The sequence below is a fragment of the Neofelis nebulosa genome, chromosome 6 (genome assembly GCF_028018385.1).
Source record: "Neofelis nebulosa isolate mNeoNeb1 chromosome 6, mNeoNeb1.pri, whole genome shotgun sequence".
Taxonomy (NCBI): domain Eukaryota; kingdom Metazoa; phylum Chordata; class Mammalia; order Carnivora; family Felidae; genus Neofelis; species Neofelis nebulosa.
Genome location: NC_080787.1, coordinates 31,060,351 through 31,132,439, shown reverse-complemented (window position 1 = coordinate 31,132,439; position 72,089 = coordinate 31,060,351). Strand labels below are relative to the sequence as shown.

At 38.1% G+C, this 72,089-nt stretch overlaps 1 long non-coding RNA gene across 1 annotated transcript; it reads right to left on the bottom strand.

The window, feature by feature from the left end:
• Positions 1-26,366: 26,366 nt before the first annotated feature.
• Positions 26,367-48,836, bottom strand: LOC131513889 (uncharacterized). Its single transcript, XR_009262868.1, has 2 exons — positions 48,718-48,836; positions 26,367-26,865 (listed from the first exon to the last, which is right to left on the bottom strand). It is a non-coding gene; the product is annotated as an uncharacterized LOC131513889 (long non-coding RNA).
• Between the last annotated feature and the right edge of the window lie 23,253 nt (positions 48,837-72,089).

Below are 72,089 nucleotides of genomic sequence, written 5' to 3'. Positions count from 1 at the left end.
GCCTACAAATATTATTTGGAATTTGGTGCAATAATAGAACATAAGGATGAATAGAAACCAAGAGGCAAATCCAACCAGTCCTAAGGCTGAACAAACTTAACAGATGAGTTTCCATAGTAGCTAATACTAAACCTCAACTTACAAATGTGTTTCTGCCTGTCTCAGCACTTCTAATGGCTATATAGGATAAAAGATGTGAAAAGTGGCAAATCCTCAAAAAGGTAGGAATGGGCAATTGTTCAAAAAATAGCTAACAAGTTTGAATTTGAAAACCATGGCATCTGTGTGGTCCCTTTTTAGCTTGATTACTTCTCATCTTCCTTCCCTCCACACACCTGCACTATCTTCCTCTGTCTTTCCCATTTGCTCCCTCCTCTCCTACTCTTTCCTTTATTTCTGCTACTTTCTTTTCTAGTTTTCTGTCTCCTCTCTTACTTGCCAGACGTCTCCCTGCCTACTGGTTCTTGGTCATCCTGGCAGAGCAAGGAGTTCAGCAGGGCACCCCTCAACTCATGAGTGGGATGGGAATGGAATCCCCACTTTCCCTTGATTAAAATCATGGAATAGGATGTCACATTTATCTAGATTTATCCAGAAATAGATGTTTTATGACACTGTTTTTTAGGCAACAAAACATGTCCTGTTTTATAACATTTTAATGTTGACTGACTGATGAGTGTTTAACTATATTTACTGTAACCTGTTTAATAAAAGTTATTTGAATTGTTATCTAAAGTCCTTTGTCCCTTCAAAGAACTTAAAATCCAATTGAAGAGACAAAACTAAGGTAAACATTTTAGAGAACAGTGAATATTTCAAAGGTACTCAGGGTAAAGTGAATAATGCATGCATCATTCTACGTGCCTTCAATGACTGTCTTGAAGTCAACTTCTCCCATCAAGCCTCTAGCCCCTCTCAAGTGAAATTCTCAAGCAGGGTTTGATAACCTGAAGTCCATGGGCACTCAGTATGACCATGATCCCCTCTGAATATACACAGTTTTGCGTTTATGTGAGCAGTTCTGAGGGGAAAGTCAATAGCTTTCATCAAATTCCTGTAAGTGCCACATTTACCCCATATACACACACAGGCACATACATGTACATACACACAAAGAATCTGCTATAAAGTTTGAGTGTATTTGAGTAAGGGTTTTGTAAGAAAGATAAAATGAGAGGTAAACAGAGATATAAGGATAAATAAGTAGTCACTAGAAAAGAAAGTCATATGCATGTGAGAAACACTGAGAAAAGCCTTTGGCCTCAGTAACAGTGCCTTTCAGGGAGTGCAGGAAAGTAAAATCACAGACGAGATTACAGGAGCCCAAGAAAGCCTAAGAGGGTCAAATATGGTGTAAGAGGAAAAAGACTCATTAGAGTTTTCCAAGTAGAAGAATCTATTGAGGAAGTATGCAGAACTCACTAGGCAAGAAGAACATGGATATGGAGAGCCCCTCCTGGAAACCTTCCTATCAGGTAAGGCTAGGGAACATCTCCTGTAGATAGCAAGATAAAAAAAAAAGTGGGAGCTGAACCTTACAATGTGTCAGAACGTACACAAAAACTAATTTTTAATACAAAAACTGAAACATTCTTTTGACCAAATGTGTTCAAAGGTAGTTTTTTCTTTGGCTATACTACAGCTGAAATTTGCCAATATGACAGGATTTTTTTTAATAGAACATGATACACTCAGAGTAAGTTTACAAATAGCATATGCCTCTTGTTTTTTTTATTTCCAGATAATTTTCTTGAACATCTTCCAAATATTTAGTTATAATATCAATGTCCTCAACTACCATGAAGAAAAAGCAGTTATACTGGAAAGATGATGTTGACAGCTTACATGGGGTCCAATTTTAAAGTACTTTAGCACTGAGAGAATATCATTTAAGACATAGCTGGGAGCTTGAATTATTTAAAAAATGTCCTAAGGGAACTACTGAAAGATGTTTAAGCACCTATACTCATCGGCAGCTACTGAAGTGATGAAAATTTTAAAACAGAAATGTCTTCAGCTATAAAAACAACTTTTTTCTTCTTTTGAATTAATTTAGTTAAAATTGAAGAAAATTATTTAATGGTTTGAAAAATAAGTAAACTTGTCTCTCTTTTCTGGTTTAAAGATAAGAAAAAAAGGGGAAGGGGAAGAAGATTAAGTATACCCCATAATTCATCATTATATATGTCTATGGTGTCCTGGAAGAAAGCCCATTTGAGTTATATTGTAAAGAATCATACATAACATTTAGAAATATGAAGCAGATTAAAAATCCATATGGTGTTTTTATAAAAATAAACCTGAAGGAAATATATAGAATATTTAAGCCTGCTATTTTCAGCTAAGCAAAATAATGTAAATGTATATTATTTAATTGTGACAGTGGCTGTCTTCTTGAGTACAGTGTGTAAAAATATTCTTTCCAAATGCATGATTAATATGTTTAATGAGAGACATATCACCTTGTAATGACTTAACAAGTATCTACCTCAATTAGTAACTATACATACATAAACCAAATTAATATCATGCTTCCTCATTTAACTGCAGATTTAATCTGAAAAAGTAATTAAATAAGCACTATTTTAAAGTGGACAGTGTATCCCTTCATTTTTCCTACTCCTCCTCCCCTTTTTCTTTTTCCTTCTCCTTCTCTTCTCCCTTCTCCTTCTCCCACTCTTTTCCCTCCTTTTTCCTAAATGAAAATTTAAGAATCAAAAGGCTTTAAACCAAATCTACCTAAGATCAAACTTGTTTATTAACTCTGGCAATCAACAACTTAGAGCAATTTATGTGCTGATTCCTAGGAAAGTCTGATAGATGAGATAACCATTTGTCTCAGATTTTTATTCTTGGAGGCAAAATTCTGACCTAGGTAAAGCCTAGAAGTGCCTGGAGCTCTATGGTTCTGTGAGTCTATAACCCAAAAAGAATGTCCTCAGAACTTTGAGCTAACCATCTTAAAGTATGGATTCCAGAAAATGTTCACTTCACCATTGAAAAACAAGGTCTGTAAATTATTACACTATACAAAAAATTTAGTAATTTAAAAAATTTTCAAAAGACCAATTCTTCAATTCAAAGCAAAATGAAAAGAAAATGTCTGGGTTGATTTCAAGCCAAACTTTTCAATGCTGCAACTCTGAGAATATTGGAATTGCTTCTAGAAAGAAATAGTGAGAACTTTACTGCTTGAGACATTTCTGATGAAGCTTGATTAAGCCCTAAGGGGAAATATGGCATTTTCCTAATAACTGAGAATGGACTTTGTGAATTTTTAGACCCTTTTCCTGGTCCTTTCATGATTATATAAAGCCAATGGCAAAACAAAGCTGGTTCACTCTGTCTGTGAATGTCTTTCCTGTGTTTTCTCCTCCCTCTACAAAGCCCTTTCCCTCTCCTAACATCTCCACCCACTTCCACAAAAAGAAGTATTCATTGGCTGATCCCACCCTTGTAGCTGAAAGAAGAAAAAAGAGAAGTTGTTTTTTCACTCAATGTTATAAGAAAGAGACAGAAGCCATATATAGTGGACCACTATATGGGCCACTGAATGATTTCCAAGCTGTAAGCATTTGTCTGTGTAGGGCTGATCACCTCATTCTCCATAAGAAAAGCAAGTTGAGTCTACACATCAATACTATTTGTATGTGATTACCCCAATCTGGCAAGTCCAGGGCAGTTTCATATATTGAAGATTATGTGTTTTGACACAGTAATTATCCTTTTCTACCAAAACAATCATTCTCAAACTTTGTTATGAATCAGAATTACCTAAGCACCCACTAAGTAGTAACAACTAGCTTTTATTGAGCACTTACTGCCAGACACTATTTTCATTGGTTGATTTTAATTTCTGTACAAAGTAATAAAAATTGTGCAGTGGTGTGCTAGTAAATATTTAATAACAGTTCCAGGAAAAGTTTAAATCTCTGATTCATAGCATTTGCCAATTTATGTCGTGTAAATACACCTATTATGACAGGTCTCAAGCTATCAATGTGACATCACTAAACCAGAGTAGGGAAGAGATGCCCATGAGTGGCTCTTCTCCCCATTTTACTGATGAAGAAACAGAGACACTAAGTCCCAGACTTTCGAAACAAGATTTCTCAAATAGTAAAACCTGGACAAAAATATTTTTACTCCACTGGCTCCACTAACAGGTCTGATTTCCTTAAGGTAGAGAACTATGCTAAGGGCCACATTGGTGTGTGGCCCACCACATCAGCTTAGAGACAAAAGAACCAGGGCTCAGAGTGAGTGTTTGTGTTATTGGCTGAGCCAGTTTCCACTAAATTCTGTGCAAAGGATTTGGACCACATCAGAAAATGAAAGCAGTAATTCTAGGGCCCAAAGGAATAGCAAAACTCTACCTCAATGACATAGTGAAAGTAATATTTTAGAGTCTAGCCATCCATCTCCCCAAGTACCAAAGGAAGAAAGAAAACTAGGAACTCCCTTAGGGGTCTTTTACCACTTCCTAATGACAGTTATTTTCAAATTTCTTGGACTTAAGACTCTTTTATATGCTTAAAAATTATTAAGTGCCCTATCAAGAGCTTTTATGCATGTGCGCGCACACACACACACACACACACACGCACGTTTTAAATATTTAATCCATTTATTTCAAATAAAAAATAAATGTATTACATGTTAACATATATACCTTGATGAAAAAAAACTGTTTTCCAAAACCAAACAAAAAATGTGGCATTGTTTTACATTGTTGCAAATCTCATTCATTTATGTCTGGCTTAATAGAAGACAGCTGGGCTTACACATCAGCTTATTCATTTTTTGCAATATGTTGTTTTAGTTCAAGTATGAAATAATATGAAGAAAATCCAATCTCACTTATATATAAATATGTAATGGGGAAAGGGGGAATGTTTTAATGCTTTTTCAGACAGTTGTGGATATTCTTTGATAAGACATCAAAAACTGGCAAGTGGTATTTCTTAAAGAGGAGTTGTAATGCAGAACCTGAAACCATATCAAAGAACTTTTCATACTGTTACCTTAAAATCCATTTGTTTCCCTTGCATGATTTTAAAACATCATTCACTGGTTATTTGAAAATGTGGGTTCACTGAGCTATACAGATCTTCAAATGCTGAACATTTTATTACATAATATTTAAAAATGACCTCTAATAATACATTATCTTATTGGAAATATCTTTAAGTATTAGGAAGCTGTAAAGCTTATAGCAATGAATAAAAGTTTTCCAAAATTACAGTTTTCTCTTCAAAACTCAAAGTTTATATCATTGGCAACAAATACAATTTGTCTCTTCCTTAGAGAAACTAGTTTCCTTCATTTTTGAGAAAATATCTGTCACATACTCAACTCTAAACAACCATATTTTTGTCAGTTTTCTTGCATATAAAAATACTGTCCATGAAGAACGCAGCTAGTTTAGCTCAAGTTCAGTTCCACACATTGCTTTCTTCAAGATGACCGCTGCAGCTCAGGTATGCAGCAGAAATGCTTGATGGAGAATTCCCATTCCATCACCCAAAATGTGAAGAGGATCTGTCCTCCAGGGACAAGATGAAACACCATCACTGATTTTTTTACTGTTTCATTAAGGACATTCTTAAATGAAACTAGTTTTGTCTTTGCTGGTTTGTTTTTCACTAGGAAATTGTGAAGAACTATAATGACCAAAAACCAGCATTTTGTCCACCCCTGCTTTGGCATCATTGGTGCAACAGCAAAAGGGACCAAGTGTCCCAGGCCCCCAAAGGTCTGCAGACCCCACTTGGAGAACCACTGTACAGGGGAAGCAAAAGAAGCTTTGGTGAGAAAGGAGACACAAATTGAATACTCAGTCTCTCTGGTATAAGCTGTGCTAAATTGGGAGTTAAGAGGCCTGAATCTTGTTTATTAATTAAATTTAGATAGATCAGTTAACTCATTTATGACTAATTTTTCTCTTTCATGAATTTTTTCTCTTTCAGAAAACTGGAACAAATAAATCTTGTAGGTCATGAACATTTAGCTCCCAACCACCACATTGAAATTCAATAATTTGATCTTAAACTCCAAGTACAAGGATCAGCAGACCATATAATTCTGCACTACACTAGCCATGCTAGATACCAGGAACCTCTCAAAAGCCAAGAAAGGTGGGAATCTGGACTATAGTCTACCTCTCTCCAGACACTTGCAACACAGATGATGTTGACAACACAGACCCCAAACTGAAATAATCTTGGATCTATCCAACACTCTATAGCCTCTTTTTTCTCATCTTTCAGTGGGAAAAATAATAGTACCTATCTCCTCCACATATGATAACAATTACATTGGATAGATAATGCATCAAAAATGCTAGTGCATTGCCTGGCACTTAATGAGTACCCTCTGCTGGCCAGCTACTGTTAAGCAGTTATTAAAGCAAGGTTACCACCTTCTCACATTTTTTAAAAAGTCATACAAAAGAGAGCAACAATATTTTCTGCATTCACACACTAACAAACAGAAGGAAAATTCCACCCAGAAAGGTGTGTGCTGATGCCAAGAAATGGGGCTGCATAATAGTGCTTAATGATGCCCAGTATAAACTACCAGACTGTGGGTTATGTAAACTCTGCTAATTTATTAGAGAGGGAGTGGCAGATAAAGGATTAAGGTTGATTTGTTCATGTCTGGGACAAGGAAAAAGTCATGATTTTCAAGTCTAACCATGTCAAACTATGACGGTTAAATGGACCAACCTAATGATAATCTCCAAAATAGCAGGGCAGGCAGTGAGCAGGAAGGAGAAGGGCTTGGCTGAACAGAAAAGCACTAGGTTGCTTCCTCATGGTATTAATATGAGATTTTCCCTGAGCTGAATTTTCCCTTAAACACAAGCCTTCCTCAGATAATTGTCCCTCTACTCCAGCCACCAGCCCACTTGGCTGTAGCACCAGTTCCCCTGCTAGCTCTGAGGAGGGAGACCCCATCAAGTCCTCCAAATAAGAATGTCCTAACCAATATGTATTTGGGTGGGGTCTTGACAGACACACAGATTTCCAGAAAATGGCATTTATAGCAAGTGAATAGAAGTATGTTTTCATCTGTAACCAGAAGGAAGAACAGAAAATAGATATCATTTCCTTGTAAAAAAAAATTGAGAGATTATCTATGGGTTAGGGAAGTACATAGTTGCAAGTAACAGAAAACTGAACTATGATGGCTTTAAAAGAAGGGTTCACTTTTCAACTTAATACAAAGTTTCAATGTAAGCAGTTGTTAGTGTTAATTCAGCAACTCCAGTAATACCAGGGCTTATGTCTCTTTCTTTCCTCATGGTTGCAAGATAGTTGCAAAGTTCCAACCATGACATTCACATTTAAGGCAGGAAGCAGAATAAAAGACCATATAAGCTGTATCTGTCCCCTTTTTCAGGAAAGAAGAAACATTCCCAGAGATTGATAGTAGGTCAATGTTTATGTCTAATTGGCTTGAAATTTTATATATCTGTTGTCATGATGACAAATGTGTCACCCCTACTTATAAAAGAGGCTAGAAAAAGTAAGAATTTAAGATTATATCTTCCTCAAATTTTTGTAATCCCTTTAGCAAGAAAGTGGAAACAAATATAGTAGAGGTAACAGATTTCAAGTAAACTTCAATAGCATTTTCATCATGAACACACTTGAATTCATTATGCACAGCCACCAAAACTGATGGTGAATTTAGTGGGAACAGTATATAGTTATAAGATTGTTTCTTTTCAAGTTTTGACTATGATAAATTCTTATTATTCTCCAGACACCAGGATTATTATCTTCTTTCCCCTGAGTCTGCCTGTTTGGTGGAAAAAAAACAACTTGAAGAAAAAACTAAGTCTCTAAAACTCACCCTAAGCTGAAAGAAAACCTATTATAAAATCAAACATAGGCCTGTTTATTTTGTCATGGTACCTTCCTATTCTGAGGTCTCTGTGTTTAGGTAAGAAGAACAGATTTTACTATATAGGGCTAAACTTTGAAAAATTACACTTTTGGAAAAACAGGTGGAGGAATATTACATTTGTTAGGGTTTACCTGTATTAAATGTCTCCACCATGTTTGGGGAAAAAAGACAAATACTCCTCATCCTTCTCAGAGGCCTCTTTGAGGTTTTTCAGGCAGATAAGCACACTATATGCTCTTAAGTATGTATGCTTTTAATAAATCTTAAGCTAATTTTGCAAAATGAAGGATGAAGAACATGTTCATAAAGTATTAGAGCAAATGATGCCACCTCTTGAACTACAGGTGTGCATATCACCTTGGAATTAAGAAAGAATTCCAAGATTTAATTCCTTCTCCTTGAAGACTGGCTTCATGAAGTAGGGAGGGAAAGATCAAAGAAAATACAACAGATATGCCCCACAAGTAGATAATCCAACCTATGGGACCAAGAAGAGGAGATAAGCAATCATATAAAGAAAGGAGGAGGGGGGCATGAATTAAATAACTGCAGAAGGAAAACTGAGGGACATCATTCTATAGTAACAGCAAGTTCAATGAAAAAGAAGGCAAGTGAGAGAATGGCCAAAGGGGGAAAATAATAATAGAATATCTGAGTTGTAAAATCCCAGAAGTTATTTAGTAAAAACCATTCATTCACAGGAGGTGAAACTGAGATCAGTAAGGTTGAGAACTTGTACTAAGATCATGGAGTTAAAATAATGGTGGAGCCAAAAGCAACACCCAAGTTCTGGGAAGTACTTTGTCCCTGGAAGACTAAATGGATGAACACAGGAAATGAATGCAATGAGAGGCCATAGGGTGAGAGGTAAACTGGATTTCCTGTAACCAAAAATAGTAATGAGTGGGAGCAAGTAACATCACAAAGCGATTGGGTATGGCAAGACTACTTACTGTGACTTTAATTTGGACTATTTTGCTGTACAAATATATGATCTTCCAAAGCATTGGTTTATACTCTTGAATTCCCAGTGCATTCTTCTGGCACAAATCACAAATTTAGGTTGATTGACAATATGGTATCTAGAATGAGAGTCTCTAGACAGTAGTATGACATTCAATGTCATCAGCACTAGGAGGGGCATATGGGCCTCATTCAGAGACTTCACATTCTCACTCCAAAGAAAGAAGAGGCAGAAACCAGCAGCCATATCTTAAATTCTGAAATGTCTCCAATGAAATAATGAGACCCACAATGGACTTTCAAACCCTAATAGAAGGGAGACATCTGACCACATCCAGTGCTGACATCCCTCTCCCATGGCCATGGACCATGTGCAGATAACACACAGACAGCCAGCAAAGGCAGCACAACCTTCCATGAGGCCAGCTCACAGGGAACAAGAACATTATTATGAGCTATAATATAATTTTATGTACTCTCCTGTTCTTTTTCTATCCTTTTCTTTGACTGACAGTTGCTACATCTTGAATAATTACACTTAAGGATTTACTTGAGTGACTGCTGGGTCAATTTCCCTTTTAAGTTGTACATGCTTTTCATTCCAAGCATATAAATAAAGAAGTTGAACCTAAGGTTTTCATGCCAAGCATTAATAGAGTCAAACCATGTATTATGTAACTTAAATGCTTAAACCTAACAGATTAATTAGTTTTCTCCCCTGAAATTCTGCAAGTACTGTATGCAAATATTACACATGCAAAGACTTCCATTACATTATTTAGATGTTTGCAGTCTGTATTACTTAATAACCCTCAGGGACATTTATAGTGGCTACTAATACGTAAGGCTGGGGAAAAAGAAAGAGGAAAGATGGGGGAGATACCTAGAGATAATATAGCAAACAGAGGAAGAGAGGAAGGTGAAAGCTGAGAGACATATGGGTGAACATCTAGAATCATAGTACATCCCTGTAGCGCGGGCCTCATAGCTCTGGGGTAATTTCGAAATGCTCTTTGTTGTCAGGGTCTTTGCCACCTGAAAGCTGAACTTGATAAATGGACATAAAATTTCCACAGAAACTCACAGTTAGTGAAACATTTTGTAGAGTTCAACTTTCTTCAGAAAACTCCCAGTGCAACAGGGATTATTAAGCTTCCATCCTGAAAAACTACACAGATCTTTCACTCTGACATACTTCATGAGCTGGTTATACTTTGACTCTTGGAAATACAAAACGCCGGTTTCTAGGCTAGGGAAGTTGTTTGAACACAACTTCTTATTCCTGTGGAAATCTTATTAAAACTAGTTAAGGATTTTTTTTAACATATGAACCCACAAGATGGAGAGAACAGGAGAAAAGAAAATAGCCATAACATGTTGGAATCTGGAAAGCTCATGTAAAAGGGATAATAAATAATGAAAAGAATGAAGAAAGTTAAATACTTATCCAGCAGTGGGAAAGGGCTAAAAATCAACCCTAATTATATTGTGAGATTACCAAAGGTTCAGGAGCTTTTGTAACAACCAGAATTGGGAATAAAAAGGAAGCTCAAATAAGGAAGATTAAACATCAACTCTCTGAGAAGAAAATAGAGTCACTGGTCACCTTTCCTTCCAACTTTGTGACAGTGGGTGACTAAAGTGATAAAAGAGGAATTTTGAGCAGAGAGGTCAAGCACAGTTGAGGTCCTGGTTACTGCCTACAGAACAGGAGCAGTTGAGAGCCCCTCCAGCCTTCACCCCCCTTCTGTGTCCAGACTCTCAATATACTACTTTAAATTGATAAACTTTAGGTTGTTCCATAAGCCATAAACCCATCCCAATGCACTATAATGAGGCCCACATTTCTTCATATTTCCCCCTAAGGTTATCAGAAGACACCATCAAATTCCATGCCCAAACTGAGACTCATTTAACATAATTACACAACCTGTTGTTCACTTATTTGGGATTTTAATTCCCTCTTAATTATCTTCTATCTGTCTTATTCCTTTGAATTTTAATGTCACCCTCCTCCAAGTAAAGGTCAGGTATAAATTTAGGATTAAATAGGCTGTGTTGACACTTTCACCTCTTAGCATGACACCACTTGCCTCAGGCTCGGAGTCTATACATACCACATGGAACTTACTCTAAACATCACTTTGAAAACCTCTTGCCACATCCTTAGCATTTCCTAAGCCACAGCTTAGTCTCTGCTTTTGCTCTCCCAGCACTAATTGTACAAGTCCACTTTTCCCATTGATGGTGGGCTCCTTCTTTTATCTTCTGTAAGTACCCTTTCAAAATCTAAGTTACCCAACAGTTCCTGGTGTCAGAACATCAGTTTTTCTTTCTTGCTGAGATCACATATGATTATATTGTCAGCCATAATGTTTTAAAGCCTCCAGGCTTCTTGAGCCAATTCTCCTCTCAATCTCTCTGGCCATCAGATCACAAATGATCTTTCCTCTGAACCAGGTTTTGTCTGTCTATGCCCAAAGCCTTCTGCTTCTTTATTACAAAAGCTCAGAAAACCTAATGAATCAGGAGAACAGATAGGACTGAGGTCATTAAGAGGCCAAGTCAGCCTTTCTAGAACTTGACCCTGTGGTTTCAGATGCCTGGAGGCTTCTAAAGTTGTCTGAGACCACTGGCCAAGCCCGCCACTCCTCCCAACAGTGTCTTGTCTAGAAATAGAACTACCAGTGTGATAGAGCTGTGGTCCATTATGTAAACTCACAGAAAAATAGCCAGATGCAAACACCTGCTGACTCATCCCTACCCATTCTGGTTATCTACTGCTGCATAAAGACCCAGCATGCGGCTCAAGACCTCTCATGCTTGTGTGCATATACTGGCTTCAGCTGGGTATTTCTCATTTGGGGTCTTATGTGTAGATGTCAGCAAGGACTGCAGTCATGGAACATTTCAGCTGAGCTAAGTGTGCAAGATGGCTCATTCATTGGAATAGAAGTTGATGGTTCTGGCTGTTGGCTAGGAGTCCAGTCAAGATTCCAAGCAGATAGACTACACCAGTGGGCAGCCAAGTTCCATGAGAGTACTCCCCAAAGCAAGCATTCCAAGGTACCTGGGAAGACCTATAGGGTAGCCTTGAAGTTCTAGAATGTACCCCCACTTTGCATTAGCCAAACAAGTTGCTAAAGCTAGGTCTGACTCAAGGTCAGACTCTTGCTTTGAGGAACAGGTGTATGTGCAATGAGGAAGGCTTCGGTGGAAGCCAAGTATGAAGACTGCCTCATGGGTCCATCTCCTTGCTGGTTGACATCTTTGAGACCAGAGAAACCTGGCTTAAAATCCAAGACCTTAGATCTAACAACCTCAAAAGGCAAAGTGGTCCAGTCACACCTTCAAGTATAAGGACATATGATCTCATTTTACACTTGCAATAAAATGTGTTGATTTTCAATCTGTATGATCCCAAAAGTGGCCTCCATCTCTCGCCTCCTCTTTGTCTTGAATGAATTCATCTTGGAAAATGGTGACTTTCAAGAGTTCAGAAACTTCCACTCTGAGTAGAAAAGTTCACCTAAAGAAGAATAGTAGTCTCAACAACTCTGTAGAATGCAATCTAGCACTGGCCAAACAAGACTGGACTGTCAAATGCAAAGTCTCCCTGGTGGGTTTCTAGGGAGCTGGACCCATCTCAAGGGGACAGGTGCATGTTGCAAAGCCTGATACACAGGGCTCTGTACAAAATTCTGACACATTCATGTGAAAAAGGAGGGGCATAGAGAGGTAAGGGTAGACTCTAGGCAGACTGAAGGCTACACAGAAACTTGGGAGAGGGTTAAGTGAGTCCAAGATACAAGGTGAAAGGGTAGATCAAGGACAGCAGGATCTTTCCCAATACTGAACCCACTGCTTTCTTCAGCTTTCTCTCAGGTCCAGGTAACAGCAGCTCACTGCATTTTGAATTTCCTGAAGCACTACAGGGAACTCTGACACTACATACTTGTCTGTAAGTCCCAAGGCAAGGACTCAAAGTAAGTTGTTTTTCATGCCTGAGACACTGTTTAACACATTATTCAATCAATCTGATAAATAACAAATCTTTGAAATTACATTCTTTTCTTCAACAATATAAAAAATCATTAATAAGTTACCATTCCTATGACTTAAGGAAAATCTTATTCTTTAATAATTACAATCATTTTTAAAAATTTTTTTAACATTTACTTATTTTTGAGAGAGACAGAGACAGAGTGTGAGCGGGGGAGGGGCAGAGAGAGAGGGAGATGCAGAATCTGAAGCAGGCTCCAGGCTCTGAGCTGTCAGCACATATCCCAATGCAGGGCTCAAACTCACGAATCACGGGGAAATCATGACCTGAGCTGAAATCAGACGCTCAATCGACAGAGCCACCCAGGAGCCCTGACAATCATTTTTTAAAATACTTATGTCCTAGTCACTGTTAGCTTTTTTTATGCCTTCTCCAGCCTTCACCGAAACACTGCCAAACACTTGTTATTCATCCCCATTTTCTGCTGTCCACACCAGCGGAACCCTTTTCTCAAATGTCCTTTTGCATGGAAGCCCAAGTGCACAAGAGAAGAGGAAGAGTGGACAAGGGTGAAGCTGGGGGGCCCAGAGCCCTGCCGTCTCTCTGTACCTCCCAACTAGAAAGTGAATGACCTAGCAAAGCAGCCTGACTTTCAAATAAGAACTTCTTTAAAGTCTGGAACTGTCAAAGAGTGTCTGTGAGAAAGAATACTCTGTCATTCCCACCCTCAACTGGGGCCCTCCCACCAAATCCTTCAGGAGGATGTCCTCTCAGTTTCCCCCACTTTGCACAGGGTTATCCTACGATTGTTGTCCAAAACTGGAACACTTTTGAAAGACCAAAGGGGGGATGTTTTTAATAATTACACCAGATTCACAGGGATCTGTGATTATTTGGGACTGTCCTAAGCAAACTGGGATAATAGATATCCTACTTATATGGATCAAGGAACCTAAAAGTTTTACCTGTCCTAGGGCTATTTATATCTTAAGAGAAAATGAAGAAACTAATTTATTTTTTTTAATGCTTATTTACTTTTGATAGAACACAAGATGGGGGTGGGCAGGAGAAGAGAGAGAGGGAGACCCAGAATCTGAAGCAGGCTCCAGGCTCTGAGCTGTCAGCACAGAGCATGATGTAGGGCTCAAACCCACAGACCATGAGATCATGACCTGAGGTAAAGTCAGTGGCCCAACTGACTGAGCCACCCAGGCCTCCCTGAAGAAACTAGTTTAAAAGAGATATTTTCAAAATGTATTCTTAGCATCTGTGGTAGGTTGAATAATGGCTCCCCCAAAGATGTCCCTGTCCTAATCCTCAAGCCAATGACTATGTCACCTTACATACCACATGCAGGTGTGGTCAAGTTAACGGTCATGAGATGGAGAGAGTATCCTGGATTATCCAGGTGGCCTCAATGTAATCACAAGGTCCTTATAAGAGAGAGGTGGGAGGATCAGAGCAGAGAAGGAGCTGTGACCACAGAAGTAGGGCTCAGAGTGACAGGAGGAAGGGGCTGCAAGCCAAGGAATGCTGATGGCTTCTAGGAGCCTGCAGAAGCAGGTGAACTAATCCTCCCCTGAAATCTCCAGAATTATCCAGCCCTGCTGACACCTGACTTCAGCCGGGCTAAACTGATTTTAGACTTCTGACATCTACAACTGTAAGAGAATAAATTTACTTCATTTTAAGCCACTAAATCTGTGGTAAATTGTTACAACAGGTATAGGAAACTACTACAACATCCCATCAGAATAAAAATCTTAAACACCCACATGGTTCTAAATGAATCTGGATAAGAGCTTAGAGCTTGGATTCTTTCCTGGAGTTAAGTTTCATTCCTCCAACAAACTATTCTTTTGTATTTGAGTCTTAGATGCTGCAGGACAAAATTAGACTATATTCCACCCTATAAATCTATTTGCATCCATGAATTACATATGAGCAAGAAAGCCTCATGCACACAAGAGACCAGGATTCCAATAATAATTGAGTAAATAATGAATGAATTGTAACCATAATAATGGCAAACACTGAAATTTATGTACCAAATACTGTTCTAAGAGCTTACTGTGAAAAATCATGTAATAATCCTGCAGGGAAGGCAGGATTTTCATTCCTGCTTTCAGATGAGAAAACTGAGGCAAATAGAGGTTAAATAGCTTTCTATAATAAATCCACTCACTGACAAACACACCACTACCACACACCCTTCAAACCACTTGAACCCAAAGATCATAACTGATCTTTAGTGACTGTTTACCATGGCCAGACACTATTGTAAGTGCTTCAGATGTATTAACCCATTTAATCCTCAAAATGATCCCATGTGGTAAGTGCTATTATCATCCCATTTTGCAGATGAAAAAACAGACACACAGAGAGATGAGGAAATCAACCCCAGTCACACAGCTATGAAGTGACAGTGAGTTCCCTACCCAGGTAGATGGACCCCAGAGCTAAAACTCAGCTACTGTGTGATGCTGCCATCTCTTGATATAAAAACAGACTGAGGATGTGAAACATGCACACACTGCTGGGTGCTGAGAGTGGGGAACAAGGCTGAAAGACCCAAAGAAAGACTTATAGAAGGGATAGTATCAAGACCAATGACCTGGGGTTAGAAGCCCAGTCAAGGTAGTAGAAGGTATGGTTCACTCAGGCCACAGCCATTGATGGTGTATGGAGCCTATCACCACCTGTCTGCACCCAGCAGGCTTCAGCTGCCAGCCTCCCTGCCCCAACCTGTGGAGGCCATGGAGAAGATGGCTAGTTGTGAGTGAGTCAAAATAAGAATATTATATGGGGGCCTGGCAGTGGGAATGGAGAACTGTGACTCACCCCAAAGAACTACTGTGGCTTGAAAACAGCTGAGTATCTATGAAAAAGCCACCAGGTGGTAATTGGGACAGCACTGCAGAGTGGCTGGATGGAACCAGAACTGGAAACCAGGCAAGCATGAGGGAGGCCTGCGGGCCCCTGTCCTTCCTTGCTGCTCCACATGTAGTATGTGGGTAGAGTTTGCAGATCACTGGTCCATGTACCATCTAACTTACATTATATGTTCCTAAAATGAAAATAAAGCGAGGCTTGAGAACTACTGGTTAAGAAGCCTAAAGCCATCTCTCAGAGTTCTCTAGAGTTTTAGGGATGGCTCCCTCAGGAGTCCTGAATTCTCACCCAGGACTCTTGGGCAGCCAGTTACCTCTTCTGGCCTTAAAGTCCTCATTGTCAAGTGGGGAGTCAGATGAATTCACCTCTGAACTCCTTCCAATTATAGCACACACAGTCCAAAATTTTATAAAAGGAAAAGGCAAAGATAGGTGAGAACAGGATAGGAAGAAAAAAAAGAAGAGGAGGGCAGGGAAGTAAAAGGAAGGGAAAAGAAAGGAAAGGGGGAAAAGCTCCCTGTATCTCAAATGCTTTTTCCCTTCCAGCTATGTGTCTATCTATCCATAAAGATAAATCCCTCCTCAGTTTACTATTTGGTTTTTGACTTTTCTATATTAGAAAAGTTTGTTCTTATTCCATCTGTGCTTTTATTATGTGACCTTAATACATTTTGAAGTAGGCAGGGTATAAATAAATGAAACAAGGTAGGATCACAAATACCTCACTTCCTCTGTGTGCAATGATAAAGGTACCAAGGAACCAAGAAACAAGGACACAGCTGCTAGCAGGGACAGGTGCTCAAGCAGGGACAATACCAGCCCTGGACAGGAAGTCACTTGTCTCATTAGCCACATCTACATGGATGATGCTACCAGCACTAATGGCATCTTCATCTAGCAAGAACATCTCAGCTCTAAGGGGACTACAAGACGGCCCACAGCCCTTCCCAGGAATGGATTATTCCAGTTTTAGTGCATTGCCCATGAATGTCACATTCTATTATTGGTCTGAAAATTTACTGCTTGTTTGATACTTCTGCTAGAGGTTTAATTAAGACAAGGCTACAAATGACTGCCTGAAGATACCATGGCATTATTCTGGAATCTTCCCAGAATATTCTGGAATCTTCTTCATCATTCCCAATCAGGAATTGTGAATCATGGACTTTTATTGAGGGCACCAGGAAAAGTTGGGGAGTTGGAAGTTTCTAGGTGAGGTATTTTTTTTTTTAATTTATTTATTTATTTATTTATTTATTTATTTTTTAATATATGAAATTTACTGTCAAATTGGTTTCCATACAACACCCAGTGCTCATCCCAAAAGGTGCCCTCCTCAATACCCATCACCCACCCTGCCCTCCCTCCCACCCCCCATCAACCCTCAGTTTGTTCTCAGTTTTTAACAGTCTCTTATGCTTTGGCTCTCTCCCACTCTAACCTCTTTTTTTTTTTTTTTTCCCTTCCCCTCCCCCATGGGTTTCTGTTACGTTTCTCAGGATCCACATAAGAGTGAAACCATATGGTATCTGTCTTTCTCTGTATGGCTTATTTCACTTAGCATCACACTCTCCAGTTCCATCCACGTTGCTACAAAAGGCCATATTTCATTCTTTCTCATTGCCACGTAGTATTCCATTGTGTATATAAACCACAATTTCTTTATCCATTCATCAGTTGATGGACATTTAGGCTCTTTCCATAATTTGGCGATTGTTGAGAGTGCTGCTATAAACATTGGGGTACAAGTGCCCCTATGCATCAGTACTCCTGTATCCCTTGGATAAATTCCTAGCAGTGCTATTGCTGGGTCATAGGGTAGGTCTATTTTTAATTTTCTGAGGAACCTCCACACTGCTTTCCAGAGCGGCTGCATCTAGGTGAGGTATTAATTTCATTGCCAAGGTCCTTCCATCTCCAGTATCCTCGGTGCCATTTACCTTTTCCTAATAATTCTTCATATGCACTAAAGAAGGAGGAGGACATGCATCCTCCGCTTCCATCTCTTTTCTTCTGTGTTCACGACCCCACCCCAATATTTACTACTTTCTAAAGGAAGACATCCCACAGCTGACTGAAGTCTGATCACAATATTCAGATAATAGAAAAATTTCCTGACCTGAAAGAATTCCTGCCTGTCAAGTAATTGATCATGTTTTGGATTCTCCTTCTTCCTCTACCCACACATATTTGAACTTCACCAGAAGAAGAAGGAGAAGAAGGGGGGAGGAGGGAGGGGGAGGGGGGAGGGGAGAGAGAGACGAAGAAGAAGAAGAAGAAGAAGAAGAAGAAGAAGAAGAAGAAGAAGGAGGAGGAGAGGAAGGGGAAAGGAAGAGAAGTAGAAAGGAGGAGAAGGGGGAGAAGGAGAAGGGGGAGGAGGAGGGAGAAGGGAGAAGGAAGAAGAAGGACTGTATAAATATCAAAGTTCCATGTGAAAACTGAGGTCCCCAGTGTGAACAGGAACCATTCTGAGGTGAGGGAGAAATGTGCCTGGAAAGTATATTAGTCCACATTCAAGTTGATTCTTGACAAGTTTTATAATACAACCATGATGTGGACCACAGAAAGGAACGTTTCGTGTGTATTTGATAAAGAATATTAATTTTAGGCCATATTGGTTATGAAAGTACAGGGAACATCTGAAATATACCTTAGAAATATATATTTCCACATACATATAGTTTACAAATACTTTGTCATGTTGTGATAGTTTTATTTATGATAAGAGATCTATATCTGGTCTTTGTCCCCATTTCTGGCACAGAGTTACTAAAACCCTAGGAATTTCCTAAGTCATTTGTTAATTTTAATGAGGTGATATTATTTTTTCAATAAAATTAAACTTTTCTATTATAGTTGCCATTAGGAAAAATAAAAGGCAAGTTACAAACTGGGAGAAACCAATTGCAGTACATGTATCTGACAAAAGGTTTGTGTCCATACTATATACAGAAATCTACAATTAACCAATAAAAAGAAAAACAACTCACTTAAGAAAATTACAATACTTAGTAGCTTCATAAAAGGATATATGAAATGTCCAATTAGTTTAATAATTCCTAAGTATCTTTAGTCATCAGGAAGTGCAAAGTATTATGTTTTTATAAGATCTGAACCCAGAGTTTATTAATAACTATATTGTCAACAACCAGAAAGTGACTTAAAACTCATTATTTTATTGTTTGTGTTTCTTCTAACTTTTTTTAAAATTCCAGTACAGTTATCATATAGTGTTATATTAGTTTCAGGTGTACAATATTGTAACTCAGCACTTCTGTGCATAACAGTGCTCATCAAGACAAGTGCCCAATGAGGTAACTTCTGAAAAGCTCTAAGGATGAAAACTGGTTGCCAATAGAGTCAACCATGTGATTAGAGAGTTGGAACTGTTAGTCCCATCCCCTGTCCTCCAGGGAGGGGACAGGGACAGGTGGCTGAGTCAATTGCCAACAGTCAATGATTTAATCAATCATGCTTATGTAATGAAGCCTCCAAAATACCCAAAAGTTGGGGTTTGGACAACTTCCAGGTTGGTGAACACATGGAGGTTCTGGGAGAATGGCACATCAGGAAAGAGTGAGACCATGGAAGCCCCACAGCTTTTCTCCACAGCTGCCCTGTGCATCTCTTCCACCAGGCTGTTCCTGAGTTATATCCTTATAAAATAAACTGGTAATCTAGTAAGCAAAATGTTGCTTTGAGTTCCGTGACCCACCTTAACCAATTAATAAACCTGAAGAGGGTGTCTTGGGAACCTCTGGTCCATAGCCAGTTGGTCAGAAGCAAAGGCTATAACATGGGCTTGCAACTGGTGTCTGCAGCTGGGGGAGAAAGGTTTGTCTTATAGCCCTCAACCTATAGAATCTGATGCTATTTCCACATAGTGTTGGAATTGAGTTGAATTCTCACTTTGCTGTTGTTTGAGAATTGCTTGGTGTTGTGTGGGAAGGGCCCCTTCTCCCAACACACACATTGGAATTGGGTTTTTGAAACCTAAAAAACAGATATAAATAGATAGATGATACACAGATGATAGATATATGACAGATAGATAGATATATGATAGATCATAGATAGATCATAGATAGATGACAAAAGAGTTAAAATGTTAAAACTTGTGATTATTTGGATTTATTTTTGTATATTTTTTAAAGTTCACAAAATTACTTTGTTGAGTTTTTCATGAGCTGACTTCTCTCCTAATTTCATGGCATGAGAAGCGACTCTATCCCAAGTAAACACCTACACTTTTACCCTAAGTCATAACTTACTAAGGCATCCATGGATAAGCTTTAAAACCAGAAAATCTGAAATAGGATACTCCATGGATCAGAAACCCTTTAAAATAGCATGCCAACCTCTATGTACATATGCATTTTTCTGAGAAGGCTATCTATTATCTTTCATTAAATTCTCAAAGGGGTTCATGTCCTTAGAAAGTTCAAGAACAATTCTCTTACATCAACCAACTTAAGACCTTTATTTGAATCATTTTATTATTATTATTAATAACTCAAGAGGTTAAAATTATCAGAACTTACACTATTTAATGTGATTTGGTTAAAAAATCTTAGGAGAACTTTTTAAAGAAATTCAATTTGAGGGGCGCCTGGGTGGCTCAGTCAGTTGAGCGTCTGACTTCAGCTCAGGTCATGATCTCACAGTTTGTGGGTTTGAGCCCTGCGTCAGGCTCTGTTCTGACAGCTCAGAGCCTGCAGCCTACTTTGGATCCCTCTTTCTCTGCCCCTGCCTCACTCATACTCTGTCTGTCTCTCTCAAAAATAAACATTAAAAAATTTTTTTAAAAAGAAATTCAATTTGAGTATATTTAAGAAATTTAAGTAATAGAACTATACTTTGATACTTATGTCTAGCTGTTTAGGAAAATGTGAAAAATGAAATTCTTATTCTTTGAAAGTAAATGGATTCTTATCAAGCTTAAAGAGGATTTAAAATAATCAGTTCTTTGTAAAAGTTTTTAAAAATTTTTTAAATTTTAACTGTTAATTTATGTACCAAATTCTTTGTTTTGCTGGTAGTTCAAAATGAATCAATTCAACTTCTGTCTAAAATACTACATATGCCAACTGTAAGACTTTAGGTCTGTTGGTTTATATTGCACAAATACAAATACTTAACCAGATACTATGTCCCAAACCAGATAATGGCCAATGTTGAAACTAAAGTTAACATAAACATTGGATAATCTCATCATCAAGAAAAACAATAAGGGGAAAAATGCATTCTAAAAACTAGACAGATAGCATCATTAGCCACACTTGGGAGCTGGAGAGAGGTAGACTTACCACTACCCGAATGCAAATGAATATTAGCCAAGTAATTTTGATACAAGCACACTCAAATTTTAAGCTAAACCATTTATATTGGAATATTTGTCATTGCCTTCATACTTCCTCTTCTTCCTTAAAATCTCTGGTATAAAGCCCTCCTTGATTCCACCTCCTCACCCCCACCCTCTCAGTTAAGTGTCAATATGTTACTTACAGCGTTACCTGCCAAGACACTCTCAGTGCTATTTTGTAATTGCCTCTTATTTCTTCTAATTCTAAGCTGCAAGACCCTTTTCAGCAGGATTCTTGTCTTTGTATCTGTGATAAACTGGCACACATTTGGTACTAAATAAATATTGTTGCTGAATGAAAAAAGGGCCCTTTGTAAAGCCATGAACAAATATAAAAGTGTAGAAAACAAAACATGCATTTGAATCTCATCTCATCTTTCTCTTGAAAGTTCTGACTGAAGAAAGGAACGCTGTGTAGTCTGATTTTAGTTGGGACCTTTTATGAACACAATGGAGAGATAATGCAACTGAGCCAAGAAGTTAGCGCTCCCGTTTATGAGCTTGCTAGAGATCAGACACTCATCCACTTTCAACACGACAACATGCTTAGGGAGTGATAGATCTGCAGCTACAAGCCCACATTGCACAAGCCTGAGGGTTCCTGCTGCTTATGTCAACAGGGAGTCCTTTCCCCAGCAAATGATTTGGTATACTTTTCATCTTCCTTGACAATTAAAGCTCGAGTGTGGCATGTTTGTGTTTCAGGTGAAAGGTTTAAGACACTAAGAGAAAGTCACTCTTGTTGCATCATAAACAGCTAATTAGCTAGTATTATTTCCAAATAGCCTTTGATTAAAGCCTTTGAGACAGTGACAGTAAAGAACAACAAGGTCCAAGTCTTAGTTAATCAAACAAATGCCGCCCAAAACAGCCATCTCTTGGAGCTGACTGCCAGAAAAGTAGACCCACCAAAGAACAGACCATCATTCAAGATCATCTGAAAGCAATCTAGAAAAGAATCCAAAGAAAATAACAAGGTGATGCCTCAAACTGCCTAAAATATAGAGAGGTTCAGAATTACTTTTCAAAGAGGCTACAAGAAGCTCTGGTATCCCTAGCAGAGAATACAGATAATAATAAAACATGGACCACTGTGGCAAGCCCAGTTCTCGGGTATCTCCTTCCAAGTTGTATTTTCTGGCCAAAAGCTGCAGATTACAAACTGGAACACGTATCAAGTTGTACCTTCAATCTCTGTCTCCTGGCTCTTCATGTTTCTCTGCCCTCAGCCTATTCCTGGACATCTGCCCTGTTCTTTCAGCCCCATGTAAACCTTATCACTTCTTCTCTCCTCTAGCATCTTAGTGAGATCAAAGATTGTGGTTCATCTCAATAAAGTACACCTAATATGAAAAACATTCAGAGGCATTATTGCTTTACCTATATCACCAGAGCTAGGTAATAAAGGAAAGGCTTTGTGCCTGGATAAAGGAGGGCGAGAAGAGGGAGAGCACAGGGCATCTTACTAGTGCCCTTTGAATGGAGTCACCACAGCTTCTGCTGGGACCTGTTCTAAAGCCTCTTCATTCAGTTAAGTATCCATTGAGTGCATGCTCTGTGTCAGGCACCATGCTAGGCACTGAGGATGGGGAAAAAATAATGGGCAAGACATATGCCTACTCTAAAGTTGCTTAGGTCTGTATGGATCTAGGTGTGGGGTTACATGAGTGATCTTGCTATATGAATTCAGAGGGAATGGTTAGCAAAAATAGCCTCTAGTCTATCCTTAGATCTCTTAGAGGGAAGCTTGACTATAGGAACATCTGTTCCAGGCTCCATCTGCCCACCTCCAGCCACAGCCCCAAAATCTCTGCAGAGAAAGGGCAGCTCTGTCTGCCTCTACTCCTTCTCCAGAGTTCATGGTTCCCTACTAAATCCACATCTCCCTCCTGCCTCCTGCTTCCTCTCCCATCAGGAATTCAAAATGTATTTCCCCAAGGTTTGCTTCTAACTCAGATCTTCCCTGATCCCATGTAGTGACAGCATTTCTCTATATTCAGTGGACACAGGCCAATTTCCTTCTTTAATTTTGTGCCAGTAAAATGTATGAATTTGCTTACATTTTCCTTTTTTTTCTAAGTTTATTTATTTATTCTCAGAGAGAAAGAGAAAGAGAGCATGATCTTAGGAGGGGCAGAGAGAGGAAGAGAGAAAACTCAAGCAGGCTCTGCTGTCAGCACAGAGCTGGATGTGGGGCTCCATCCCACCAACTGTGAGATCATGACCTGAACTCAAGCCAAGAGTTGTATGCTTAACTGACTGAGCCACCCAGTTGGCCTTGAATTTGTTTACATTTTCCTGAAATCACATTAACAAGAAACTCCAGGGTTGCCCTGCTTCCAAACATGTTAGATAAAATTGTCAGGGTCTTAAATGATGCCACTAATAATTCACCAGGTGCACCGTTTACTAACCAATAATACAAGATTTGACCAAAGAGATGTAGCAAATTAAAATAAAAGAATGAGTGGGGAATCAAAAGTAAGATATTGTCCCCCAAAGAGTGACTCATTAGATGTTAAAATATATTTGTCCTAAAATTTAAGACTCAAGTAATTGCTCTGACATTGCGAATCATGGTATAAAATCTTTGCACCTGGGATGGAGCCTTAAAGCTGTTCTTTTTGTTGTTGTTGTTGTTATTGCTGATAATTTGGTAGCAAATTTTCAAAGTCTGGGGTTGGATTTCATTAATACACAATTTAAAGGCACTGAATTCTTGCCTCTCAATCACAAATTGCTTCCCTCTAAAGCAATGATCCTCAACTGAAAGTGATTGCACCCCCAAGGGACATTGAGCAATGTGTGGAGACATTTTTGCCTTCACAACTTGAGGATGGGAGGTGTTACTGGCATTTAGTGGGTAGAGGCCAGGGGTACTTCTGAACACCTTACAGTGCCCAGGAAGTATAGGAAGCTGCAGGCACCTGCTGAACTCCCACAACAAAGAACTACTTTTCACAAAATGTCAACAGTGCCACAGTTGTGCAACCTACCCTCAAGGAATCCATTAAGCATGTACAGTATGTCCCTATCACCCTGTCATTCGTTAAGTGTCCCTCAAAGAATTACCCATGGTAAGACCCTTCTAGCATTCTATACCATGGCTGGGGTCTAGATGGCTTTCAGTCTTCTCTTCTATAGGAATATGCCTTTTCCTGGTGATGGGGATGCCATCAGATTGGCCAGCAGATTCCCATCAGCCTCATGAGCACTCTAAACCCTTGTAATTGTCAGAAGAGAATTTCAACAAGAGTTGAACAATTTTGTTGTTTTTTTTTTAATTTGCTTGTAAGTTTCAGAGAAACAAGTGGAATGGTTTATCTAGCAATACAGGCTTGGCTCTGTATTGCCTGGAATGTCACTACTAATCCACAATGGACAATGTATGTATGTATGTATGTATGGTGTAAACAGACTCTTTCTGAAGAACACTTGCAACCTGCCACATTCAAGGCCCCCTGATGAGAGTATTCTTATACAATTACATTTGGAACCTCACCACCCTGGCCATATTGACTGGGTCAAAGATGGGTGTCTGGCGCAAAGGTGGTCCAGAAGGGAGCCCGGAAAAAGTGTTCTGCTCAACATGAATTCTTAATACAGATAATCAATTGGCAGGAACTACCGTATCTTTTGGTTTGAAGTGTTTGTGCTATGTATAGAGAAGGACACAGACAGTTGAAAGAGAGAAGGCAGTGGATAGAATCCATGAATGGCATGGGATATCAGCAAGCAGCTACATGATGCAGAAATAAGACAAATCTGTTATGTATTTATGCTTGTGAATCCCTGGTACTTAGAACCATCACTGGCTCATAGGTAGGTGTTCAATAAATACCTGTTTAAAAACTGCATTAATAAAAAAGACATGTGTGTTAGTAGTACTAAGAGATCAAGAGGAGTGGAGTCATATAGGAGAGCTCCTGACCATACTGTCTGCGTCCTAGTACAGGAAGCTGCAGGCGTCTACTGCTAACGTGATCTCATATGCTATATAACATCTTTGCTTCCCTGAGGCCTGAGGCTGCCTGTGCTCTTTCCTTTTTACTTATGCAATTTCAAAATAAAATAATAATAACTTGGGTACCCTTGATTGTTTCTTGATATGCAAGAAAAAGTCCACAAGATCTTGTCAAAGTGAGAGGGGCATTAAGTCCCTAAACCTGGAGAGATTTTTAAATGAATGGAGGGCCACTGAACTTGGAGTCTGAAGGTGTACATCTGCTCTGAAATTAATCTCCCAGACATCTTGATTTTCCTTGTAGTGCAGAGCATAGATTAATAATAGGGCAAAATATCTTAGAGACTAGAAGAAAGAAAAAATATTTTTCAGATGGCTTATTCCCTCCCCTGTTCACAACCACACTATGCTTCTTGCCAAATCAATTATAAGAATTCTGTACCTTCTCCTGCATGATATAAATAGGACTGAGGATTTGATGAGCCCTATCTCAGCTGGGACCTAAGACAGACCACAACTCTGCCCAGTCCCATTCTGAATGAGTCAACACAAACTGAACCACCCTATAATCAAAGCATGCTTTTTCCTGGAGCCCTGAACCCACAGCAAAACATTAGATAATAACTAGCCTATTAATAAGAGATGAAAGTGTTATTTTAAGATTAGGTTAACCTAGAAAAAAGTTGACTCAATTTTGGCTTACTAAAATGAACAAGATTGTGTATATTAATGGCTCGCCTATTTGTGTGCTTAGCAATGCTCAAATTAACAGGCACATATCTACTCATAACTTCTTGTGGTGTCTGAAGTGATCACACATGATCTAGGTAAGACTTACCTCTATAAATAAATACATTTCTCTTTCCTATTAGAAAACATCTTGAAATCTATTTCAAATGTTGTGCAAACCAAGACCTGTAAGGATATTACAAATTCCATACAAGTTGCGCTCTGACTATAGTTTCACCCTGAATTAACATTTGCTCATTCCATTTTTCAGTTTTCTTTTCTGGGTGGATAGATGGTGAACATGGTCTTGACACAGTGCAAAAATGATTGCTGCTGCTTATTTTTATAGTAAGATTTTTAATTAAGAAGTCATTTCTCTATTCCTACATTGAACTATCTTAGAATGAGAAAGAATAATAAAGTTTTTTTCAGAAAAAAAATCTCTCTCTATATATATATATATCCTTTAAATATTTTCAGTAGCCTTGGTAATTATACTTACTCTCTGCCTGTTTTACAGATTTGAGACAACAAGACCCATCATCACAAAACACTTTACTTTTGATTCTGGAATGAAACACAGTTTTTCTCATTTTAATTTCAGTACTATGACCTAGTTAACATAGATTTCATTATCTGAGTAGGTTAAATGAGACCAAAGAAAAGAAACAGAACTTCTATCTCAAAATTGTTAATATGTTCATTTCTGGCTCTGATGGGGTAGCTTCTATCAATCCAACCATGCTTTTGAGAACAACTATAAAAGCTGGACAAAATACAAAATGAATTGTTGAAAGATTATAAACAACAACCAAGTCAGACATGACTTGAGGGCCAGGATCTCAGAGAAAAAGAAAACACAGGTGAGTTCAACATTTTTCCTTGCCTTTTGCCTTGACACATTTGTTGTATCTTTAAGCAACACTCCAGCACAAGCAGAAAGCAGAGACTCGGAGCTTTTATCAGTTGTTACAGCACAGTGGAGATGAAATTGGTGTCCAGGAACTACCAAGGCAACAATACTGGAGAAGCCAAGAATCTAGAGAAACAGAAACCACAGATCAGTGAGCACAACATTTTGTATTGCATTTCACCTTGAGATATTTGTCAGTTCCTAACCTGTGTACAATGCGAGTCCAAAAAGCCAATAGGACGGTGTCAGCTAAGAGGCCACAAAACTTAGCAGAGCTTTCCAAAACAACACATGTTTTAGTGCAGAGCTAAAACTTAGCAGAGCTTTCCAAAACATGGCACAACAGACAAGAAAGAAACACCTAAAGAGCTAGGCCCTGTTAGTAATAAAAAAAAAAAACTAGAAATAGACTAGCCCACATAAAGACACAAAGCATTTCAATCCTTTATTGTGTCAATATCATCTGCCCTTATGTAACTGTCTGCTGGAAGAAAAGTAAATTCTCTGTGAGAAAAGATAACATAATTCAGAGAATCTACAATTTTTATAAACAATATCCAGCCTACAATCATAGATTATCAGGATTGTTAATAAATAGGACCAAATGAATGAAAATCAGGAAGCAAGTATAGATAAAAGTAGCAGACCCACAGGTAATCTAGATACTGTTGTTATTAGATAGAATTTTTAAGTAACTTTTTTTTTAGTTCTTAAGTTCTTAAGTAACTTAAGAATTTTTAAGTAATTTTTAAGTATGATTAATACAGTCAAAAGAGTAGATGACAAAGATGGGGAGTATGTATTTTTTTAATTGATAAAAAATGAAAATGCTAAAAATGCTAAAAATAATTATTAAAATTAAGAATTACAAATGTACCCAACAATGAACCAAACAAAACAGTAGAGATAATTAGTGATTTAAAAAACAAGTTAGTAGAAAGACAAGTAAAGAGAGAAAAAAAGTGATAGGGTCTAATATATATGTAATTAGAGTTCCAGGAGAAGAGAGAGCAAGAAGAGAGAGAGAGAGAAAGGAGAAGCAATATTTGAAAAGAAATTGTCCAAGAAGTTTTCCAAAATGGTACAAACATTAATCCACAGAATTAAGAAGTTCTACAAAATTGAAACAGGTTAAATACAAAGTGGGAAAACACATTTAGATGCATCAGAGTTACATCATGCTGAAAACAGCATAAGTCAACATGCTGACAATCAAAACCAAAGAGAACTCTTTGAAAAAGCCAGGGATGGAGGCTGGGAGTATTAAAGAGGGAGATACATCACATTCAAGTGAGCAACAATTATACTTAACAGCTAACTTTTCAAAAGAAACAATGGAATCCAAAAGATAATGGAATGGCATTTTTCAAATGCTGAAAGAAATTTTTTTCCAAACTCTAAGCCTAGAAAAATATCCTTTATAATGAAGGCCAAAAAGGTATTTAGACAAATCTATTGACATGTAGCATAGTAGGCAAAGCTGCAAATATAGAAAAATGTTGGTGCAATACATTGTTCTGCTAACATATATGCTCCTTCCCACTTGGCTTATAGGCTATACCTATAAGGAAACAGACAGGATAGGAAACCATAGATATTTTTAAGGGCAAGCAACTAATGTATCTCTTGTTTTTCCTTGCTCCAATTCATAACTTTCATCCAACTTTTACTTTTGTCTTCAGATATATAAAATGCTGTGCCTAAGAAACCATGTTTTTATGTAAATAATCTTTTGATATTCAAAAACATGAGAAAAATAAATGTAAATATTTTCCCTGGCACCACACCATAACTGAGGAAGAGGGATTTACTTTGCCCTCTCTCTTTCTGCATTATGGTCCTAATGTTCCTGCACTAGACAGAAAAGGGTGAGGTGTGAAGATGAATAGACGCATTATACATCTATCATTAACATGTTTTTAATAATTTTCTAGAAATGCGTTGCCTGGTGAGAGGTAAGTTTAGACTCTCTGAAAACAAGATAGCACCTTTTCTTAATTAAGTCCATGAAGTGTGAAGGAGAGATCATGGGCTTTGGCATCAAACAGGTCTTTCAGATGAAATCTTCACATCCATCACTTTCCAGCTGAATGACTTACAGCAAAGCACTTAACATCTTTGAGCTTTGTTTTCTTGATCTTTTAAATGAGAATACTAATTCGTACCTCAAAGAGTTGTGAAGATTAAACTAGATCATTAATATGAAGGTTGGAGTACAGTGCATGACTTATGGTTGGCACTCAAAATAGTAAGATTTTTAAAAATTATATAGGTATATTGGTCTATCAGGTAGGAAGAGAGTACTGAATGACAAAGCACTAAGTGGGAAAAAGTAATAGATAAATTTATTGTCACTTGAGAATAATGAGGAACAAGGGCTGGGTACTAACAAAAGCAAAATGTTACTCATACATGCTGATTTCCCTATTCTGCAAGCTGTGAAAATTTGTTGCCTTAGAGATAGGGTAGTTATTAGCCACCAGTAAAAATAAGCATACTGCTGAGAATTTATAGGAAAATGCATCTAATTAAGTGCCATCTGAGCCACCCACACTGTGAACAAGGATTCTGGCAACAAAGGGGTTATTGTTGCCAAGTTCCTGCCAAATGTTATTTTCCTAAGTTAGTGGGGTTTTTTTCCCTGACCAAGGCCTGAACAAAGAGTTCCAGATGGCAACATAGAATGAGAATGCCCCATCACCACAGACCAAAAATCTCCCCAAATCCAAAGATTGGAAAAACCTTTAAAAATATTTCCCCTGAATGGATGAAGGGGGTGTGTACCACATGCAAATATAAAGTAGGAAATAATGGTGATTAAACCTTAGAGAGAATTCTTTAAGGATGTTAAGTAGGGTTTTTGCATCTTTGAATGTGCCCCTAGTGTGGGGCCGTGTAAAGGACAAGGTTCTTACAAAGTGCTGGTGGGACTGAATTGAACTGGTCACTAGAAAAGACATTAAAGTTCACATTAACGACATAAACAACAATGACCAGTTTATTGAACCTGTATGTTTCAGTCACTGTGCTAAGCACTTCACAGGTATAATAAAATTTAATCCCTGCAACAACACTATGACAACTTTATTTCATCCTTAATTTTTAGATGCAGCAACCCAGCTTCAGAGAGGTTAAAGCATTGCCTGTTATCTTGGAGCTAGTCAGCAACAGAGCTGGGCTCCAAATAAAATCTGCCTAAATTCAAAGGTTGTATTCTACCACTGCACTAAGAAACCGAGGCAAAGTTCTACAAATTCCACCTTTCCATGAGTAGGTAATGAAAAAAAATCAATCTAAAGATTAAGCTTGGCCAATAGAGAAATCCTGACCAATATGAGAATATAAATCAAGAAACTCAGAAAGGTATCTACTATGTTGGTAAATCACAGGACATTCTGTGTAACAAAGAAGATCAGTATCATGAGGTTAAAAGTAAAAACATTCCAAAAATTCACTGAGATCCAAGTGTTTAACTCAGCCCCATATTTGCACTAGAGGAGGAGAGTGTACATGTATACAGTTTTAAACTCTCACATGGCTGTAAGCAGTTCTGTCATTCGTACACCCTCTTTTCTCCTTAACTAGCAGGAAAATGGGACGTGCAAGTTGCAAGTATAAATATGAAAACTATTTAATTCCTTGTTCAATTTTCTTCTGTGTGTCAGAAGTAGGGACAAAGAAAGATGATAGAAGTTTTATTTTTATTACTGTTTAGAAATAGAAAATAATGGGGCGCCTGGGTGGCGCAGTCGGTTAAGCGTCCGACTTCAGCCAGGTCACGATCTCGCGGTCCGTGAGTTCGAGCCCCGCGTCAGGCTCTGGGCTGATGGCTCGGAGCCTGGAGCCTGTTTCCGATTCTGTGTCTCCCTCTCTCTCTGCCCCTCCCCCGTTCATGCTCTGTCTCTCTCTGTCCCAAAAATAAATAAAAAACGTTGGAAAAAAAAATTAAAAAAAAAGAAATAGAAAATAATGAAATATAGATATGGAAAGTACTTAAGTATGGGCTGTGAGTACAGTTTTGTCCCACAGGAGCAACATACTTCCACTTCAGAGTCTCCACCATCATCTAGACCTATCATCTCTTAACTAAAGACCCAGACAGATATCAATCTCACATCTCTATTGATACATGGTCTTTATTACGTTGAGGTTATTATGTTCCTCTATCCCTACTTTGTTGAGGGTTTTTATTATGAATGGATGTTGTAATTTGACAAATGCCTTTTCTGCATCTATTGAAATGATCATATGGTTTTTATCCTTTCTCGTTTTTTTAATATAATTTATTGTCAAATTGGCTAACATACAGTGTGTAAAGTGTGATCTTGGTTTTTGGGGTAGATTCCCATGGTTCATCGCTTACAAAAAACACCCAATGCTCATCCCAACAAGTGCCCTCCTCAATGCCCATCACCCATGTTCCCCTCTCCTCCACACCACCCCATCTACATTCAGTTTGTTCTCTGTATTTAAGAGTCTCCTATGGTATGCCTCCTTCTCTCTCTGTTGGTAATTATTTTTTCCTCTTCCCTTCCCCCATGGTCTTCTGTTAAGTTTCTCAAGATCCACATATGAGTGAAAACATATGATACCTGTCCTTCTCTCACTGACTTATTTCACTCAGCATAATACCTTCCGAGTTCCATCCACGTTGCTGCAAATGGCCAGATTTCATTCTTTTCCATTGCCAAGTAGTATTCCATTATATATATAAACCACATCTTCTTTATCCATTCATAGAATTTATCCTTTCTCTTAATGATGTGGTGTATCACATTCATTTATTTCTGAATATTGAAACACCCATCCTAGGAATGAATCCTTCTTCATGGTGGTGAGTGAGTTTTTTAATGTATTGGTGACTTCAGTTTGCTAATATTTTCTGGAGGGTTTTTGCACCTATGTTCATCATATATTGCCCTGTAGTTCTCTTTTTTAGTGGTGTCTTTATCTGGCTTTGGTATCAGAATGAACTTGGAAGTTTTCCTTCCTCTTCTACTTTTTTGAAGAATTTGAGAATAGGTATTAACTTTTCTTCAAATGTTTGGTAGAGGGACACCTGGGTGGCTCAGTTGGTTAAGTGTCCAACTTCGGCTTAGGTCATGATCTCATGGTTCGTAAGTTCAAGCCCCACATTGGGCTCTGCACTGACAATGCAGAGCCTGCTTGGCATTCTGTCTCTCTTTCTCTCTCTCCCTCTCTCTGCCCTTCTCCCACTTGTGCTTTGTCTCTCTCTCTCAAATTAAATAAATAAACATAAATAAATAAATAAATAAATAAATAAATAAATAAGGTTGGCAGAATTTGCTTGTGAAGCCATCTGGTCTTAGACTTTTGTTCATTAGTAGTTCTTTGATTACTGATTCAATTTCACTGCCAGTAATCAATTGGCTGAAATTTTCTATTTTTTCCTGCTTCAGTTTTAGTAGTTTATATGCTTCTAGAAATTTATCCATTTCTCCTAGGTTGTCCAATATGTTGGCGTATATTTTTTCTTACTATTCTCTTAAAATTGCTTATATTTCTGTGGTATTGGTTGTTATATCTCCTCTTTTATTTGTGATTTTTGTTTATTTGAAACCTCTCTCTGTCTTTTGTTTTAAATGAATCTGGCCAGAGAGGTTTATCCATTTTATTGGTCTTTTCAAAGAACCATCTGCTGTTCCTCACAAAATTAGAACTAGAATTACCCTATTATCCAGCAATCACACTACTACTAGGTATTTACTCCAAAAATATAAAAATACTAATTAAAAGGGTTACATGCACCCCAATGTTTATAGCATTTATAGCAGCAGCACCTACAGCAGCCAGGTAAATTATGGAAACAGCCTCAGTGTCCATGAATGGATAAAGAATATACATATAATATTATATACATTATATATTATATTATGTTATATTATATTTATTATATTATATATAATATTACAATATTACTCAGCCATAAAAAATGAAATATTGCCACTTCTAATAACATAAATCAGCTAGAGAGTATAATGCTAAACATAATAAGCATAATGAGTCAGTCAGGGAACAACAAATACCATATGATTTCACTCATACGTGGAATCTAAGAAAAAAAACAAATGAACAGAGGGGAAAAGAGAGAGAGGGAAACCAACAAACAGAATCTTAACTACAGAGAACAAACTTATGGTTACCAGAATGGAGATAAGTAGGGGGATGGGTGAAATTAGGTGATGGAGATTAAGGCATGCACTTGTCCTGATGAGCACCTGGTAATATATGGAAGTGTTAAATCACTATATTGAATACCTGAAACTAATATTACACTGTATTTAACTAACTGGAATTTAAATAAAAACTAAAACACAAAAAAAGCGTAGAACCATCTCCTGGATTCCATTGTTTTTTAGTTTCTATGTCATTTATTTATGTTCTAATCTTTATTGTTTCCTTCCTTCTGCTGATTTTGGGTTTTGTTTGTTGTTCTTTTTCTAGCTCCTTTAGGTATTAGGTTAGGTTGTTGATTTGAGATTTTTCTTGCTTCTTGAGGTAAGCTGTATTGCTATAAACATCCCTCTAAGAAATCTTTTTGCTGCATTCCAAAGATTTTTGATTGTTGTGTTTTCATTTTCATTTGTTTCCATGTAATTTTTGCTTTCTTCTTTGATTTCCTGGTTGACCCATTCATTGTTCAGTCAGATGTCATTTAACATCCATGTATTTCAGCTCTTTGCAGATATTTTCTTGTGGTTGATTTCATAGTGTTGTGGTTAGAAAAGATGCATGGTATGACTTTGATCATTTTGAATTTGTTGAGACTTGTTTTGTGGCCTCATATGTGGTCTGTTCTGGAGAATGTCCCATGTGCACTAAAAATGAATGCGAATTATGCTGTTTTAGGATGGAATATCCTGAATATATCTGTTAAATCCATCTGGTATAGTGTGTCATTCAAGGTCACTGTTTCCTTGTTTATTTTCTGTTTGGATTATCTGCCCATTACTGTAGGTGAAGTGTTAAAGTCCCTACTATTATTATATTACTATTGATTAGTTCTTTTATGTTTGTTATTAACTGTTTTATATGTTTGGGTGCTTTCATATTGGGTCCATAAATATTTATAATTATTATATCTTCTTATTGGACTGTCCCCTTTATTATTAGTGTACTTGTCTCTCGATATAATCTTTGTTATAAAGTTTATTTTGTCTGTTATGAGTATTGCTACTCCAGATTTCTTTTGACATCCATTTGCATGATAAATATTTCTCCATTCCCTCACTTTCAGTCTGTAGGTGTCTTTAGATCTGAAATGTGCCTCTTGTAGGCAGCATATAGATGGGTCTTGTTTTTTAATTCACTCTGTCACCCTATGTCTTTTTATTAAAGCATTTAGTCCACTTACATTCAAAGTAATTATTGATAGATATGTATTTATTGTCGTTACTTATTTTGTGGTGGTTTTTTTTATTGTTTTTAATGTTGGAACACCTGGGTGGCTCAGTCGGTTAAGCGTCTGACTTCGGCTCAGGTCATGATCTCACAGTTTGTGAGTTCGAGCCCTGCATCAGGCTCTGTGCTGATGGCTCAGAGCCTGGAGCCTACTTCAGATTCTGTGCCTCCCCCTCTCTCTACCCCTCCCCTGCTCACACTCTGTGTCTCTCTGTCTCTCAATAATAAATAAGCATTAAAAATTTTTAGGTTTTTTTTAGTGTTTATTTTAGAGAGAGAGAGAGAGACAGAGCACGAGCTGAGGAGGAGAAGAGAGAGGGAGACACAAAATCAGACGCAGGATCCAGGCTCTGAGTTGTCAGTACAGAGGCCAAAGTGGAGCTCGAACCCATGGACTGTGAGATCATGACCTGAACTGAACTCGGATGCTCAGTCGACTGACCACCCAGGTGCCCCAGTGGTGGTTTTTCTTTTCTTTTTCTTTTTCTTTTTTTGTTTATTTATTTTTGAGAGACAGAAAGAGAAAGAGCAAGAGTAGAGGAAGGGGCAGAGACAGAGGGAGACACAGAATCTGAAGCAGACTCTAGGCTCTGAGCTGTCAGCACAAAGCCTGATGCAGGACTCAAATCCATGAACTGCAAAATCATGACCTGAGCCAAAGTTGGACGCTTGACTGAGCCACCCAGGCACCACTATGGTGGTTTTTATACTTTTTCTCTAATCCTTTCTCTTGCACTCTTTCATGGTTTGTTGGCTTTATTTAGAGATACACTTGGATTCTTTTCTCTTTATTCTTTGCATATCTATTACTCTTTTCTTGTGTGTCGTTACCATTAAGATTATATGTAATATCTTCTCCGTATACCAGAAGTTGATGGTTGCTTAATTTTAAAACCATTCTTTGCTCTTTCCCCCAACCCACAATTTAGGTATATGGAGTCATATTTTATATACTTTTATTTTGTGAATCCCTCAACTTATTTTTACAGAATTACTTATTTTTACTGCTTTTGTCTTCCAACTTCTTATATACTCTCACTTGTGGTCTTTCCTTTGTACTTAGAGTCCCCTTTAACATTTCTTGCAGGGCTGGTTTAGTGGTCATGAACTTTAGTTTTTGTTTGTCTGAGGTTTCCCTTGTATGTAACCATCATTTTTTCTCTTCCTGCTTAAAAATTTTTCTCTTTATCATTACTATTTACCATTTTAATTAGTATGTGTCTTGAGGTAGACTTCCTTGGGTTGACTTTGTTAGGGGATCTCCATCCCTCCTGGATTTGGATATCTGTTTCTTTCTCCAGATTATGGAAACTTTCAGCTATTATTTTTTCAAATAAATTTTCTGCCCTCTTTTTTCCCTCTTCTTCTGGGATCCCTATAATGCAAATATTGTTATGGTTGATGGAGTCACTAAGTTCCCTAAGTCTATTCTCATTTTACATAATTATTTTTCTCTCATTTGCTTAGCTTAATTGCTTTCCATTACTCTGTCTTCTAGGTCATTAATTCATTCCTCTGCTTCCTCTTGCCTGCTATTTATTCCATCAAATGTATTTTTTATTTCATTTATTATGTTCTTTATCTCTGGTTCTTTTTTATCTCCTTGTTAAAGGTCTCACTGATGTCCTCACTCTTTTCTCAAGTTCAGTGACTGTCTTTAAGATCATTACATTCTTTATCTGGCATATCATTTATACCCATTTTGCTTAGGTCTCTTGCTGTGGTTTTGTCTTGTTCTTTCATTTGGGACATATTCATCTGTCTCCTCATTTTTTCTGCTGTGTCTGTTTCTGAGTGTTAGGAAAGTCAACTATGTCTTTTCTTGAAGGTAATGGCTTTATGAATAAGAGGTCCTATAATGCAGTGTACTCTACCTTGTTCCCCAGGACCTGGCACTTCAGGGAGTGTCTCCCATGTGTGTTGTGTGTGCCCTTCTGTTCAGTCCTGGCTGCTTTTTCATTAAATAAAGTTGTCTGCAGAGGCTCTCTTTGCCCATTGTGGGCAGTGTTTGGTGCCAGACAGGGGTGAGACATGTCTTAACAAGGTTGTGCTGGTCTCCTTGGAGATAATACCTGCTGTGCCACAGCATCACTAGAACTGGGATCCCACAAAATACATGGGTCAGGAGATAAGGTATTGGTGGGGTTTGTGCAGGCCTTCTGTAGTATGGGGCTCACAACAATAGGACTAAGGCTAATGTGACTGGGAAGGGTGGATCTGCTGAAGCACGGGTCGGGTGGGGCTAGGTATAAGCAAGTTAGGTAGCACATGTGGGTGCCTTGCAGGTGGTTCTGTGTTTATGCTGAGGGGCAGGAGAGAGAAATGGTGCCTGTCAACTCCTTTACTCCTGGAGGGGTTTCCCCACCATTCATGCCTCTCCAGGCCATGCTCTGAGATGAGTAAATAACTCTCCCTTCTGTCTGTCCTTTGTGTTTTTCAAACTACTGCTTCCACACTATATTTCCACTAACTTTTTTGTTGTCTCTTTAAGTGTGGGAACTCCACTTGTAAAGCCCTTAGAGCTTTCCCAGAGTGAAGCTCAGCAATTTTTTAAATTCTAGGCTTTAAGCCCCACTGGTTATAAGAACTCACGAGATTTAGTCCCTCTCACTTTCAAAACCAATGTTATGGAGATTTGTCTTCCCTGTGTGGGCTCCCTGATGTGATAGTCTATTTTTCACCCTTCTGTGCCCCCAATTCCCTCTCCACTGTGGACTGCCAAGGTCCATTTCACTCTCAAACCACATCATCATTTCTACCTTCTTTGATTTGGCCTCTTCTCTACCTTTTGTTGTGAAGTTGTTCTGCCAATCTTTTGTTGTTTACAGGGGTATTTATGCTGATGTATGTGCTCTCTAGTTGTATACATTGGTTCAGGTGAGCTTTTTTTATGCCTGAGGAATATTCCATTGTGTGTGTGGATATATGTGATAAATATAGCACATCTTTTTTTATCCATTCATCAGTTGATGGGCGCTGGGGCTGTTTCCATAACTTAGCTATTGTAGATAATGCTGCTATAAACACTGTGGTACATGTATCCCTTTGAATTTGTATTTTTGTATTATTTGGGTAAATATCTAGTAGTGTGATTGCTGGATCAAAAGGTAGTTCTATTTTTAACTTTTTGATCAACCTCCATATTGTTTTCTACAGTGGCTGCATCAGTTTGCATTCCCACCAACAGTGCAAGACTCCTGTTTTTCCACATCTGTGCCAATACCTGTTGTTTCTTGTGTTGTTGATTTTAGTGATCCTTACAGGTGTAAGGTGACATCTCATTGTGGTTTTTATTTGTATTTCCCTAATGAGTGATGTTGAGCATCTTTTTATGTGTCTGTTGGCCATCTGGATGTCTTCTTTGGAGAAATGTTTGTTCATGTATTCTGCCCATTTTTTAATTGGATTACTTATTTTTTGAATGTTAAGTTTTATAAGTTCTTTATATATCTTGGATTAAAACTAACCTTTTATCAGATATGTCATTTGCAAATATCTTCTCTCATTCTGTAGTTTGCCTTTAGTTTTGTTATTTCCTTCATTGTGTGGAAGCTTTTTATTTTGATGAGGGAGTGTACCTCAACATAATAAAGGCCATATATGTACCCTTCACAGCCAATTTAATCCTCAATGGGGAAAAACTGAGAGATTTTCCCCTACGGTCAGGAACAAGACAAGATGTCCACTCTCACCATTGTTATTTAACATAGTACTAGAAGTCCTATGCTAGCTATAGCTAGCTAGCTATAGCAGTAAGACAACAAAAAGAAATAAAAGTTATCCAAATTGGCAAGGTAGGAGCAAAACTTTCACTATTTTCAGATGATGTGATACTATATATAGAAAACCCAAAAGATTCCACCAAAAAACTGTTAGAACTGATACATGAATTCAATAAAGTACAGAAATCTGTTGCATTTCTATATACCAATAATGAAGCAGCAGAAACATAAATTAAGGAATCAATCCCATTTACAATTTTACCCAAAACAGTAAAATATCTAGGAATAAACTTAACGAAGTAGGTGAAGGACCTGTACTCTGAAAACTACAGAACATTGATGAGAGAAATTCAAGATGACAAAAAGAAATGGAAAGAAATTCCATGCTCATGGATTGGAAGAATATTGTTAAAATGTCTATCCTATCCAAAGAAATCTACATATTTAATGCAATCTCTACCAAAGAACTAACAGCATTTTTCACAGAGCTAGAATAAATAATTCTAAAGTTTGTATAGAACCACAAAAGACCCCCAATAGCTGAAGTAACCTTGAAAAAGATAAGCAAAGCTGGAGGCATCATAATTCTGGACTTCAAGTTATGTTACAAAGCTGTAGTAATAAAAACAATATGGTACTGGGGCAAAAATGGGCCCATAGATCAATAGAACAAAATAGAATACTCAGAAGTGAACTCACAACTGTATGGCCAATTAATGTTTGACAAAGCAGGGAAGGATATTATCCAATGGGGAGAAGACAGTCTCTTCAAGAAATGGTGTTGGGAAACCTGGACAGCAACATGCAAAAGAAAGAAAGTGGACCACTTTCTTACACCATACATGAAGATCAATCAAAATGGATTAAAGACCTAAATGTAAGACCTGAAATCGTAAAATTCCTAGAAGAGAACACGGGCAGTAACTTCTTTGACATCGGTTACAGCAACTTCTTTCTAGATATGTATCCTGAGGCAAGGGGGAAAAAAAGCAAAAAAAAAACTATTGGGACTCCATGACTGACTTTGACTTCTCTCTACTGTGTTGTGTCTGACTCTTCCACTAGAGTCCCGGGTTCAGATTCTATCGTCCTTCCTCTGAACTTAGCTGACCCAAGTCTCTGTCTCACAGGACCCTGCTGTCCACTACTCAACAGGAGCTAAGAGTTGTGAAAGAATGAATGAGCTCTTTGATAAGACAGTTATATTGTAAGTATTACCTTCTGGAGATAATGCTTTAGACCAGAGACTCCAAGATTGAAGATGTCAGGCACCCTCTGAGGGCAGATAAAGATGGCCTTTTAGGACAGCTCTCAAGTTGCAAAATTTTGGTAGCTTCCTTTTGACTAAGTATTGGAAAATCCCCTACCAGGTGGAATCCATCAATACTCTAAATTATTTGCCTAAATAAGTCAAAATACTAAGGCCACCAAAAAGAAAGATGTCTTGCAAGGTAAGAAACAAATCCCATGAAACAATATTTTAATCTTCTGGTAAGAAATTTCAATCCAAGGGCAGAGTGTGAAAAGGCACTGGGTGAGTTGATGACTAAACTGTCTCCTTTATTTCAATGATCTTCTGTTCCTGTGAATAATTAGATTATCACAGATCCTGACTTCATGTTATGACCTGATTGAAATCCAAACCTAAACCTGTCCTGGAGCATGTGATAAACCAGATGAGCCTGGAGCTCAGTTGTCACCACCTTTTCAAATGCAGACATCTTAATTAAAAAATTATAAGCTAGACTTTTGCCAAGGAATCAAATAAAAACATCAAAAAAGTGTCTTTCTTTCAGTTAAAGGCAGTTTCAAAGTTGGGGGTTGAGGTGAAAAATAACTCAGAAAGAGACCTGGGATGAAGACTGACCAAAGGTGAAGCATGTCCCCTGCCAGGGAAACTTTACCATTTGGGGAAGAAATTTCACTATACATATGGCCATGTGTGAAAACAAGCCTCTTTCCTCCACTCCCAGAGATTGTCTCCAAAAACAGGCCTGTCCCAGCATGTGGGGAAAAACATATAAAGCATGTTGAGCTCAGATATGAATCTGAATGCTATGGAAAATAGCCAAAAAAAGTGGCATCTTGTCAGCCACTGACAATACTTTAGATCCCTCTGTTCCTTTCAGATAAATGAGAACTAGAACTTAGCCTTGGCTCCCAGCAGAAAACAATTTAACACAGGGAGCATCTACATTCACATGGCAGTGTTCAAGATCCTAATAGATGCAGGAAAAAAAAAGTCAGATTTGTTAGTAGCAGAGGTCATCTTGGGATGACAGAACTGACAAACATCAACCTGAAAGCCAAGAGAAAAACATTCTGACTCCAGTAACATACTGACAGTAACCTGATGGTCTCCAAACATGTGGGCATTTAAATAAACAGATTTTTGTAAAATGTCTAATTAACAGCTAATGGTTGTCAGTGAAGGCTGGAACATTGAGAAGAGAAATGGCTGTATTTAGTCTGTCTTGAGTGCTCTCAATTTTTGCCTCCTCTATCTTTGCCTGTAGAATGACCAACCACATCTTGTGAACTTAAGTGAACCAAAGCAGAACCAGGGACAACGAGCAGATGACATTTAATGAGAACTCACCCAAAACTCCCTTCACTTTGGTCCCCAGAATTGGGTCTTTTGAAAAATTCAGACATACATGCTTCTCCACTTAGAATTAGCTTTTCCCTTGAGATAGCAAATATATTCCAGGATATTTCAGTCTATAAATAAACCTAGAGCACATATTCCTGAGCAGCAGTTGCACCAGAAGATTTAGGGGAAGATGGAATTAAATTTTTATTTGGTTTAAAAACAAGTCCAAGGTGTTTTTTTTTATATTAAAGTATGCTAACTTACAGGATTATACATAATTTGCAAGGAATTTTAATATAGAACGTGAGATTTTAGTATATTTTACTTTGTGGTCAGTCCTGTGATGTGTCATCTCCACACCTCCTGTTGTACTAGTCATCTTTCCATTTAGGTCTAGAAGTCTAATATATATTGCTCTAGATGAATGGAGCAACCCTGCTCCTGGTTCATTGCTCATTTTTCTTCACAAATCTCAGAGAAACCCATAAGAATCAAGCATCATTAACAATGACAAAACATGGATGGATAAGAAGTGTCCATCTTCATGTTTTGATCAATTTCCTACCACAAGGTTTCCCAGTTATGGTATGGAGATGTCTCAGTGGTAAATTAAATTAAAGATCAAGCATACATGATTCTGGATGCTCACAGGTTGCCACATTTGATCATTGGTAGGATGTAGAGCAGATGGCAGAAAAATTCAGGCAGAGAATTGTTCTCCTGGGTGTTCCGTGGGCCAAATGGCAGCAGAACCAGCAGGCATAGCAAACCAGAAACTGCCTGGGACTGCCTCCCAGGATTCCCAGCAGGTCAGACAACCTCTGGGGACTGGCCAAGGGCCAAGTATGACCCAGATCTGCCTCAGGTACTCCCACAGTTCTTCACTGCATACTCCTGTTGCCCTAGCCTCTCAACCCTATCTGGGACTACATTCTGGACCCAGGAGGGCAGGAAGAAAGGTTTCCTCTTGCTTATGCCTTCTTTCCCTTTTTATCTATGTCCTCCTACTACTTCCTTTCTTGGTTTCTTCCCAAAATAGTTTTCTTTGGGTGTAAATTCAGAAACAACAAATGGTATCATGTAACTATAAGAAATCAACATGTAAATAAGTCTTCCATTTGGCTAAGGGAGAGGAAGATTGAAATGTTTGGTTTTCCCATTTTCCATTATCATGTGCACAAAAATGTGTGTGTGTGTGTGTGTGTGTGTGTGTGTGTATTCACTAATCTTTGATAGGCATTCAAGGAGCATCTACTCTGTGTAAGGTATGCATAAGGATGTGTGGTGTGAGTGAGTGTACACACATATTCAAAGATCACAGATTCCCTCTGTCTGTCATGCCCTTCCCAACATATACACAGATAACTTCCTCATCTCCTTGAAGTGTGCTCAAATGTCAGTTTTTCCCAATTCCCACTGAACTCTTTCTTTTTCCATAACACTGTCAACTTTTTAATGTAGTATAAAATGCTCTGATTTAGTTTGTCTATTGTCTATTGTTTAATTCTCCTTACTGCAGTTCATATTTCATGAGGGTAGAGATCTTTCTTTTGTTCACCAAAGCACTAGAACAGGGTCTAGTGCATTGTAGATGCTCAGAAAACTTATGTTGAAAAAAAAATCAGTTTCATATGTTACTTTCCCAAATATTATTCCTGTAAATGAAACCAAAGCAAAGAAAAACACTTGAAAAATCATGAGAGAAATCTTCTCTATATGTTGATGGGATGTATTTAATCCTTGTCCATGATAGTGACAATTGTACATCAGGAAGGCAGCAAGTGCCAAGGAGATGACACTAGAAATCAGGATTCCTGGGTTCCATTGTTGGTTCTCTGACTAACCACCTGGGGCAGAAGGCATGCTGGATGAGGTTTCACTTTCCTCATTTGTAAAATGACAGGATTGGAATAGGTCATCTCCAGGGTCCTTTCAGCTCTAACTTAATGTTGCTCCACACATTTCTGGAAATTTCAATATCACCTGGATACCTCCTTATACTGGTGCAGAGATTGCAAATTCTTCTAACAGATGCCTGTCTGGGTGAACTTTCAGATCAATTAACCAGAACCATTACTGGTGAAAAACTGAGGCTGAATGTTCAGAGCAGTTTCCAAGAAAATAACACACAACCAGTCTCCATATGCTGTGGAAGTCTGTGAATCTCCAGTCTTGCTTTCCAATGCCCAAAGCATGGGGACCCTCCAAAGAGGGTCAAGTAAGATCCTCCAGCTGAACAATTTCTCAATTCTATCTCCAGAGAATAAAAAGTCACACAACATTCAGGCAAAAAAATGTTTTCAAAGGACTCTGATTGGCCAACTAAATACCAGACAATTTGTTTATAAGTAAGGAAAGTACAACTGGGCTAGCCAGAGCCTTGGGAGAAACCCACTAAAAAGAGCCTTGGGGAACCTGGTTAAGGTTAAGTATCCTACTCTTGATTTTGGTCCAGGTCATGATCTCACACAGTTCATGAGATCAAGCCCTGAATCAGGCTCTGTGCTGACAGCATGGAGCCTGCTTGGGATTCTCTCTCCCTCTCTTTATGCCCCTCCCCCACTCGCACAAACACTCTCTCTCTCTCTCTTCTCTCTCAAAATAAATAAACTACAAAAATAAAAAACAAATAAATAAAAAGAAAGAGGCTTGATTAAAGACCACCTGGAAGAAGAGCCAAGAACACTTTGACCAAACTGGGCTAAAGGTGCAATAATTAAGACAGCATATTGGAGTAAGAATTAGTAACAAATAAAAAAAAAGAATCAATAACAAATCAATTGAACAGAAAAAATGATAAGATCAGACCACCAAAAAATATATATATGATAGCTTCACATATGATAAATGGTAAATGCATTATTTAATAAAGTACTTTATTCCTAACATCACACACCAAAATAAATTTCTAATGGATTACAGAGTTACATACTCAAAATTACTAATTAAAAAACTAGAAAGCAATGTAGCTAAATATTTATCTGATCACTAGTAGATACAATGTTCCTAAGCAAATGCACAAATTTTATATAGATAGATAGATAGATAGATCTATACATAGATAGATATTTTATAGATAGGTAGGTAGATAGATCTGTATACAGACCTATATATATATATATATATATATATATATATATATATATAGACCTATATATAGATCTATCTATCTACCTATCTCTCTATATATATAAAATTTGAGCATATGCTTAGAAACATTGTATCTTCTAGTGATCAGGTAAATATTATACGCACATACATACAAACACACTAAAAGATCAATGTGCAGGACTATATAAAAATTTGAAATTATTTGTATAAAAAGAGTGTTAACTAAATGAAAAGATGAACAATAAACCAGGAGAGAACTTAAAACAGTATGATAGCCAAATGCTTAAAATTCTAAACAAAGCTCTTAATCAGTTTGCATTACTAGCTGTGTGAGTTTGTGTGGGTCATTTAATCTTCATAAACTTGTATCATTTTAATAAGGATAATCATTGAATATATCTCATAGGATTGTGAAGATTAAAAGGTATAATACATGACAGCATTCATACAGTGAAAGATATGTAGTAAAAGCTTACTAAATGTCATTACTGCTGTCATTGTGTCACCATTATTAAGATATTATCATAATAAATAATATTAAATATATATTATAAATACAATAGAATTATGAATAAAGGCTTAAAAAGCTGGTTCAAACCAGAAGAATACAAATAAATAAACTAAATGAAAACTACTCATCGTCTGTTGAAGCAGACATGTTAAAACAATAATATGTTTAAATGACAATATATGGAGTACAGGGAGTATTTTCATACCCTGTTGGTGAAAGTGTAAATTATTATAGTCTTCCTTAAGGGCAAGTTATCAAAATGTGTCAAAGCTTATCAAATGATATAAAATGATATTTATATAACTTGATCTAATAATTCTCTTTCTAGAATTTTATCTAAGTAAATAATCAGTTATCTTCAGAGGAAAAAGTATATCAAGATTATTCATCATAATAGCAAATACCAGAAACAACTTGAGATCTAATAAAAGAATGCTTCTTCCATCCATGCAATGGAATTCTATACAGCAATTGAAAATCAAATTGTAGAAAATATTTGGAAGCATGGAAAAATGTTCAAAATACTAATTCAAAGGGAAGAAAAGTAACTTACAACTTTGTTCTATATTTCATCTCAACTTTGTAAAAAATAAACACATAGACTTATATAAATAAATGTACATATATACGTGTTCATATATATATATATATGAAACATAAATAAATACACTTTATACTTAGGTGGTGAAAATGTTATATATTTTTCATATTTTCTTTGCACCTTTCTCTATTTTCCAAAATCTACTATTTATGTATATCAGCTACTTCCTTATTGGGAAAAAAATGCAATATATATTTCAATAGCCCCTAATATCACTTTCATTCTTATCTCATATTACTTTCCAAGCTAAATTTTTATCTGAAACTGGAAATCAAGAAGGTCCATCAATCACTCAGTTGAGGATCTTATTTCCACCCAACCTATGATATGAGTCCCTTTCTAGAGAGTAGTTGGTCCAGTAAGTTATTTCTGGACCAACACAATCATGTTGGCCACCTCTGCCAGTTCTGTTTTCCATTTTTGGGAAGTAGAGGCATATGCAAAAAGCTCAGGATTTGGAACTTCATTCTTTTGGGATAGAACTCCAGCTTCCTGGCTCCCTTGACCTCAGGCTTAGTGTTGTGGATTGTGCATGTGTTTGGAAAGAACCTTGAGAACTGCAATACAAAATAGAGAAGAGCTTGTGATGTAAAGTCATTCTAGGGAATTTGGATTTTCTTCTATGATCAGTGTGAGCAAATGGAAGTTTTTAAATCAGAAAGACAGTATAACCACTTGTTACTTAGCAAATATCTCTAGCAGCAATGTGACAAAAAGACAGAAATAGGAGTAAATTGATGACTGTTGAATAGTTTGGGAAAGATAATAAAGAATGGATCCAAGATGCCATAATTAAAGAACAGATGTTGGATAGTGAGTGTATGAGTGGTTGCTTAGATGTGAAAGGAGAGAGAAAGAGGAACTGAGGATGAGTCTTAGATATCCTTCTAAGGAAATTATTGGGCTTGGGGTACTACCAATCTACTATCTACTCTCCCTCTCTTCCCTAGTCACAGACCCCCAATTTCATTCAGGGTAGCAATATGCCCAGCTAAAAGACTAAATTTCCCAGTCTCTCTGGCAACTCAGTGTTACCATGAGTATTGTTAATCAAGCATTAGAAGTTATTAAGTGGAACTTCCAGGAGAGTTTCTTAAAAAGACAATTGGTGTGCACATTTTTGGCCCCTCTATTCCTTTTTCCTATACCCTACTTGGAACCTGGACGTGATGTCTAGAGCTCCAACAGCCATCTTGGATCATGAGATAATAGTGTAATGGAATCCACATTTTTAAGAGTGAAGGAACACAAGAATAGAAGTACATTGGTTTCCTGAAGACCGCTATACTTTTACACTAGCTCTGTGCTGCCCTTATTCAAATGTCTTTTATATTCAATGTCTTGTTTAAGACAACTTATGTGGCTTCTTTTAAGTGCTAAATTAGTCACTGTTAACTAATATGAAGAATACAGGAAGTGGGCAAATTTAGGAGATGGCAAGCTTGGTTTGTGTAATGCTGTATTTGAGGCACTCAAATGATACCCAATTAGACTTATCCAAAAAGAAGTTGGAAATGTGAGGTATTGATTACAACAGAAATTTTAAATATGATTATATCAGCCATAGATGGTATATGCAGAAGAAACAGTTTAACCCCTAGAGATCACCAACATTGCAGTATAATTCTAAAAATGTATTCCTCTAATAAGAGAGATTCAAAATACATACAGTAGCACTCCAAAGAGAAACATAAAAATTTACAATCATACTCAGGGATTTCAGCACTGCTCTCAATAATCAGTAGAACAAGTAAACAGAAAAGCAGTAAGGACATACAGGATTTTAATAACATTGTCAACCAACTTTACTAATTGATATTTATAAAACACTCCATTCAACTTCAACAGAATACATATTTTTCAAGTGCACACAGAACATTTACCATGATAGACCATATTTTGAGCCATAAAATAAGTCTCAAACAAAGTATACTCTCAGACCACAATGGAATTAAATAATGAAAAAATAATGGAAAGTTATCTGGAAAGTCACCCAATACTTGGAAACGTGTTAACACGTGTTTAAATAACCTGCGGATCAAAGAAAAAAAGGTAATTAGAAAGCATTTTGAACTTTAAATAAAATAAAAATAAAAGCACATTTCAGAAATAGCAGGATGCAGATAAATATTTAGAAGAATATTTGTACTACAAAATTGCCTAAAGATGAAAGGTCTCAAGTAAAAAATTTCAGCTTCCTGCCTAAGAAACTAGAAAAAGAAGAGAAATGAAACTCAGAATAAGCAGAAGAAAAGAAATAATAAAGATAACAGAGGAAATCACTTAAATAGAAAACAGAAAGTGATAGGGAAAAAATTAATAAAACAAAAAATCATTTCTTGAGAAACTCATCAGTCAAGTCTCATATTAAATGTCTCCTTCTCAGTAAATGCTTTCCCTTAGTGTAAAGCAGGTGTCCTCATACTTTTATTCTTCCTCTAATTCCCTATTCTTTTGTTTTTATCATATATTTTAATTTGTAATTTTACTGTCATTGGTTGTTTAAGATTTGTCTCTCTCATACTCTAGACTCCATGAAGGCAGGAACTATACCCAGTTTTCTCATTACTATATACTCAGCACCTAGGACAGATTTTGACACATAGTAGGTACTCAATAAATACTTGATAAATTGATGACAGAGGAGTAATTGCTCAATTATGAGAGTTGTGAGAAGAAGAAAAAGAAGGAGAAGGAGGAAGAGGGGAGAGTTGAAGGAGAAGAAGAGGAAGAGGGAGAGGAGGAGGAGGAGGAACTGGCAGAGGAGGAAGAGGTGGAAGAGAAAGGTGGGAGACTCCCGAGATGGGGGTGGGGGAGGAAGCTGAGGGGGAAGCTGAGGGGGAAGAAGGAGTGAGAGGAAGTGATGGAGAAGGAGGAAAAGAAGGAAAAGAAATTAATGAACATGCATAGAGGAAAATGAGGCAAAAAAGAGTAGCTTTTTTTCACCCTTTCAAAGTGGATAGTCAAGAAGAATGATTTTCTTCAAGAGGCTAGGGCTGATTGTCCTGAAACTATATGTCACTCATATGTGGAACTTGAGAAACTTAATGGAGGACCATGGGGAAGGGAAGGGGAAAAGATAGTTTCAAACAGAGAGGGAGGCAAACCACAAGGAACTCTTGAAGGTGGAGAACAAACTGAGGGTTGATGGTGTGTGTGTGGGTGGGGGGGGGGAATGGATGATAGGCATTGAGGAAAGCACTTGTTGGGATGAGCACTGGGTGTTTTATGTAAGTGATAAATCACAGAAATCTACCCCCAAAACCAAGAGCACACTGTATACATTGTATGTTAGCTGGCTTGACAATAAATTTTAAAAATTCAAAAAAAAATGTCAATATATGTAAGGAGATGGGATAAGAAATGAGAAAGGGAACATACTTAAAACAACATATACAAGTTAAAGAGGAATAACAGAAAATTACACATTTGATAATATGCCAGTAGTTGGACATGGCTAGAGCACAGAATACTAGAAGGGGAAATAAGACAGGATATGGTCTAGGTGCCATAAGTGAGATGAGCTGTGTACTATAAGGAGTTTGGATTTCATCTAGTATCTCTTTGGAGTCTATGGAAATTTTTAAGCACGGAGTGATGAGCAAATTTGTATTCTAGAAAGTTGACTCTTACACTCTGTCGAAAATAGCTTGGAAGAAAGGGAAAAAATATGAAAGGGAAGAAGAGATAGCTTGACTGATGCATGTCAATTGAGCAAATGGACAGAACTTCATGAGAGTTTAGACTGAGGAAAGGGTGTCATGAGGAAGAGCCAAGGTTGGCTCTCAGTTATCCAGCTTAGCCAACAGAGGAGACAGTGTGCAAAGCAATAAAATAAGAAAAATAGGAGAAGACTTTCTAGGAGAAAAATATAATGAATATCCTTTGGATAAGCTCAAATGCTTCATTTTCCATTTCTGAGCCATTTTCCATTTCTGAGTCTGCCCAATGGCACTATGAAGGAATCCTATCTGACCTTACCTGAACCACCTGACCCTCTCATCAGACCAAAACTCACCTCTTCCTAGGTGTCATCCTCTTTAGGCCCAGAAATCTACTCAGCGGCAATGAAATAACTGGATAAATGACCCTAGGCAACACATCTCGGTGTTATCGCCCCCCAGGTTTCAACTGGGCCTTGTTAAAAAATGAGCATGTTAAATAAAATTAGCTTAGCTTGTTGGGACTACGCAATTACAACTGTTTTTATTTTCTTTTTGAGGTTTACTTGCATTAATACTTTCTTTTTTTTTTTCAATATCTGAAGTTTATTGTCAAATTGGTTTCCATACAAGACCCAGTGCTAATCCCAAAAGGTGCCCTCCTCAATACCCATCCCCCACCCTCCCCTCCCTCCCACCCCACATCAACCCTCAGTTTGTTCTCAGTTTTTAACAGTTTCTTATGCTTTGGCTCTCTCCCAATCTAACCTCTTTTTATTTTTTTCCCTTCCCCTCCCCCATGGGTTTCTGTTAAGTTTCTCAGGATCCTCATAAGAGTGAAAACATATGGTATCTGTCTTTATCTGTATGGCTTATTTCACTTAGCATAACACTCTCCAGTTCCATCCATGTTGCTACAAAGGGCCATATTTCATTCTTTCTCTTGCCACGTAGTACTCCATTGTGTATATAAACCACAATTTCCTTATCCATTCATCAGTTGATGGACATTTAGGCTCTTTCCATAATTTGGCTATTGTTGAGAGTGCTGCTATAAACATTGGGGTACAAGTGCCCCTATGCATCAGTACTCCTGTATACCTTGGGTAAATTCCTAGCAGTGCTATTGCTGGGTCATAGGGTAGGTCTATTTTTAAGTTTTTGAGGAATCTCCACACTGTTTTCCAGAGTGGCTGCACCAATTTGCATTCCCACCAACAGTGCAAGAGGGTTCCTGTTTCTCCACATTCACTCCAGCATCTATAGTCTCCTGATTTGTTCATTTTAGCCACTCTGACTGGCGTGAGGTGATATCTAAGTGTGGTTTTGATTTGTATTTCCCTGATGAAGAGCGACATTGACCAACTTTTCATGTGCCTGTTGGCCATCTGGATGTCTTCTTTAGAGAAGTGTCTATTCATGTTTTCTGCCCATTTCTTCACTGGGTTATTTGTTTTTCGGGTGTGGAGTTTGGTGAGCTCTTTATAGATTTTGGATACTAGCCCTTTGTCCGATATGTCATTTGCAAATATCTTTTCCCATTCAGTTGGTTGCCTTTTAGTTTTGTTGGTTGTTTCCTTTGCTGTGCAGAAGCTTTTTATCTTCACAAGGTCCCAGTAGTTCACTTTTGCTTTTAATTCCCTTGCCTTTGGGGATGTGTCGAGTAAGAAATTGCTACGGCTGACATCAGAGAGGTCTTTTCCTGCTTTCTCCTGTAGGGTTTTGATAGTTTCCTGTCTCACATTCAGGTCTTTTATCCATTTTGAGTTTATTTTTGTGAATGGTGTGAGAAAGTGGTCTACTTTCATTCTTCTGCATGTTGCTGTCCAGTTCTCCCAGCACCATTTGTTAAAGAGACTGTCTTTTTTCAATTGGATGTTCTTTCCTGCTTTGTCAAAGATGAGTTGGCCATACGTTTGTGGATCTAGTTCTGGGGTTTCTATTCTATTCCACTGGTCTATATGTCTTCTTTTGTGCCAATACCATGCTGTCTTGATGATGACAGCTTTGTAGTAGAGGCTAAAGTCTGGGATTGTGATGCCTCCTGCTTTGGTCTTCTTCAAAATTACTTTGGCTATTCGGGGCCTTTTGTGGTTCCATATGAATTTTAGGATTGCTTGTTCTAGCTTCAAGAAAAATGCTGGTGCAATTTTGATTGGGATTGTATTGAATGTGTAGATAGCTTTGGGTAGCTTTGACAATATGTATTCTTCCAATCCATGAGCAGGGAATGTCTTTCCATTTCTTTGTATCTTCTTCAATTTCCTTCATAAGCTTTCTATAGTTTTCAGCATACAGATCTTTTACATCTTTGGTTAGATTTATTCCTAGGTATTTTATGCTTCTTGGTGCAATTGTGAATGCGATCAGTTTCTTTATTTGCCTTTCTGTTGCTTCATTATTAGTGTATAAGAATGCAACTGATTTCTGTACATTGATTTTGTATCCTGCGACTTTGCTAAATTCATGTATCAGTTCTAGCAGACTTCCGGTGGAGTCTATTGGATTTTCCATGTATAATATCATGTCATCTGCAAAAAGTGAAAGCTTAACTTCATCTTTGCCATTTTGATGCCTTTGATTTCCTTTTGTTGTCTGATTACTGATGCTAGCACTTCCAACACTATGTTAGACAACAGCGGTGAGAGTGGACACCCCTGTCGTGTTCCTGATCTCAGGGAAAAAGCTCTCAGTTTTTCCCCATTGAGGATGATGTTAGCTGTGGGCTTTTCATAAATGGCTCTTATGATCTTTAGGTATGTTCCTTCTATCCCGACTTTCTCAAGGGTTTTTATTAAGAAACGTTGCTGGATTTTGTCAAAGGCCTTTTTTGCATCGATTGACAGGATCACATGGTTCTTATCTTTTCTTTTATTAATGTGTTGTACCACGTTGATTGATTTGCGAATGGTGAACCAGCCCTGCAGCCCAGGAATGAATCCCACTTGATCAGGGTGAATAATTCTTTTTATATGCTGTTGAATTCGATTTGCTAGTATCTTATTGAGAATTTTTGCATCCATATTCATCAGGGATATTGGCCTGTAGTTCTTTTTTTTACTGGGTCTCTGTCTGGTTTAGGAATCAAAGTAATACTGCCTTCATAGAATGAGTCTGGAAGTTTTCCTTCCCTTTTTATTTTTTGGAAAAGCTTGAGAAGGATAGGTATTATCTCTGCTTTAAACATCTGGTAGAACTCCCCTGGGAAGCCATCTGGTCCTGGACTCTTATTTGTTGGGAGATTTTTGATCACTGATACAATTTCTTCGCTGGTTATGGGTCTGTTCAAGCTTTCTATTTCCTCCTGATTGAATTTTAGAAGCTTGTGGGTATTTAGGAATTTGTCCATTTCTTCCAGGTTGTCCAGTTTGTTGACATATAATTTTTCATAGTATTCCTTGATAATTGTTTGTATTTCTTAGGGATTGGTTGTAATCATTCCATTTTCATTCATGATTTTATCTATTTGGGTCATCTCCCTTTTCTTTTTGAGAAGCCTGGCTAGAGGTTTATCAATTTTGTTTATTTTTTCAAAAAACCAACTCTTGGTTTCCTTGATCTGCTCTACAGTTTTGTTAGATTCTATATTGATTATTTCTGCTCTGATCTTTATTATTTCTCTTCTTCTGCTGGGTTTAGGCTGTCTTTGCTGTTCTGCTTCTATTTCCTTTAGGTGTGCTGTTAGATTTTGTATTTGGGATTTTTCTTGTTTCTTGAGATAGGCCTGGATTGCAATGTATTTTCCTCTCAGGATTGCCTTAGCTGCATCCAAAGCGTTTGGATTGTTGTATTTTCATTTTGGTTTGTTTCCAGATATTTTTCTAATTGCCTGGTTTCCAGATATTTCTCTAATTGCCTGGTTGACCCATTCATTCTTTAGTAGGGTGTTCTTTAACCTCCACACTTTTGGAGGTTTTCCAGACTGTTTCCTGTGGTTGATTTCAAGCTTCATAGCATTGTGGTCTGAAAGCATGCATGGTATGATTTCAATTCTTGTATAATTATGAAGGGCTGTTTTGTGACCCAGTATGTGATCTATCTTGGAGAATGTTCCATGTGCACTCGAGAAGAAAGTATATTCTGTTGCTTTGGGATGCAGAGTTCTAAATATATCTGTCAAGTCCATCTGATCCAATGTGTCATTCAGGGCCCTTGTTTCTTTATTGGCCATGTGTCTAGATGATCTATCCATTTATGTAAGTGGAGTGTTAAAGTCCCCTGCAATTACCACATTCTTATCAATAAGGTTGCTTATGTTTGTGAGTAATTGTTTTATATATTTGGGGGCTCCTGTATTCGGCACATCGACATTTATAATTGTTAGGTCTTCCTGATGCAAAGACCCTGTGATTATTATATAATGCCCTTGTTCATCTCTTGTTACAGCCTTTAATTTAAAATCTAATTTGTCTGATATAAGTATGGCTACTCCAGCTTTCTTTTGACTTCCAGTGGCATGATAAATAGCTCTCCATCCCCTCACTCTCAATCTGAAAGTCTCCTCAGGTCTAAAATGAGTCTCTTGTAGACAGCAAATAGATGGGTCTTGTTTTTTTTTTATCCATTCTGGTACCCTATGTCTTTTGGTTGGCGCGTTTAGTCCATTTACATTCAGTGTTATTATAGAAAGATATGGGTTTAGAGTCATTGTGATGTCCATAGGTTTCATGCTTGTAGCAATGACTCTGGTACTTTGTCTCACAGGGTCCCCCTTAGGATCTCTTTTAGGGCTGGTTTAGTGGTGACGAATTCCTTCATTTTTTGTTTGTTTGGGAAGACCTTTATCTCTCCTTCTATTCTAAATGACAGACTTGCTGGATAAAGGATTCTTGGCTGCATATTTCTTTCTGTTCATCACATTGAAGATCTTCTGCCATTCCTTTCTGGCTTGCCTAGTTTCAGAAGAGAGATCCATCACGAGTCTTATAGGTCTCCCTTTATATGTTAGAGCACGTTTATCTCTAGCTGCTTTCAGAATTTTCTCTTTATCCTTGTATTTTGCCAGTTTCACTATGATATGTCGTGCAGAAGATGGATTCAAGTTCCCTCTGAAGGGAGTTCTCTGTGCCTCTTGGATTTCAATGCCTTTTTCCTTCCCCAGTTCAGGGAAGTTCTCAGCTATTATTTCTTCAAGTACCCCTTCAGCACCTTTCCCTCTCTCTTCCTCCTCTGGAGTACGAATTATGCGTTGATTATTTCTCTTTAGTGCATCACTTAGTTCTCTAATTTTCCCATCATACTCCTGGATTTTTTTATCTCTCTTTTTCTCAGCTTCTTCTTTTTCCATAATTTTATCTTCTAGTTCACCTATTCTTTCCTCTGCCTCTTCAATCCAAGCCATAGTTGTCTCCTTTTTATTTTGCAGTTCATTGGTAGCATTTTTTAGCTCCTCCTGGCTGTTCCTTAGTCCCTTGATCTCTGTAGCAAGAGATTCTCTGCTGTCCTTTATACTGTTTTCAAGCCCAGCGATTAATTTTATGACTATTATTCTAAACTCAAAGTTATATTATTCTAAATATAACTTTCTGTTATATTGTTTAAATCATTTTTGATCAGTTCATTAGCTGTTGTTATTTCCTGGATGTTTTTCTCAGGGGAATTCTTCCGTTTCATCATTTTGGATAATCCCTGGAGTGGTGCGGGACTGCGGAGCACTTCCCCTGTGCTGTCTTGAATAACTTGCATTGGTGGGCAGGGCTGCAGTCAGATCTGATGTCTGCCCCCATCCCACCACTGGGGCCACAGTCAGACTGGTGTGTGCCTTCTCTTCCCCTCTTCTAGGGGCGGGATTTACTGTGGGGTGGCGTGGCCTGTCTGGACTACTTGCACACTGCCAGGCTTATGGTGCTGGGGATCTGGCATATTAGCTGGGGTGTACTGGCAAGGTGCACAGTGGCGGGAGGGGCAGGCTCAGCTCGCTTTTTCTTCAGAGATCCATTTTGGGAGGGGCCCTGTGGCACCGGGATGGAGTCAGACCCGCAGGAGGGATGGATCCGCAGAAGCACAGCATTGGGTGTTTGCGCGGTGCAAGCAAGTTCCCTGGCAGGAGCTGGTTCCCTTTGGGATTTTGGCTGGGGGATGGGCCAGGGAGATGGCGCTGGTGAGCGCCTTTGTTCCCCGCCAAGTTGAGCTCTGTCGTCCGGGGCTCAACAACTCTCCCTGCCATTGTCCTCCAGCCCTCCCACTCTCCGAGCAGAGCTGTTAGCTTATAACCTTCCAGATGTCAATTCCTGCTTGCTGTCAGAACAGACTCCATCTGGCCCCTCTGCTTTTGCAAGCCAGGGGGCCAGCGGGCTGCCCCTCTGGCCCAGCTCCCTCCCGCCAGTCCGTGGAGCGTGCACCACCTCTCCACCCTTCCTACCCTCTTCCGTGGTCCTCTCATCTGCTTTTGGCCCCGGAGAATCTGTTCTGCTAGTCTTCTGGCGGTTTTCTGGGTTATTTAGGCAGGTGTAGGTGGAATCTAAGTGATCAGCAGGATGCGCAGTGAGCCCAGCATCCTCCTATGGTGCCGTCTTCCCAGGATTCCCTCATTAATACTTTTATGTAATAAATAAAAATCTGAAATGAAAATCATGATAGGAGGACAATAATAAAAATTAAAAACTGTATAATAATGACAATTTTTTGAAAAAGAGCACTTACAGTGGTGAAACTATAGAATCCGTGTGAGAGATATTAGAGCCATTCAAGACATGGATTGTTTTCTCTCCTGACTCCTGTATCTAAAATCAAATAACAGAAGCCTAGCAATGTAACTACTGTAGTAACTAAATTAATAGGATGTCTCTGGGATCAAAATATACCTAGGCTCATAGCCTAACACTGCCACTGCTTAACTCTGTGACCTTGATACTCATTGTGCCTCAGTTTTCTTTGAAATTATTGTCTGCAAAACCATGATAATAATTTTTACTTCATTAAGATTGAATGAGACTTATGTAAAGCACCTGTAAGTCCCAAGAAATGTCAGCTATTTTTAGTAGTAATAATAAGGTTTCCAGGGAAAACTTACATTTTCATGATTTACTATATCTATATGGTCAATTTCCTCATGTTATGATAGGCTGATAACTGTTACATTTCTTTGTCTCATCCTCAAAGAGTTGGAGGCAAGTTGTAATCCTGAGTGAACAACGCAATCCCTAAGGAGCAGAAAGTAAACAATGTGAAACACAAATAGAATCAAACATCATGTAAACAACTGCACAAAACTCACAATGCCTTTAGTGATCCTTGTAAAGACAACAGGAACAACAATTATGACAGTGAAGCAACAATTATGGCAATTAAGTTTAATGGAGATAATTAAGCCAACTTAAATAAGTGAGCATTCTTTAGATATCTTGCTTACTTCTTCCACTTAATGTTCCTAAGATTCAAAAGAGCAAAGCAAACATACAACCCAGAGTTTTCATACAGAAACTTTAGGAAGAAACCACCAAGCTGGCATATGTACCATCTGTGCACACACACCCTCCTAAGGGGGGTATAGTGCTAAGGGGGGGAGATGGGTTAAGAACTGGATACTGGCTGTTCATATGGAGCTCCCAGGAAGTGGCCTGGGATCTATTAATAGTTTCCTTGTGTTTTAATACCTAGAGAGCTAAATAAGGATTGCAATGCCAAAGTCTCTGACAATGACCATGGGATTTCTAACAGGGTAAAGACCTTGCTGTTTAATCTCCTGTTCTTCTCAGCAGATTCTCCTCTGAAGCTCTGCCTGCCCTGAAATCACCTGGATGGAGCACAGAAGGAAGCTTTGGTGTTTACAACAAGAAAGAAAGATAAGACTAACCTATTTCAGATAACAACCAACCTTTTATTGATGAGGCTTATGGGAAAACATGGAAATTAACACATACAAAAGGAAGGAAAATAGTATCTATGATCTAAAATGCTTCCTCACCTCACCTCCAGAGTCCTGCCTGTGTTTCAAAACAGTCGAATAGGATGTCTAGCTACACAAGAGATAGAAGGTAGTGGGAAATGCAAGGACTCGGATTGCCTGGGTCCAAATTGTGACTCTGTCACTTACTCATGTGTCTGATCTTTGTCAACTTACTCAATTTTTCTTTGTTTTTATTTCCTAATCTTTTTTTATTTTTTATTTTTTATTTTTTTAATTTTTTTTTTCAACGTTTTTTATTTATTTTTGGGACAGAGAGAGACATAGCATGAACGGGGGAGGGGCAGAGAGAGAGGGAGACACAGAACCGGAAACAGGCTCCAGGCTCCGAGCCATCAGCCCAGAGCCTGACGCGGGGCTCGAACTCACGGACCGCGAGATCGTGACCTGGCTGAAGTCGGACGCTTAACCGACTGCGCCACCCAGGCGCCCCTCCTAATCTTTTTTTAAAAGAATTAGCTTTTTTTTTGCTTTTTATTTTACTTTTTTTTTTTTTCAATATATGAAATTTATTGTCAAATTGGTTTCCATACAACACCCAGTGCTCATCCCAAAACGTGCCCTCCTCAATACTAGAATTAGCTTTTTTTTAACGTTTATTCATTTTTGAGACAGAGAGAGACAGAGCATGAGTGGGGGAGGGTCAGAGAGAGGGAGAGAGACACAGAATCTGAAACAGGCTCCAGGCTCTGCACTGTCAGCACAGAGCCCGACACGGGGCTCGGAACTCACGGATTGTGAGATCATGACCTAAGCCGAAGTCAGACGCTTAACCGACTGAGCTGCCCAGGCGCCCCATCATTTCCTAATCTTTAAAAAGGGAATAATTATAATACCTACCTTATAAGATCATTTACAGAATTTGAACCAAACTAATCAATGTAAGAACAATTCCTGATGTATACAAAGCACTCAGTAAGTGCTACAATGGAATTACATGTATATTGGTAACTTCACAGTCAGCTGGAAGCTTATTTCATCCTCTTACTACCAAATTATATCCTTTCATGGGAGCTACTCAGAGCATAGGCAAAACTTCCCATTGTTGTTATTGCTGCCTTGGGGAAGGGGAGTTCTTTTAAATCTAATTCATCAAACCCATTATATATTTGATTTAGAAAGTTCTCTTAGATGACAGAATCTGGAATTCTAGCATGCTTGCTTTTGATTATTTGATGTACATTATCTCCTATCCCAGTCATGTCTTTAGCCAGATCTACCTTTTTCTAATTGTGTCTCCTATTCTTGACCCTGAGCATAGCCCATGTTATATGCAACTCTTGGAACAAGTTTCCCACTTGCTGTTGAGAGACAATCATCCATGGATATTTTCCTGTTCCTACATGGTCAGAACTCTTTGAGCAAAAGTTACTGGCATGCTGGGTTAAAAGATGATTGAATGGCAAACAAGTTTAGAAGCTAAAGAAACTTCTGGAGGGAGTTAGAAACACAGCCCAGACAGTGAATGCAAAATTGGCCAGAAAGCGTTAAAAACACAGACTTTCAGATGAGTACAGATATGGCCCCATGTGTACTAAAGACCAGTGAACTCTCTCACCTGCTAGCAAGTGAAAGAAGAGAGGAGCAAGCCTAGACATGGCTGATGCCATTAGGGTCTCAGAAACCAGATCCTGGGACCTTGCCTGACTGTGCAGCCAGAACCATGTTGCAGGGGCCAGCTGGGACTGCAGAGAAGATGCAGACTGAGTTTCTGGCTTCCCTGACCAAGTGGGGACTGACTCAGTGTCAGAGAGATTTTGATGGGGAGATGGGCAAAATGAGTGAAGGAGAATGGGAAGTGCAGGCTTACAATTAAGGAATGAATAGGCCATGGGACTAAAAGGTGCAGTATAGGGAATATGGTCAATGATACTGCAACAGCAATGTTTGGGAACAGATGGTAGCTACACTTTATACATTCATAACATAATGTATAAACTTGTCAAATCACTATGTTGTACACCTGAAACTAATGTAACATTGCGTGTCAACTATTCTCAAATTAAAAAAAAAAAAAGAGGGGCGCCTGGGTGGCGCAGTCGGTTAAGCGTCTGACTTCAGCCAGGTCACGATCTCGCGCTCCGTGAGTTCGAGCCCCGCGTCGGGCTCTGGGCCGATGGCTCGGAGCCTGGAGCCTGTTTCCGATTCTGCGTCTCCCTCTCTCTCTGCCCCTCCCCCGTTCATGCTCTGTCTCTCTCTGTCCCAAAAATAAATAAAAAAAAAAAAAAAAAAAAAAAGAGACTTCTGGCGTCACCTTAGGATGCAGAAAGCTGGAAAAAAGAAGAAGAAAAATATTATGATTTTTATTGTGAACTGTGGTGGTATAAAATGTATTCCTGCTTCATGAATACACCTCCAAGGCATTGACCTGTAAATACATTTCAATAGCTCGTTTTATGAACAAGGCTGTAGTCATTTCAACAATTAACAACCTGGAATCTCCTTTCTCCCTACTTCCATGCAAAGGAGGAGTCATGCCTTGGCCTCTTATCTCCTATCTACCTCCTTTGAAGGCTTCTGCAAGTCCTGGAGTCAGTGAAACTGTGGCAGTCCTATTGATGACAGATTGGCTCAACCTGCTACATTTTCAACCTCCCCTCTGCTGCTCTGCCATATGGGACAGAAAGAAATTATAAAAACATTCTTGGTCATGGCCAACAGCAAGGAAACAAAAGGTGCAGAGTTGCCCCAACTCTTCTCTGATTTGAGAGCATTCTCTTCCCTCTCAGGAGCATTAGCAAGGTCAGTTCCAGCCTCGTGGAACAATTAGTGGGTCTCTGTTCTTCAGAGCTCTCCTTACCTGTAAACTTACCAAGTCATGGCCCCCAGCCAGCTGCCCGGTGAACTCTGTTATTCATTCCTACTTCCTCCTCAGGAGGTTTGCCACTGAGTATTTGGAATTGCACAACACACAAAGTTGGAGCAAGTTCAACTCTGTAACTAGTTTCGGTTGTTTTATTATCAATACCTCTTGCCTCAGGCTCCAAAGGAAAATTACAACCAAATAAGTCCTGTGTTTGTATAAACTGTGTGCAGCTTCCCTCTGCCTTTGATCCATTCTCATATGACACAGTAACTGGGCATGGTGATGGCCAAGTAGTAGTATTCAGAATAGGATATTAATGATGGGTCACACCCTATGCAAATGACTGCCCAGAAGGCCTCATTCCAATGGGCTCACCTTTGTTGTCCTAAATTTACCAGGAATCTTTTGTCTGGATTCTCATTCTTGCACTTGTATGCTTCTGTATGTTCCATGTTCCTGGATGCTACCTCCCTCTGAAATGCCATCATATGGTATTAGAAGGAGTGGGAAGGAGGCTGCTGGGGCCCAGAAGTGGGACTTTGCTACTCTGAGGCCTCAGAGATTTTGAGTGTGGTAATTTTTCACTTTAAGTACAAAGTTCCAGAAAAGGATATTGTCAACTGATAATAAAAGTTATAATCCTATAATCCTTTGAAGTTTGATGAAACTGTGTGTGTGTGTGTGTGTGTGTGTGTGTGTGTGTGTATGTGTACTCATTCAGTTCTCAAAAATGGAGATAAAGAAACTGAAGGGCAGATAAGCTCTGTGTAACTTGCTCATGGGTCCTGTCAGCTAGCAAGTGGAAGAGGAGAGGGGCAAGTCCAGATGCAGACATGCTGAACTGTCCTGCTGTGCTGCCTGATCAGCCAGAGTGAGCAAGCAAGGAGAGCAGAGTGATATCACTGTGCTGAGTGGTAGGGCCCAGAGCAAAGCAGGACCCAGACTGGCCCAGCTCCCCCCACCTCTTCCAGTACATACCTGCAGATAAGGGGAGTCAAGCAGCTAGTCATCTGGGGGCAGGTGGCCATGCTTCCACATCCGTGATGCTTTATATCCTCTTTCTTCTGTAAGGTTCCATCTGAGGTTCTCAGAAACCCAGATGGCATAATAGCCTTGCTAGAAGCATGGCTTTCCCTGGCATTTCCTAGCAACGATACTCTTGGGAATCAACTCGCCTACTCCAGAGTTTCACACAATCTTTAGACAGTTGGTAGACCTGCTCCTGATGCATCAGAAGACAACCCTTCTCCTCCTCAACCTACATCTTAGATACCATATGAAAAACTGATAGAGGGCATGGGTGGCTCGGTTGAGCTTCCAACTCTTGATTTTGGCTCAGGTCATGATGCCAGGGTCCTGGGATCAAGTCCTGTGTCAGGGTCCATACTGAGCATGTAGCCTGCTTAGGATTCTTTCTCCCTCTGTCCCTCTCCCCGACTCATGCATTTTTTTTCTCTCTCTCTCTTTCTCTCTTTCTCTCTCTCTGTCTCTCTGTCTCTCTGTCTCTCCCTCTCTCGCTCTATAAAGAAAAAGGAGAAGGAGCAGGAGGGGAAGAAGAAGAAGAAAAGAGGAAAAGAAAAACTGGCAGCATGTAGATCTTTCCCACCAATTTTGATTTGGGAGCAGAACCTAAACTATGGCATTCAATGAACTTTGGCAAAAGAGATGTCCCTAAATAAGATTTTTAAACATAACAAGAGAAAAAAAAATAAATCACATATTTAAAAGAAATGATCATTTCTTCATAATAATACTCTAAATAACAATCTGCTGAAGGTCAATCTTCTATCCCTTTGAAGCCCTGTGGTCGGTGAAACCCATAAACTTCATCTATGACTCGTTTGATCTCATACTCCCTTTAAATCTCCTGAGTTATTAGTCACTCATTCTAAATGTATCTTCTGTGATATCTCATAATTCTTAGCTTATGTAGAAGTCACATTAAGATATAAAGACTACTGATGTCAGTTGTATCTCTATGCTATCCACAAATGCTCCCCAGCTTTCCATCTCAGCATCTCCCCAGGTAGGCTTCTCATCACCTCTCACTAGGAATTTACTGCTGCAGGTGTCTGGCTGATCTCCCACCTCGTTCTAATTATAAAAGTCACAAGATCAGGACATTGTTACTCAGAGTTCTGGTCACCTAACACCAAGGGCTCTTCACTCAAATAAAGGAAATACAGATTCCTTGTCTGACACAAGCTACCTTCAAGAATTACCTCACATACGTCCCCACCAGTCAGACTTGATTGCTCATTCTTTCCCTAAACAAGTGCTAAGTCTTTCCTCATTCAGTACTTTCTATTAATTCTATACCCTTCATTTCCTCTTATTAAGATTCTGTGGTTTTTAGTCCTGGATATCCATTGGAGTCATCTGGGGCATTTTTAAACAAGTGCATTCCCATAATCACAACTGTTCAACTGAAACAACACCTCTAAGGGTAAGGATACCATGATTTCATAAAAGCCTCTCCCACGTGACACTTAGACTCGGCCAGGTAAAAGTTACTGGAAAGGCCCTTCAAGACCACCTCCAGGTGCTCCTCCACAAGGCATCTCCTGAGCCTCACCCTCTCCCCTAAAGCCTGTGTGCTTTGGGCCTCTTTGCACACACAAGGGAAGCTTGTTATCTCCTTTAAGAGCCTCCCTGAGGTCAGGTGTATACTGGCTGTGTCTGAGTTTTGCCATATTTTCTCAACTGGACTGTAAACTGCAGCAGGGCTGTGCTCCCATCTCATACCCCCTGAAAGTGCCAGCACAGGGCTTAGCCTGGGACAGGTCCCCAGAATGTGTGCTCAGTCATATGTGGAGGATGGATACATGCACACACACATGGAAAACTTCCTGATGTGATCTTCAGGGCTTATTTCTTACCCTGCCTCCCATAAAGTGTCAATTAAAACTGTTATTTTCAAACTTCACTTCCATAAATGTGATTACCGACTAATTTCTCTAACAAGAATACTATGCAATACACAGCAGTATTGATCTTAAAAATTAGATAATTTTGTGGCATGCATCTCAGGGTAGAAGCTGAAAGTCTGACATAAACCAAAAAAGAGTTCAATATTTCAGAAGAATAGGTGTAAGTGGAAGAGATAAAGTTTGCTATAAGCAGAAATGAGACCATTAAGGCCTAGCACCACTTTTAGGATTTCTGCCTTTATTCTAAATGCCATCAGGAGTCATTGAAGGCACTCAGTTACACATTTTAGGAGATGCCTGAAGAGTGACCTCCAGGGTAGAAACACTGGAAGCAGGGAGAGAGGAAGCAGTTGCAGGTATCCAAGCAAGAGGTAACCTCTGCCAGAACTAAGATAGAAGAAGAGATAGAGAAAGGCCAATTGATTCTTAGCAAGTACCTGATTTGGAGATAAAGAAAATAGGGAGAAAGAAGAAGAAAGACTTAAATGCCTTCCCATCTTCTGGTCCTGTCAGCTATCTAGGTAATGATGTCATGCAGTGAGGCCCAACAGCTAAAGGAGAAGCAATTCCAGTAAAGTAGCCAGTTTTTTATGCCTGTGGGATGTCCGGTGGCATGTGTCCAGCAGATAATCAGATGCCTGAGCCTAGAGTAAGGGAGCCATGATCATGTGGGTGCTCCCTGAAGCCATAGGAGAGGATGTGGCCACCCAGGGGAGAGAGGAAGGTAAGAAAACAGGAAACAGAGAATGAAGCTGGAGGGAGAGCCAACATCTTAGAGATAAGACACCAAGGAGGAGCAAGACAAGCAACCGAACAGAGGAGATAGAAAGGGAGACTGTCACCATGCTAATAAAGACTCTGGGAGGTCATGCTGGGACATCTCAGAGGTGAGAGAATAGAGAAGACAGCACAGAAAGGGGCTGACAGTGCAAAGGGAAAGTGTGATGCATGGTCCCGGCTGGTCTGCCCTGGAGGTCTCCGTTTCAGAGCAGAGTGTACAGTTCAACACAGACCTTGGAAAAATGAATGCATGTAGCAGGAAAGCTGCATGACCAGCAAGCAGCTGCTGAGAGAACCGCAAGACAGAAGGGGGTGTAGGATGCATAAGATGGAAGTTACCAAGAGACAAGTGCAAGAGGGGCTCCCCCATAATCAGGTGGTGAGCCTGGGAAAGGCGGTCCTTCCTTCTGTCACCACTATGTGCCCGAGGCACCCTGAGAATGCAAGTGTTGGCAAGCTCAGTTCTCTCTGACTCCAGCTTCCATGCCGGGTTTGCAACTCCCCTTGAGTCCCCAAGATGTGACAGTGAGAGGGATGGGGAGGCCCAGGTCTCATGTTCTCTGTGCTCACTTGCCCACACCCTCAGCCTTAAGTATTTCTGTTCCATCGACAGTTCTCCCTCTGAGGACCAGCCAGAAGTAGTGTAAAATCACCTCACATGGTTTGAAACACTAGAAAGTCAACAGCCAGAATTTAAATTGATCAGATTATACGAGGTCTACAAAGAGTATGGGCTTGATATTGCCCATGGGTAATCATGAAAATCTTGTAGCATTTAGGAACCAGGTCAATGCTGAGGCCAGGTACATCCCTGGTGTTAATTATCTAAGATGTATTGATTCTTTTGGTACTCCTATTCACATTTAAAAATATTACAAAATAATTAGAAGCAAGCATTACATGAACTGAAGTGATATTTAATTTGTTTGGGAGTAGATTTAATAAACACATCTATGCATTGTCCTTTGCACATGAACAATACTTAACATTTATTATGACCTACATAAATGTCATGCTCATCATGATGATGAGCCCTGCACACTAATGATCTCATTTAACCCCTTAACAGTACTATTAGGTAGGTTCATTTTACTCATTTATTTTTATGATGAGTAAAGATGTGTGCCCAGATGAGCCTAACTTCTAAATCCAGATGCTTAGCCACTGTGCTGATCTACCTCTCATGACCTTGGAGGAGACAGCATTAATGATGAACCCTAAATAGCTTTGCTTTTGACACTAAGGAGAGTGGTAGTTGCCAAAAAAAGAGAGCTCTGTTCACCAAACAAAACTTAGCAGTTAGCAACTTGAGATTTTTAATGAGAGAAAAGTGGGAATAAGTGTAAACTCTGTTGTCATGGTGCCCTGATTAAAATCCTCCAATGATTCTTGCTGCGAGATGGGTTTCTAATTCTTCAGCAGCATAAACTGGCTGCCTCAGGACTGCCCCACTTCCTAGCCAGCTCCAGCAATCAGGCATTCTCTCTGTCCTCAGAAGATGTCACGGCCTCTATGCACTACTCTGCACAGGCTATTCCTGCTCCCTGGCACTCTTCCCTGCTCCAGGCTTCCAGGACCCTCTCCTAACCCTTCTATTTTCAAATTAGGCTGTAACCCTTCCTGGTACCTACCCACCCTATTAGGCTAGGTCCCCTATCAGTGACACAATTTCATAGTAATTTTTCAAGATAAAATCGATTAATTTTGTAATTAAATACTCACTTGTTTAATCTTGGCCTCCTCTTTCTTCTGCTAGGCTCTCAGAGTATGAGAACAAGAGCCCTGTCTGCTGTAATCTGCTATATTTCAGGCCCTGGCATTGTACTTGACTTACAAACACTTGTCAAAGGAAGGGAGGGAGGGAACACAGCCTTTCTGCATCTACCACAAGACCATGGCACAGGCTGCCCCATATGGATGTGCACACTGGGCCCAGACAGGGGCCCCTAAGGATAAGTGGAGCTGAAATCCATGCAGGCTTCTTATCTAATTTACAGTCAGTGCCATCTCAGCCAGTGGTAGCCCCATTAACCATCATTCATGTACTAGACACCACAATTGTTGCTTTAACGTCTGCTATCTCCTTTCCTCCATGATCCCATGACTTAGGTCTGATTAAGTCCATTTCACAGGAAAATGGCCCTCAGAGAGATCAATTTGCCTAAGGTGTTCCTAGCCTTGTTCAAGTTTCAGTGTTTTCACATATATGCATAGTGTTGCCAGATAAAACACAGAGCATCCCATTTAATTTGAATTTCAGATAAACAATGAGTAATTTATTTTAATGTATGTCTTACACACTGCATGAGACATACTTATACTAAAAACAAAACACAACACAACAAAACAAAAAACTTTCATTTAACTTGAAATTAAAATTTAACTAGGGTTCTTATATTTTGATGTGCTAACACTACTAATGCTATTTTCTCAGTCACATTACTACACTGAAGTATAAAGGCTAAGAAAGAATGAACATTCAGCTTATTGGACCACTACTAACATTCAAATGGTTTGTCATCACGCACCTTCTCTCCCTGAGTCTCCAAAGATGTCTAAAACCCTATGGTTGACCAGCTGGATGGCCAGCGTGAAATGAGAGGATCTCATCTCCTCTGGAAACTGAGACCCTTCCCTTTCTTCCAGCCCTGGCAGGCTGGGTGATATGAGCATTGTCAGCCCATGGCCTCTTCCTCATGACTGACTGCTGGAACCTTCATCAACACTACTGCTTTCAACTCTGACCTACCTATTACCTTCCCTCAAAGACACTGAAAATAACTGGAAACATCTCTTCCCTAGAGGGTGGTAGTATTATGTAGCAGGAGTTATTTGTCATTTCTTCTTGCTTTCCATTTTAATCATCTTTTTATATCAGCCAAGTGTTTACCTGTTTTTCTAAATATCATGAAATCTTACACCTTCCCATGGCATTTGTTTTATTATCATCCATTACTCTGTACATATATAATATGCATGTTCCTTTTCTCTTATTTGTTAGTGAAAAAAATTAAAATCAAAACAAAACAAATATACAAACAAGTCCAAAACATTGTCCTGTATGAGACTTCTGTGTGGCTTTCTAGGCCATTCCCATCCCCAGGTGTTTCTGCAAAATAGTGGCTAGACCTCCTGTTTCTGAGAAGAAATGGAGTTGGGAAAAGGATTATTTAATTGCTGGAAGTAGAAGGGGGAAGGGAGGGGACAGAGAATAAGGAAAAGGAGAAATACCCTTAGCCATAAGTTAACAACTTAACCTTTCATCCAACCCATTTATTAAGACAGTCTTTTTCTTACTGAATATATTTGACATATAACATTGTGTAATTTTAAGTTGTACAACTTGTTAATTTTATGTATTTATATATTGTGGTATGATTGCTATTGTAGTGATAATTAGCAGCTCTATCACATTACTTATCTTTTTTTTTATCTCCAAATGGATCAAAGACTTAAACATTCAGACCTGATATTATAAAACTCCTAGAAGAAAACATAGGGAATAAGCTTCTCAACACAGCTCTTGGCAATGAATTTTTGGATATGATACCAAAAGCACAAACAACAATAAAAGCAAAAATCAATAAATGGGACTACATAAAACTCAAAACCTTCTGCACAGCAAAAAAAACAACAAAATGAAAAGGCAACCAACAGAATGGGAGAAAATTTTCACAAACCATGTAGCAGATTAAGGGGTTAATATCTAAAATATATAAAGAACTCATACAACTCAATAACAATAACAACAACAAAAGATAGTCTTTTATATTTATAAAGTGTCTTTTTTTTTAAAGAAAGGATTTGAGTACAGCAAATAACACTCATGCCCATACTTTACCTGTTCTCTATGTAACTGGGAGGTCATTGACTTCTGTGGAAGCACAAGGGCCAGCAGGCTCTCAGCCCTAACAACAAGGCCCCGGGGCACCACCTCCTCATCTACCCTCTGTTCAAAAGTCACCTGTCCAAAGAACAGGATTCCTCTTCTTATACATCTTAGATCCATGGCTTTTCTTTTATCCCACTACAATGTTATTGGAGCTCCATTTACTATTGTTGGTGTCTCCAATGAAGCTATTTCATGTTGCAGAGAATGTAGTGGTTAAGGGGACTATGAAGGATAAAAGTTTGCCTCAACCACATACTGGATATATGACTGACCTTGCGCAAGTTATTTAACTGTGCCTCAGCAACTCATCTAATAAAATAGGAGAATTAGGGTGATAGTGAGGGGTCAGTGAGGGACAGAGTGCTTGATACAGTGCCAGGCACAGTAGGCACTAAACAAATGTTCATCATTTTCTTCTTAGTACACTATCACTCAAATAAAACTTCACAGAAAGGCATTTAAAGCTAGTTTTCCAGACTAATATTTCCCTGTTTAGATGTCAGTAATTTTCCCCAGTGTGAAATAATGGCCTAATTAGACCTGTAGCCATATAAATTAAATCCTATTAAAATTTGGTAAATGTAATGCAAGACAACCAAACAGATTCAAAATGCACATGTTCTAGGTTCCAAGTCTGAGAATAACTAGCTGTCAGTTCTTAAGCAGTTGCTTCTATCTTTAGTAGTCACCTTAACCAAAGGAAGGGAATTTAAATCACTTTTCCTGATCCTTCCAGCATTAAAATTTAAATTCTCTGAAGTGTCAGGATATACAGACTGAAACTACACTGGATGTATTAAGTAAAGATTGTTAATAATGTAGAGAATGTACATATTAAAAAGATTACTTACATCAAAACCATATTGCTTTTAAAAATAAAAACAAAATACTGTAATTAGAAACTTAAAGTAGTGCCTAAATTGCTAAAAAAAAAAAAACAACTAGCAAACCACAGGAATGAGTTTGTGAAACTTGTTCATCGAATAGTTCGTGTTATTCTGTAAGGCCCACTCGTGTCGTGAGGTGGGACAGCTGGTGTAAACAGGAGGAATGTAGGCCTCTTTCTGTACTTAGCCTGAGGAATAAAACATCCGAATTCCTGTGGCATGCAGCTGTGTGTTCCCAGCTCCACATCCAGTGACACTACATTGGTAGCTTGAAGTCAAACAGTATTTACACCATTGGCAAAAGGACAAATCACAGGCTTTTAGCTCCACCGTCTCCTCTCCAGCTGGTTATTAAACTCTTACCAGCACACCTTAATAGATGTTTAATTGGGTCCATCTAACCCACACAATTTCAAACCAAAAACTATAACTTATCTTGAATTAATCTTCTAATTCACTGGATCCTTTACAAAGACTGAGCATCCAAGTAAAGTAGAATTTATACTACTATTATTTAAAAATATGTATGTGTATACATATATACATGTGTGTGCATATGTACATGTATTTAAAATTAACATTTTGGGGGCGCCTCGGTGGCGCAGTCGGTTAAGCATCCGACTTCAGCCAGGTCACGATCTCGCGGTCCGTGAGTTCGAGCCCCGCGTCAGGCTCTGGGCTGATGGCTCAGAGCCTGGAGCCTGTTTCCGATTCTGTGTCTCCCTCTCTCTCTGCCCCTCCCCCGTTCATGCTCTGTCTCTCTCTGTCCCAAAAATAAATAAAAAACGTTGAAAAAAAATAAAATAAAATAAAATTAACATTTTGTAGGAGAACAGAGGCCTGGTCCAACATAAGAAACAGGATAAATAAATGATGCTTCATACTTCAGCTCAGGTCATAAGTTTGAGCCCCTTGTCGGGCTCTGTGCTGACAGCTCAGAGCCTCGAGCCTGCTTCAGATTCTGTGTCCCCTTCTCTCTCCATCCCACCCCTGCTTGTGCTCTGTCTCTCTCAGTCTTTCAAAAATGAATGAACATAAATTTTTTTTTTTTTAATAAATGATGCTTACCACAGAGAATATTTAATTATCTTCCTTATACATGCCTTGCCTGGCCCTATGCTTAAATCTCTAAATTTTTCCTCTTTCTTTCTTTCTTTTTTTCTTTCTTTCTTTTCTTCTTCCTTCCTTTCTTTATTTCTTCTTTCTTTTTTTTTTTTTTTCTCATTCATACTCCTCCTTGTTCTGGGAAGTGTTTATGACATATATCTGTATGTTAAATTGTTATAATATTGACATACAAGGCTAGCCTTCAAATGTGGACAGAATTCACGAGCAAAGATAGAACAAGGTTGACAGAGATATTAAGCAAACAATATAAAAGCAAGAGCTAAAATATTAATATTAAAAAGATCCAATTTAAAGGTAAAGATTTCTTTAAAGCATTTAGCAAGATAAAGACTATGTATAATAGCCACAAACATGTATTCACCAAAAAACAATTAACAGCAGAATTTAATATACTCCTTACAGAATTAGACAGATCTAATAGAAAAAAATAAGTTAGGATATTCTCATCATAATCCAATAAAATTAGAAAAATATAATAAGAATAACAATAAAAATAGTTTAACTGCTTAGAAACTAAAATATACCTTTCTAAATAAGCTATTTAATAAAATTTAAAATCAAGTTAAAATTAAATCTATCTAGAAGCACTCAAATAATATTTTATACCAAAACAGAGATATAACTAAAGTAGTATTAACTGTTTTATCTTACATTAGAAATAAAACTTAAAATAAAATTTAAAAAAAGAAAGGAGGAAGAATCAATAAAGATATAAGTATTGAGATTAATAAAAATTAAAAAAAGTAGAAAAGGTAAAATAAATCCTAAACTGATTATTTGCTTTAACCATTTCATTAAATATAGATAATCACTTCATGGGCCCGATTAAGGAAAAAAGAGAGAATAAAAAATATACAAAAATCAGGGGCTCCTTGGTGGCTCAGTTGGTCAATCATCCAACTTCAGCTCAGGTCATGATCTCACAGTCCGTGAGTTCGAGCCCTGCGTCAGGCTCTGTGCTGACAGCTTGGAGCCTGGAGCCTGTTTCAGATTCTGTGTCTCTCTCTCTGTCCCTCCCCTGCTCATGCTCTGTCTCTCTCTGTCTCAAAAATAAATAAAAACATTAAAATTTTTTTAAATATACAAAAATCAAGAAAGAAAAAAATACTGATATAGGAGGGATTATAAGAATAAGTAAATAGTATCTAACTATGGCAATGAAGTTGAAACCTAGAGACAACTTAGTGATTGTTGTAACAAATATCAAAAGTCAAAATTTCTCCATGAAGAAGGAAAAAAATTGAATATAACCTACCATTGAAAAGGATCATAGGGCTAGCTGGCTTCAAAGCTGAGTCCTATTTAATATTTATTTAATGTTAATTTTAATGTTATATACATTTGCGTATAAAAAAATGGAAATCTCCTTTATTCATTCTCTAAAACTAGCATATCCTGAATGACAAAACTTTATACTCAGAAAACCCTATAAACAAATAAAATGTATGATTTAAAAATACTTTAATTCTAAATAAAAGATTAACAAGTGAAATCCACGCTTTCAAAAGAACAAAAGGGCATGATCAAATCAGGTTCAACATAAGAATGAACATGTATATACTATTTGAAAACATAGCATCATGATTCATTACATCCACAAGAAGGAGAGTCATACGAGCACACCAACTGATATTGCAAAGACCTTTTGTAACAGTTCAGCAGCTGTTCCCCCCCAAAAGTTCAGTTAAATAGAAATAAAAATTGAATACTTAATATATAGTAGAGGATCCTCATTAAAATCCAAAAACAAACATCACTGTGAAATGAAAATATGCTAAAGTCATCTCCACTAAAACCAGAGGACACAAGGATTCCCACTATCACCTATATTATATACCACATAGTTTTAGTGATCTGGCAAACGAAATGAGAAAAGAAAACAGTCCATATAAATAATGGAGGAGTAAAGATTACTTTTCTTTCCTTGCAGATAATATGACTGAATACATATAAAGTTCAAGACATTTGAGAAAAAAATTAAAATAAATCAAAGAACTTGGTAAGGTGTTTATTATCATACAAGATAAACGTACAAAAATCCGTAACTGTTTTTCTATACTGATACTAAAAACTAAACATGGGTATTAGAGAAATGTTTAATTCATAATAGGGATAAGTATATAAAATAGGAAAACATCCAATAAGAAATATTATTCAGGCCATCAAAAAAATATAAAATGTTATTAAAGGACATAAAACAAGGTCTGAACAAAGGGGAAAATATATCACATTCTTGAATGAGAATATTTAATAGGATTATAAATTATAATTATAAAAATTATAAATTATAAAAATTATAAAAAATTTATATAAAATTTATATATAAATTATATATAAAAATTATTTAAAATATATTATAAAAATTTATATATAATACAATTGCAATCTTGATTCTATTGGATTTGGGAAGAATGTGAATAATTTGGGAATTTGAGGGTTGAATAAAGTTATGGTAAAATTCATATCAAAAAATAAGTTACCAAAGATAACAAAGAAAAAAATTTTAAGTATGTGAAGTGAGGGGACAAGGAACTTGCCTTACCAGCTACTAAGGCATAGTATAAAATCACCATAGCACTAGAACCAAAATAAAATGGTATTTATTGGCATAGAGATAAACAAATAAGTTAATGAAACAAAACAGAATTCTAGAAACAGATCTTAATTTATATGATAATTTAATAAATGACATATTTGGTATTTCAATTTAGTGAGTAGAGGCTGGTTTATTAAATTAATGATGCTGGCACAAATGGCTATCCTTCTGAAGAAAGGGAAGTTGGACCACCTCATACTACATATAAAATTAATGTTAAGTGAAGTAAAGATTTAAATGTGAAAAAATAAATCATTAATAACAATAACTTAGGGTAAATTTTAGGAGAATACACAAATGACCTACAGGATAATCTGTTAATAGCCAGAAAAAACGGAAAAAAAATGGGGACTCAGAATGTATATAGAATATATTTACACATCTGTCTCTATAGATAGATAGATAGATATAGATAATTAACCACAGGAAAAAAATTTAAATATGCAATTAAATATATTGTATAAATAAATCAAAAGATAAATGACACACTGAGAGCAAATATCTATAATGCATATTATAAAGGAAATTATCTGTAGATAAAGGCAATTATCCATAATATACACAGTGCTTTCTCAAATTGTTGATATAAAGAAAAGACCTACAACCCAAATTGAAGAAAAAGAGGTTATTCACAGAACATAACCAAATGGCCACCACATATACCAAAATATGCTCAACCTCACTGTTAGTCAAGAAATGAAATAATTAACAACAAAATACCACCCTCAGTGAGGAAAAACATTTGAACATGGTAATATCCTACTAAGGGAGAAGTTGGTTAAAAAAAATATATACTTGCACAC